Here is a 72,089-nt window from a genome sequence, read left to right as displayed (position 1 = left end):
GTGTAATGGGATGTATGTATCATGTGTTATTCAGAAAATTCCTTGTGATTGAGAAAAGTTAAAGAAAGAAAAGAAAAAGAAAGTGCAAAATTATTACACTCCCAAACAATTATCCATTGAAAAATCAAAGTTTGGGGGAGTGTATTGTGAGAAAGAAAAATAAGAATGAGCTGGTTTTGCATAGTTTTCTCAATTGTTGAAAAAAAAAATCTCAATCATTGCACAGAAAAAAAAGGGGTAACAAGGGATGAGTGGTTTGAACTTGATGGGAAAGTTTGTTAGTTGGAATGCTTATGGTATGATGAAGCTTAAAATGTTTCTTTATCTACCTGTACCTAAGCCTTCTATTACAATCGTTGTAAAGCCCTATTGATCCTTATTTGTGCATTTGTTTAGATTAATGGAGAATAGTAAGTAGTGCAGGCATATGGAAATAATTTGGTTATGTGGTTAGTTGGTGAGAATTTGATGTGCATAAAGTGGTTCAATTATTTTATTTGCGCGTTATGAGTAAATGAGCGATGGCGTTAATAGATTGCAGTGAAGGGGTGAAGTATTTTGACTGAAAATCTAGATTAATATTTTAAATAGCATGATTGTTTTCCTGAGAATTATATGTGCATAGTAGTCTTGAGTGATGCAATTGGTTGGTTATGTCAATTTGGGTTGTTTAGGTTTAATTCTAGTCAGATTCTTTACTTGAGGGCGATTAAAAGATTAGTTTGGGGGAGTTTGATAAACGAGTTTTAGGCTTGTTTATGGTCTAGCTTTTAGGAAGGTTTTCATTAGTTTAGGGCTATTTTATTGCAAAATTATGCTTGTTTGTTCATGTTTCATGATTTTGATGCTAAGATGGTGAAAAGAGTGGAATAAAGTGAAAGTGGAAGAAAATGGAGTTATTTTGGAGAAAATCGAGTATTTTGGGAGCAATAGGTCCGAGTACTGTTTCTGTGGATAGCGCTACATCGCTATCATAGTGGCGTTACAACACTGGAGAGGCGACTTTAAATCTGTTGTTTCTGTGAATAGCGCACCAATGCTACAAAACAAGCACTACAGCGCTTGAAGGATCTAAAGATTTGCGCCCCAGCGCTACATTACTAGTGCTTCAGCGCTAGTACATCAATTTTTGAGGCAATTTGGCACTGTCAGTAGCGCTATAGCCCCCAAATCCTAGCACTACAATGCTATTGACGCAGTTTTGAGATTTTTAGCCACTTTTAAAAGGACGAAACGGTCTTTTCACTTGGGAGCATTGGAAAACTATTTAAGGGACGTTATTCTGCGAATTTAGTAGGCAATTTTAGTTTTATAAACCCTAGATTTAGAAAAGACTATTGTAATTAGATTTCTTTTTCTGGTTAATGACTTTCTAGATTTCCTCTTCATCTGAATTTTTTAGGTTATTTTCTATGAACAATTATTTGAATTTTCTTTTCATTATGTTATCTATGAACTAAATCTTTTATCTAGGGATTAATGTAGACACTTGAATTTCAATTTAATTTTACTATGATGTTCGATTGATACTTCTTCTCTATTCTAGTTTATATGATGTTTGCTTAACGCTAGTAAATACTTGATCACTATTTACTTGATTTAATGGTTTTGATTCAAAATTCGAAAAATGAGAATTGAATATGCTATCATTATATAAACATAGGTTGCATATTGGACGGAAGTGTATATTATTTCATATAATATAATGTTAGATTAAATAATGTGACAGAATGTGATTTGTCACACTTTGTAACATATTATTGAGAGTCACAAAATTAGACACATGTGTGTGCCCAAATGTGACATATTTTGGAGTTACAAAATCAGTTACGAATTTGTAACTCCCAAATATTACCCAATAATGTGTATATTATATGTTACACATTTGAGATTAGATTTCACAAAGCCATGATGAAATATGGCTGTTGGAGACATGTTTTTAACTCCCAATAGGTGTTTGGAGGTTACAAAATCATGTGGGAAAGGATTTGAGACGTTTTGGAAAAAGACTTTTTTTGTGCTGAAAATGGCCTGGGGGACAAAAGCCAGGGGCCGCGGCCATGGCCAGTGAGGCTGACAACCTATACGGTTTTTCAGTTTTTTCCAAATTGAACGGTTCTAACATCCCAAATATCTCCAGAATCTACATTTAATTCCATAAACATCCAATTAAACATTGGTAACAGCCATGGGGGTTGGTGGAATTTGAAATTCAAAGGGGTATCTCAAACTCTATAAATAGGATCCTAATGCTCACTTGTAAGACAAACCATTTTCCATCCACAAAGCACTTGGCTGGAAAATACACCATAGAAGCTTGATAATTCCAGAGAGCTATTTCCTTGAGAGATCCCTTAATGCTTAGAGAATAGGGGGAAATAAGCTTTTGGACAAAGGTTTTGAATCTTGTTCAAGTTGGTGATCCCCACTTGATGAGGACACCAAGACTCAAAATCCAAGTCAAGTTCCAGTTGATCCAAGCCAAGAGGGGAGGAATGATGAGGACACCAGTTTAGGAGCTTGATCAATATTTAGCTTTTTATGAGTCTTTTTATTTTTAATCACGTTTTTTTAGTCTTTGTTTATTTTGTGATAAGTCAAACACTTGACTTGTGTGAGTCCAAGAGTCTTTTTTTGTCTTTAATTTTCGGTTTTAATTAGGAAGACAAAGGGTTGTCTTTAAATTTCGGTTTTCATTAGGAATACAAAGGGTTGTCTTTATTTTTCGGTTTCATTAGGAAGACAAAAGGCTTGTCTTTAATATTTCGGTTTTTAGGAAGACAAATGGGCTTGAATTGATGTAATTTTCGGCTATATAAGGCCTTGAAAACATTTGGAAAAAAATCAGATTATGTTGAATGAAATTGTGAGTTTATTTCTTCTTGAGTTCTTGAAGAAACTTTTGAACTTATCAAGGAGATTCCTTGTGGCGTTCATCCTGACTTATCAAACGGATTCCATCCCCGTTTGTGGCGTCTTCCTCATACCAAGGTTCGTGCTTGGCTAAGCATTGGGTCGCGGTTCCATTCCAATCTCGTGTGTTCTTGGTGGCTGTTCCATATTTGGTGTCGGGTTTCGTCACACTTGTTGGCGTGGTTCGTATCAGTTGGTATCAGAGCTTAGGATCATCCGGTTTGGCCTATCCTTTACTTTGTGTTTTTCTTTCAATTCGTGTTTCTATATTAGAAAAAAAAAATAAAAAAAATTTCATCATCTACTCGTGTTTTGATTTCTTTGTCCTTGTTTCCTTGTGAAATCTGAAACTATTCTAGAGCTTGTTGTTTTCCTTATTTCAATTGTTTCCTTGTTTGAAATCCGAGCCTAGGTTCATACGGTTTGCCTATCTTTTTTTTTTTCTTTTTTTTTCCATTTCGTTTCTTTGTTCAAATATTGCAATTGAATTAGGGTTTATGAAATTTCCCCTATTTTGTTTTCTTTTCGTTTCTAAAAATCTTGAATTAGGGTTCTTAATTGTGAAATCTGAAATTGGGATTGAGTTTCTCTTGTTCTTATTGTAAAATCTGAAATTGGGTTTGAGATTTCTCTTGTTCTTATGGTGAAATCTGAGTTGGGCTTGAGTTTCTCTTATTCTTATTGTTAAATCCGAATTTTGCCTTGGGTTTCTCATGTTCTTGTTATGAAATCCGAAATTGGTATTGATAATTCCCTTGTTTCAATTGTGTCCCTGGTTTCAATTGGTTCCTTTATTTGTTGTGGAATCCGAGACTGTTATAGTGCCACAAATTAGTTTGGTTTTGATTTTATTGGTTGAATCACAGATTAGATTTTGGGAATAATCGTTTTCTGTTATTGGGATTGTTCTTGAATCTGTTATAGTACCACAGTTTGCTTGGTTTTCGGATTGGTTCTTTGGTGTTCTTAATTTCAAGGGGATCCGAACTCTAAAAAAAAAAAGTTTTGTTCTATTCTTGTTCCTTATGGTCTAGAGGCCTTTTGACCAAAACCCCACACAAGTGTTCCAAAAATCATCATTTTTTCGTCATTTTCACCAATTTTCGTCGGTGTTCGTTTGGTTTGTTTGGTTAGATTTGCTGCTTGAATACTCCATATTACCGTTGGATTAGTTTTGAAAGAACTTAAAGAAGAATACGAGTGGAAAAAGGCAGAGGTGTGAGCCTATTTGAGGGTAAAAGCCATTGAAATTGAGTGAAACACGAGGGGATTTGAGTGAAAATATTATTTGAGCGAAACACGTGAGGGAGTGTGGTGAGGTCTTTTCTCCATATTATTCTAACCTTATTTTGCAGATTTCCATCATGGCACAAAATCCAGAGAAAAATGCAAGCAATGATATTCCACCACTTGAAGTTCTGAATCTGCAAATGCAAGCACTAATTGGGGAGATGTGAAGGATGATGAGAGCGGAGTGTGAGCAAATACATGAGAGGTTGGATAGGGTAGAAGAAGGAACACAACGGAGGCCACGGAGGAATAGGGTGTACCAAAGGGAGGATGAGAATGAAGGGGATTTGGAAGGGTTAGTTTCTGATGAAGAGTTTGATAGGATGTCGGCGGGTAACCATAGGAGGTATGGTCGGGATAGAGAAGCTAGGAACCAGGTAGATGATTATTTAGGAAATATAAAGATGAGAATTCCAGCATTTCAGGGAAAGAGCGATCCTGAGGCATACCTTGAGTGGGAAAAGAAGATGGAGTTAGTTTTTGATTGTCACAACTACTCCGACATGAAGAAGGTAAAACTAGCTGCCATTGAGTTTACTGATTATGCTATTGTTTGGTGGGATCAGTTGTGCATCAACAGGAGGCGGAGTGGAGATCGACCTATTGACACATGGGAGGCAATGAAGAGGGTGATGAGGCGACGGTTTGTACCATCTCATTATTATCGAGATCTATACCTTAAGTTGTAGGGCCTTCGTCAAGGTTCCAAGAGTGTTGATGAGTATTACAAGGAGATGGAGATGGCTATGATTAGAGCCAATGTTGAAGAGGATCGGGAGGCAACCATGGCAAGGTTTTTGAATGGGTTGAACCGAGAGATTGCTAATCCAATTGAGCTACACCATTATGTGGAATTGGAAGATTTGGTGCATATGGCAATCAAAGTTGAGAGGCAGCTCAAGAGGGGTAGTACAAGTGCAACACCTTGGCGGTCGAACTATCCAAAGAAGGAAGAAGACCAACCTACTTCATCCTTTACACCAAAACCAGCCACGACCCCTCAAGGTAAAACAGCCCCTACTTCGTCCCGTTCTAGTGAGATAAAGTGTTTCAAATGTCAGGGGCGAGGACACATAGCTAGCCAATGTCCAAACAAGAGAGTTATGGTGATTCGAGAAAGTGGCGAGCTCGATTCTGAAGATGAAGATCTTGCTTACATGCCACCATTGGAAGATGTTTCTATCGATGATGAGGAGTTTGGGGCAGAATCTGGTGAGATGCTTGCACTAGTCACACGACGAGCCTTAAATTTGCAAGCAAAAGAAGAGGAAGAAGAGGTGCAGCGAGAGAACATCTTTCACACTCGTTGTCATGTGAAAGGCAAGGTATGTAGTGTGATTATTGATGGAGGTAGTTGTACTAACGTTGCTAGTTCTTCCATGGTTGACAAGCTAGGGCTCCCAACGCTTAAACATCCTTGTCCATACAAGTTGCAGTGGTTGAATGATAGTGGTGAAGTGAGGGTTACAAAACAGGTACTGGTATCATTTCGAATTGGCAAGTATGAGGATGAGGTATTGTGCGATGTGGTTCCCATGCAAGCTGGACACCTCCTTCTAGGAAGGCGTTGGCTATTTGATCGGCGAGTCCAGCATGATGGCTTCACCAACAAGTACTCATTCACGTTCCGTCAACGAACAATCACTCTAGCTCCATTGACGCCAAAGCAAGTATATGAAGACCAAGTGAGGTTGCAAAAATTGAGTGATAAAAAAAAATTGAGTGAGGAAAAGAAGGAGAGTGAAAAGATGAATGAGAGTGAGAAAAAAGAGAGACAAAGAGAGAAAAGGGTCGAATCAAGTGAGAGAGAAAAGAAAGAGAAGAGTTCGATCAATGAGGGAAAATTCGAGAGAAAACAAAGTAATTTTTATGCAAAAAAAAGTGAGGTTAAGGAGGCTCTTTTAAACACTAACCAACTTGATGCTAACAAGGGTCGTCACAAGCAGGTTTTTGATCCCGGTGATTGGGTATGGTTACACATGAGGAAAGAGCGATTCCCAGCACAAAGACGTTCCAAATTGCTACCTCGAGGAGATGGGCCGTTTCAAGTGCTAGAAAGGATCAATGACAATGCCTACAGACTCGATTTACCAGGTGAGTATACTGTTAGTGCTACTTTTAATGTTTCTGATTTGAGTCCTTTTGATGCAGGTGACGATTTGAGGTCAAATCTTTCTCAAGAGGGGGGAATGATGAGGACACCAAGACTCAAAATCCAAGTCAAGTTCCAGTTGATCCAAGCCAAGAGGGGAGGAATGATGAGGACACCAGTTTAGGAGCTTGATCAATATTTAGCTTCTTATGAGTCTTTTTATTTTTAATCACGTTTTTTTAGTCTTTGTTTATTTTGTGATAAGTCAAACACTTGACTTGTGTGAGTCCAAGAGTCTTTTTTGTCTTTAATTTTCGGTTTTAATTAGGAAGACAAAGGGTTGTCTTTAAATTTCGGTTTTCATTAGGAAGACAAAGGGTTGTCTTTATTTTTCGGTTTCATTAGGAAGACAAAAGGCTTGTCTTTAATATTTCGGTTTTTAGGAAGACAAATGGGCTTGAATTGATGTAATTTTCGGCTATATAAGGCCTTGAAAACATTTGGAAAAAAATCAGATTATGTTGAATGAAATTGTGAGTTTATTTCTTCTTGAGTTCTTGAAGAAACTTTTGAACTTATCAAGGAGATTCCTTGTGGCGTTCATCCTGACTTATCAAACGGATTCCATCCCCGTTTGTGGCGTCTTCCTCATACCAAGGTTCGTGCTTGGCTAAGCATTGGGTCGCGGTTCCATTCCAATCTCGTGTGTTCTTGGTGGCTGTTCCATATTTGGTGTCGGGTTTCGTCACACTTGTTGGCGTGGTTCGTATCACCACTACTCTACACTTTGGTTGTGTGAGAGTTTATTTTTTCCATTGATCTTTTCATTCTGTTGTTCTTCTTATATTATTAGTGTATTGAGTTTGTAATCCTCTACTTCTATTTACAGATTTATTGGTGTCTTTTGTTTTAGGGTTTTAGTTCTTCTAATTCTCTTCCTTCTCTTATTTCTATTTACTTGTATTTTGAGCAATTGAGTTGTAATATTTATTTAATCAATTACCTTGTCTATTGTATTTTTGCATAGAGTTGTATTTTGGTTTTTCCACTTTTCCATTGAGCAATAACATATATTCTCTAACAATCAAAAGTTTAGTTTCCTTTTCAATGGAAGGAGAAACCATAGAGATCTTGTGAGGATCCCAACTTTGAAAAGATGGTAAGATAAGGTAATGCTTTTCTTTGTTTTCTTAGAAGATCTAATGGCTTTCTTATAGTGATAGAAATGAGAAGAAGAAAAGTTTATAAATGAGATTCATTGTTTTCTAATCTCCTTTGTTTTTTAGTGGTTAGATTAGAAGATAATTTAATATATTGAGTTTTTGTTATATGTGACTAATATGTAAATAATCTAGTAGATTATTGGGTAAAATGCTAGCATGTTATAGAATTGTCTTATTATGTGAAAATGATAAGTTATTTGAATGACAATTTTATGAGTTCTATATGACATGCATAAATATATTGATTTTGTGAATCAATAAAAATATGAAATCATATGTTTATAATATTTGTAATTTATGTTTACATATTAATAAAGAGTCATGTTTACATATATGTTGACAACAATGTAAAATTATATTGAAATATAATCATGCAAACATTTGTGAGATATAAATATGTTTTATCCTCTATTATTGCAATGTGACGAGTTACCAAAGAATTATTTGGAAATTAAAATTCTCATTCAAAGTGTTGAGCATCTCAATTATGAGATAAGAAAAGATGAACCTAAGGGGGTTACATCTTTTGATAAGTGTCTTGCCATTGCAAGAAAAATGGATCAAGGTGGATTAAAAAAATTGTGGGATGACATATTGACTCAATAGACTTATAGTCTAGAGTGTGGTCAAATGAAATATATTTGAGAATTATTTAGTGACAATAATTCTTAAATATTCAACGAGAAAACATTTCAAAATTGGAGAAGCAATTTTGAATCTTTACACCAATAGTGAATAGATTAAAGAGAACTTTATTCATTTTGGTTAATGATGGTGATATGTTTAAATTAATCTCAATGAGGAGATGATTTTAAACAAAAACATAAGAAATCAAAATGTTTAAATAAATCAATGAGGGTTTATTTTCTTTGATTTAAAGTGTTTAAAAAATTGACATTTTCATTTTGATCTTGATGGGAAAATCAATGGATGTCAAATTGATGTTTTCAAAAGAATCTCAAAGAGACTCTTAAGAAATACACAAAAGTTGTTTAAGTGATTTTGAGATTATTTAGACAACTAAAAATGAAAATTTGTGATTATTTGTTTGAGAAATTCTCACATTACATTTGTGTTCACATTTTATTTTGTGAAATACATAAAAGAAAGAAACTAAGTAAAAGTTTCTTTGGAAGGAGTGTGCCTTGCTTTAGCAAGTAAATAAATCAAGATAAACATTGAGATTTTATCTTGAGAGTTTATCATGTGGAATAGAGGACTCATGATGAACTTTGAGAATCATAGGTCTAGATTTATCTTGGAGGATAAAGGACTTAATAGAAATGAAGAGATTTCTATTTTAAAGTGATATTTTATTATCACTATGTGAGAAATGTGGAGGTGATGCTCCAAAAGTTAATCAATTTATTTTGTTGATAATAATTGATTAATTTGGTCATTCTATCAAATAGGTGATTTTGAATTTCACATTTTAAATCACATTGGCTATATGTGTATAGAACGAACAAATCTAGACATGTTTGGTGTCTAAGGTCATTGTTTGTAATATTTTGATTCAAGAAGGAATCAATTTAAAATATAAAGGAGAATTTTAAAACAAAGAGGTTTCTAGAATTAATATTCAAGGAAAATGTTTATCTTGGATATTAAACTATAAAATAATGGGGGTGTTGACTATGGCCAAAATCACTATTTTAAAGAGGTAACTATTTTAATCAAACTATGGCTAGCAACAAAGTTTGAATAAAATAAAGAGAGTGTTTAAAGTATGCATACATGAGAAAAAAAATGATTCAAATGGAATCATTTCTACATCTCAAGGGGTGGGACTTAGACTCCCTAAAGAGATTCACAGTTGATGGTAACATATCTTAATACTAGTCACCAAACTAGTATTAAGTTCAATAGGTAATAACAAGTCAATCAAGTGAATAGTAATAGTTCTCAAATTTTGTCCCATTTGATATATGAGTACTAGTGTGTTACCAAAATGAGGGTTAAAACCGAAAGGTTTTTTAATAGAACTCAGTCTTGAAAAGACAAGTATTTTAGGGTAACAAAATACTGTAAGAGCTCTACCTATATAGACCTAGGGGTGGTGCAGCCCCTCATGAGAATTGAGAGTCATTCTCAAGAAAAGTCTATGAATGGAATGTGCACATGGCCATTAACGGTGCAAAAGAGAGACATTGAGGTCTCCAGTGAACACAGCAAAGGAGTGTGTGTTATCACCAGTTTGTTATCAAGGGATAGTGGTTCAATGCTTTGGCAACCAAGATTTCAACAAACTTTGTGGTAATTACACTAAGGTAAAATTCAAGTCGAAAGATATTTTACTTCATGCACCAATGAAAAGGTTTCTATAGAGAGTGATTATTTAATCAAGTGGGGGAATATTATATTTTAATATAACGTTTGATTGATTAAATAAGTGTTACAAAAAGTTATTATTTAATCTAGCGGGGCAATGTTATATTATTTCATATAATATAATGTTAGATTAAATAATGTGACAAAATGTGATTTGTCACACCTTGATACGAACCACGCCAACAAGTGTGACGAAACCCGACACCAAATATGGAACAGCCACCAAGAACACACGAGATTGGAATGGAACCGCGACCCAATGCTTAACCAAGCACGAACCTTGGTATGAGGAAGACGCCACAAACGGGGATGGAATCCGTTTGATAAGTCAGGATGAACGCCACAAGGAATCTCCTTGATAAGTTCAAAAGTTTCTTCAAGAACTCAAGAAGAAATAAACTCACAATTTCATTCAACATAATCTGATTTTTCCAAATGTTTTCAAGGCCTTATATAGCCGAAAATTACATCAATACAAGCCCCTCATTACAGGAAGCTAAATATTGATCAAGCTCCTAAACTGGTGTCCTCATCATTCCTCCCCTCTTGACTTGGATCAACTGGAACTTGACTTGGATTATTAGTCTTGGTGTCCTCATCATTCCCCCCCTCTTGAGAAAGATTTGACCTCAAATCGTCACCTGCATCAAAAGGACTCAAATCAGAAACATTAAAAGTAGCACTAACAGTATACACACCTGGTAAATCGAGTCTGTAGGCATTGTCATTGATCCTTTCTAGCACTTGAAACGGCCCATCTCCTCGAGGGAGCAATTTGGAACGTCTTTGTGCTGGGAATCGCTCTTTCCTCATGTGTAACCATACCCAATCACCGGGATCAAAAACCTGCTTGTTAGCATCAAGTTGGTTAGTGTTTAAAAGAGCCTCCTTAACCTCACTTTTTTTTGCATAAAAATTATTTTGTTTTCTCTCTAATTTTCCCTCATTGATCGAACTCTTCTCTTTCTTTTCTCTCTCACTTGATTCGACCCTTTTCTCTCTTTGTCTCTTTTTTTTCTCACTCTCATTCATCTTTTCACTCTCCTTCTTTTGCTCACTCAATTTTTTTTTATCACTCAATTTTTGCAACCGCACTTGGTCTTCATATACTTGCTTTGGCGTCAATGGAGCTAGAGTGATTGTTCGTCGATGGAACGTGAATGAGTACTTGTTGGTGAAGCCATCATGCTGGACTCGCCGATCAAATAGCCAACGCCTTCCTAGAAGGAGGTGTCCAGCTTGCATGAGAACCACATCGCACAATACCTCATCCTCATACTTGCCAATTCGAAATGATACCAGCACCTGTTTTGTAACCCTCACTTCACCACTATCATTCAACCACTGCAACTTGTATGGACAAGGATGTTTAAGCGTTGGGAGCCCCAGCTTTTCAACCATGGAAGAACTAGCAACGTTAGTGCAACTACCACCATCAATAATAACACTGCATACCTTGTCTTTCACATGACAACGAGTGTGAAAGATGTTCTCTCGCTGCACCTCTTCTTTTGCTTGCAAGTTTAAGGCTCGTCTTGTGACTAGTGCACGCATTTCACCAGATTCTGGCCCATACTCTTCATCATCGATAGAAGCATCTTCCAATGGTGGCATGTCAGCAAGATCTTCATCTTCAGAATCGAGCTCGCCACTTTCTCGAATCACCATAACTCTCTTGTTTGGACATTGGCTAGCTATGTGTCCGCGCCCCTGACATTTGAAACACTTTATCTCACTAGAACGGGTCAAAGGAGGGGCTGTGTTACCTTGAAGGGTCGTGGCTGGTTTTGGTGTAAAGGATGAAGTAGGCTGGTCTTCTTCCTTCTTTGGATAGTTCGACTGCCAAGGTGTTGCACTTGAATTGTGTGGGCACGGTCTTGGCTTTGAACTTGTACTACCCCTCTTGAGCTGCCTCTCAACTTTGATTGCCATATGCACCAAATCTTCCAATTCCACATAATGGTGTAGCTCAATTGGATTAGCAATCTCTCGGTTCAACCCATTCAAAAACCTTGCCATGGTTGCCTCCCGATCCTCTTCAACATTGGCTCTAATCATAGCCATCTCCATCTCCTTGTAATACTCGTCAACACTTCTGTAGCCCTGACGAAGACCCTGCAACTTAAGGTACAGATCTCGATAATAATGAGGTGGTACAAACCGTCTCCTCATCACCCTCTTCATTGCCTCCCATGTGTCAATAGGACGATCTCCACTCCGCCTCCTGTTGATGCACAACTGATCCCACCAAACAATAGCATAATCAGTAAACTCAATGGCAGCAAGTTTTACCTTCTTCATGTCGGAGTAATTGTGACAATCAAAAACTAGCTCCATCTTCTTCTCCCACTCAAGGTATGCTTCAGGATCGCTCTTCCCCTGAAATGCTGGAATTCTCATCTTGATATTTCCCAAATAATTATCTATCTGGTTCCTAGCTTCTCTATCCCCGCCATACCTCCTATGGTTACTCGCCGACATCCTATCAAACTCATCATCAGAAATTACCCCTTCCAAATCCCCTTCATTCTCATCCTCCCTTTGGTGTACCCTACCCCTCCTTGGTCTCCGTTGTGCCCCCTCTTCTACCCTATCCAACCTCTCATGTATCTGCTCACACTCCGCCCTCATCATCCTTCGCATCTCCCCAATTAATGCTTGTATTTGTAGATTCGGAACCTCAGGTGGCGGATTATCATTGCTTGCATCTTTCTCTGGATTTTGTGACATGATGGAGAATCTGCAAAACAATAAGGTTAGACAATTATAGAAAGGACCTCACTGCACTCCCTCACATGTTTCACTCAAAGAAAATGGTCACTCAAGTACACTCGTGTTTCCACTCAATGATGGTTTTTACCCTCATATAAGCTCACACCTCTGCCTTTTTCCACTCTATTTTCTTCTTTAAGCTCTTTGAAAACTAATGAAACGGTGATATGGAGGTTCAAGCAGCCAATTCTACCAAACAAATCAAACGAAAACCGATGAAAAAGTGGCGAAAATTGGTGATTTTTGGAACACTTGTGTGGGGTTTTAGCAAAAGGGACTCTAGACTATGGGGAACAAGAATAGAACAAAAAATTTTAAGAAGGGTTTCCAGACTCTTTTTTTTTTTTTTAGTCTTGGATCCCTTTGAATTTTTCTTCTTCTTTCTTTCTGTCTTTCTATTTTTTTTTTTCTCAAATGCAGATACAAGGAACAATTCAAAAACAAAATGAATCGGTTTTTCACAAGAGAAACAATGGAGACTCAAAAAGAAAAGAGAAATAATGCAGATTCGGATTTCACAAAAAGAAAAGAGACAACCCAACCCACTTTCGGATTTAACAATAAGAATAAGTGAAACTCAATCCCAACTCAGATTTCACCATAAGAACAAGATAAAACCCAATCTCAATTCAGATTTTACAATAAGAACAAGAGAAACCCAAGGTAAAATTTGGATTTCAAAAGCAAAGCAAGAGAAACTCAATGCAAATTCGGATTTCACAATAAGAACTAGAGAAAACTAATGCAAAGTCAGATTCCACAAGTACAACAAGATAAAACTCAAAGCCCTAATTCACGTTAAGAACCCTAATTCATGATTTCAGAAATGAAAAGAAAACAAAATAGGGGATTACAAAGGAATTGAAACTTTGTGTAGACTAGTTTCAGATTTCTAGGGATTTCACAAAGAAATAATGGGAACTAGGAAATAAGAACACGATTTGAACAAAGAAACAATCTGGAATAAAGAGATTAACTATAATGGTTTCAGATTTTTAGAAGGAAAACAGGAACAAAGACTAAGAAAATCAAGAACACGAATAGATAGATTTTTTTTTTTTTTTCAAGAAATCCTAATATAATAACACGAACTGAATAGAAAAAAAAATGAAAAAGGATAGGCCAAACCGGATGATCCTAATCTCTGATACCAACTGATACGAACCACGCCAACAAGTGTGACGAAACCCGACACCAAATATGGAACAGCCACCAAGAACACACGAGATTGGAATGGAACCGCGACCCAATGCTTAGCCAAGCACGAACCTTGGTATGAGGAAGACGCCACAAACGGGGATGGAATCCGTTTGATAAGTCAGGATGAACGCCACAAGGAATCTCCTTGATAAGTTCAAAAGTTTCTTCAAGAACTCAAGAAGAAATAAACTCACAATTTCATTCAACATAATCTGATTTTTCCAAATGTTTTCAAGGCCTTATATAGCCGAAAATTACATCAATACAAGCCCCTTTGTCTTCCTAAAAACCGAAATATTAAAGACAAGCCTTTTGTCTTCCTAATGAAACCGAAAAATAAAGACAACCCTTTGTCTTCCTAATGAAAACTAAAATTTAAAGACAACCCTTTGTCTTCCTAATAAAAACCAAAAATTAAAGACAAAAGGACTATTGGACTCACACAAGTCAAATGTTTGACTTATCACAAAAAAAAGACTAAATAAAAAGCGTGATTAAAAATAAAAAGACTCATTACAGGAAGCTAAATATTGATCAAGCTCCTAAACTGGTGTCCTCATCATTCCTCCCCTCTTGACTTGGATCAACTGGAACTTGACTTGGATTTTTAGTCTTGGTGTCCTCATCACACCTTGTAACATATTATTGAAAGTCACAAAATTAGACACATGTGTGTGCCCAAATGTGACATATTTTGGAGTTACAAAATCAGTTACAAATTTGTAACTCCCAAATATTACCCAATAATGTGTATATTATATGTTACACATTTGAGATTGGATTTCACAAAGCCATGATGAAATTTTGCTGATGGATACATGATTTTAACTCCCAATAGGTGTTTGGAGGTTACAAAATCATGTGGGAAAGGATTTTGGACGTTTTGGAAAAATGATTTTTTTGTGCTGAAAATGGCCTGTGGCTGCGGCCACTGACTTTCACTGGTCGCGGCCAGTGAGGCTGACGACCTATATGGTTTTTCAGTTTTTTTCCAAATTGAATGGTTCTAACATCCCAAATAACTCCCAAATCTCCATTTAATTCCATAAACATCCAATTAAACATTGGGAATAGCCATGAGGGTTGGTGGAATTTGAAATTCAAAGGGGTATCTCAAACTCTATAAATATGAGCCTAATGCTCACTTGTAAGACACACCATTTTCCATCCCAAAGCACTTGGCTGGAAAATACACCATAGAGGCTTGATAATTTCAGAGAGCTATTTCCTTGAGAGATCCCTTAGTGCTTAGAGAATAGGTGGAAATAAGCTTTTGGACAAAGGTTTTGAATCTTGTTCAAGTTGGTGATCCCCACTACTCTACACTTTGGTTGTGTGAGAGTTTATTTTTCCCATTCATCTTTTAATTCTGTTGTTCTTCTTGTAATATTAGTGTATTGAGTTTGCAATCCTCTACTTCTATTTCTATTTACATATTTATTGGTGTCTTTTGTTTTAGGGTTTTAGTTCTTATAATTCTCTTCCTTCTCTTATTTCTATTTACTTGTATTTTGAGCAATTGAGTTGTAATATTTATTTAATCAATTACCTTGTCTATTGTATTTTTGCATAGAGTTGTATTTTGGTTTTTCCACTTTTCCATTGAGCAATAACATATATTCTCTAACAGGAAGTACCTGTATGACTTGTGTAGTAATTAGGTTTCCATGCTTAATGCCTTCTATATGTTTAAGTTTATCACATAAATGTAGAAAACCTGCATATAGGTTGAGATCTTATATCTTGAAAAAGAATAGGAATCAATTATGTTAACCTGCTATTAGAATAGGAAGACGAGATTTAGAATTGATTAGTAAAAATTAATAGAATTAAAAGTTGATGAAATTAATTGCTAGGCTTTTTATTATTGATTTATTATTCTGTTGACAATTATTTAAATTTTTTTCATAATTTAGAATTATTCATCTTTATTTTAATCACCAAATAGAAAGGAAAAATTATTATTGGTAATTGGTTAATATTCTCTGTGGGACGATCTTTGTTCTTACAGACTTTATTACTTGACACGACTACGTATACTTGCGTACAGATTTTACAGATCAATAACCGATAACTAATTTTGTTGAATTTCATGAGCATAAAGTGTTGGAAATTTGTGGTTCACAATCACATATATCAACAATTATCAAAAGAATTAATTCAATATTATAAACCCTATAGGCTAATCAATAACCATATAAAAAATATGAATACAAATCTTGATAATTAAAGAACCATATTCCACCTAGGTTGCGACATGTCGCCTCTCCACTCCTTAGGGTGCCCAAAATCACCCTTAAGCACCTCCAAATGATTCCAAACTTTTAGGGTGAGCTTAGATACCTCATTGTATCACTTTAGACCCACAAAAGTCAATTAGAAATACATACAACAAAAACTCATATTTTAACTTCAACTTAAGTGAAAACCATTAAGTGCGTTATACCACTTTGTGTAAGAATGCTTAACCATTATATTTAACCAATCTCAACATAAAGAACATCATGCAGAAATAGAGTGCGACAACCACGTAATGCTAGCTTGTAAGTGCCAATGCCCAATACCTTAACACTAGCTCCATTACCCATGAAGAGTCTTCGACTCCATTTTGGAATTCAGCGACACTCTACGAAGCCATCTCGACCCCTCGTGATGTGTTCAGGCACTCCTGAATCAATAATCCAAAGATGATTTGAATGAGCAACCAAAACATTTACATGAAACATAAATTTCACATGAATTAAGATAAGGAAGTACCTTTTTCTTCTTAATGCAATCATGAGTGAAGTGTCCTTCCTTGTCACCTATTGTACCCAAAAAATTAGCATGGATGCAACCACTCAGCTAGGGGTACAGCTGGTAGATAAACACGTACAAATATCAGGAGAATATAACATCTAGCTAATGATGACGTGAGCAGCTCGAGTTAGGACTTGGCAGTACAATATGCAGGTAATTATCAGATCGCCTCACAAGATGATGATCAAGTTCAAGACATGTAGTGGCCAAATCAGGGTCCTTTGAACTTAATATGAACTAAGGTTCGGATACTCTTCGATCACCAACTCAATGAAGACGTTCAGCTTGTGGAAACTTGTTCATGACGCATAGTGAAGGATCCCAAGAGACTTGGAGGATCTTTATACGCTCATTAATGTCTAGGTTGTATTGTACATTTATTTCCTGAGATAACAGGAATAATTTACATACACAGTCATATCCCTATGTAAATGAGAATTATTTTGATTAATTGTATACCATATTTATGCACATTGTTACCCAAACCTGTCCATGGAATTCCATTATAAATATTAGGGATAATTGACAGGAAAAGGGACTGTTTTTTGTAATACATAAACTCTGCAGAAATTGTTAGAGAGTAATAATATTGTCTCGTGGACTAGGTGGATTTTAATCACTAAACCACGTAAAATTGTGTGTGTGAGAAATAGTTCATTATGGTTTAATCTACCGTTGGCGAAAAACCGCGTCAACATCACCGTTAAAACATTTACCTGGTTTGCTTTTGCCACCGCGTTTGCCTCTCTTGCGCTTGGTGGATTTAGACTTGTGAGGCACATGTCCATTACCAGATTCTTTCTTTTGAGCATTATTATCGCATTTAGGCCATTTGTTGCAGCGAGAATTATTATTATTTGCATAAGCATTCCAAAAACCTGCAACATTTGTAGCTTTTATCGCAACTAAGCGCTCAACTTCCAGTTCAAGATGGTGAGAAAGATCATCAATAGTTTTGATGTTCACATTTTGAGTCATGTTCACCACCATCATTTCCCATGAATTCAGTAAAAATCGAATTCCCGCGGTGAATTTCTACTCATCACTCAAGGTGTTACCAGCGGCCTTCAGTTCGTAAATCATAGTTGACATTGCTCTAAGATGTTGGTTCATTGTATGATTTAAGCACATCTTATAGAAGTCAAACTTGATGTTCAGCGCGCGTATCCCTGTAACTGTGGTCCCTCCATATTTTATTTTGAGGGCATCCCACATTTTCTTAATGTTAGGATTGGTTAAATACATAGTGAAAATTGGTCATGCACAAAGAGGTGCAAAACCATTACGATTTCACTAAAGTCAACTTGAACAGATTGAATTTTGTGGTGGGCATAGAAAAATTATCTTTTTGTGTCCAAAGTATTTATTTGGAGGTATTTGGAGATGTTTTGGGTCGATGTACGGGGTTAAAAGTCAGAGGTATTTGCGTTGCATCGCCTGCTGAGAGGCGATGTAGATACATTGCCCTTATGCAAGTGATGCATCGCATGGGTCGTCCGTACGAGACAGTATAGTTATGTGTTTTGGCTCCAAAACTCATTTCAAAATACTCTAATCTCATTGGTTAATACTAATGACGGTTCCTACACTATTTAAGGGGTCATATGAGATTTTGGTGAATTGATCATTCTCCACTCCCTCTCTCTCTATAAAATCCTTGCTCTCTCTAGTTCATCAAGATTACTAGTTTTTACAAGATCTTCATCAAGAAAGCTTGACTTGTTTAAAGACCAAGGGTTGTTATTCCCAATCTCATTCCAACATTGTAGTAACTTCAAGAAACCTCATAAGGGAGGCTAGGAATAGAGATTTTGGACAACAATTCTAAATTGTGTCAAACCTTTTTTCCATCTCCATTCTTTCTCTCATAAAATCATAACTTCTATAATTTTATGTGACTAAGGTTTTCACCACAAAGCCATATTCTAACACGTAATAGTACAATGATGCTTGAATTCTCCGATCAAGTCATTATGCTTGGCGCTTAACATGGTAAAGGGCGTACAATGATCTTTCTTGACCCAACTCTGATGGACCTCTTGATCGCGATGATGTTGAGCAGTAGTCCCTTCCATGAGTTTTTCCATATATTGGGTTAAGGTCTCCATGACCTCTTGCTCATCGAGATAATATTGAATTTTACAATTCCAAATGTCATAATTGTCACCATCCAATTTCTCTCCCTTGTTGAGATCAACAACAATGGTTTTAGCAACCATCTATCATGCGCATTTATAAAGGAATATCACATATTAGGACTCAACTGATAAATTAAATTTGCTGCACAAATCTTATATAAATTCTAATAATATTGACAAGTCATAAAATCGAAAAGCTCATAATCATCTCCTGTGTCAAGTGTTAATTATTAAAATGACATCTAAATTTTGAGCAAAAGATATTGTATAGGATAAAACTCAACGAAAATTCTACTTACATACTCCCACTTAATTTTGTGATAACTTAATCATATTGGTAGCATTCATATGACAAAAACAAAAAATTGCATTTTATTCAACATGCATAAACAAAATATTCCCCCACTTTTGTGATATCCTAAAAATGTTGCTAGCATACTTATCACAAAAAATATTATGTGCAATTCCAAAAAAACACACATCAATAAATTAACAAAAATAATTTATTATACACCAAGCATGCTTTCATAGGTAATTTAATAAAAAAAATAGTGCTACATAAAAATAAGCTACTAACAAAAAAATTGCAATTATTAATATTTTTTCACAATAAAAATATTAACATAACATGCACAAAATTATTTCATATTTATACATATAACTAGGTGAAGTAACGTGCAATGCACATTTACTTAGTTTTATTTAGAAAATAAATTAACTTATTGTCATATAAATTTTAAATAAATAAATAATATCATATATTCCAAAAGAAGATACTTTATATAATGTATGACATGAATATATATAAATATATGTAAAAAAATTTAAACAAAATAATGTCGATAGTTTTTTTTAAGTCGCTTTATATATATCACTTCCAAATCAGATGGTTAAAGTCTAAAACATTTATAATATATAATGAAAGTAATACTTCTTCAAAGAAACTTTTTATATATATTTGAAAAATTATATTTTACCACATTTTTTAATCACTTAATTTGTTTAGTAAGAATCAAATTTTTATTAAAAGTTTAATTTTTTATATGTATTGACGTGGTTTTTCGCCAACAGTGGATTAAGAAATCCGACAATAGAGATATTAGGTTGTTTTGCTAAACCGTGATTGAACAAATGAAAGATATCACAAACACTCACACTTCTACGTGGTTCAGTGGTTAAAATCCACATAGTCCACGAGACAATCTTATTAATCTCTTTAGGGCTCTGAGTGAAATTATTCTTGACAATTTCAGCAGAATTTTTGTATATCAAGAATCAGTCCCTTTTTCTATCCATTCCCCTGGTATTTATAGAGGGTTTTCCTGGACAACTTTTGGTAACTGTGTACATAAATATGGTAAATAATAAATTCGGATAACCTCCCATTTTCATAGGGATATGATTGCCTATGAAATTTAAATCTGTTTAGGATCCTTCACTGTGTGTCATGACCAGGCTTCCGCGAGTTGGTCACTTCCTTCGAGCTGAATGCCTTAGAACTAACCTATCCTGATACATGTTAAGTTTAGTATCAAAGAAGGCGATATGGCCATCCTACATCTTGAATTAGGCTGTCGGCGAAAGAGGCAATCTGAAGATTATCTAATTGTCGTAAGCTGTCAAGTTTAACTCGAGTTGCTCACTCTAGAGTTAACTAGATATTCTATCTGTAAATTTTCTCCATGCACTTATCCCCCCTGCTCAGTGATTAAGTTCGTATTTATTTTTGGGTACAACATTTTCCCCTAAGCTCCTGCTCGTGCATGACACCACCTTTGACACGCACAGTAGGGGCTTTTAGGCTTCTGTTATGTGAAATCGTGCTCACCCACCACTCGAGTGCGAAACACGTGTCACTCTGTAATAGGTGCTTGTTCTGGTTTCGAATAATGTGACAACTGTCCTGTACACTTTTTGCCACCATAAGGGTTATTTAATCTAGGCCCTTGGATCCCAAACTAACATGATCGGGTGGCCCAGATTGGTTCCCAAAGTTTACGTATAAATAGGAGAAACATACATGAATCTCACCATATTTGCATTCAAAAAATTTCCTTTCCCTTCTCAAAGCACCTTCAAAACCTTCGACATTCCCTCATTCTCCAAAAGCTTTCAAGCTACTATCTTTGGGCTGTCATCACTTCCCTCGACCGAACATCTAATTTGTAAGTATCTCTATATCTTGTTTAAATTTCAGCTTCTTATTTTTCAATAAGTTTTATGAAATTTTCTAGTATAAATTCTTAGTTTTGGTTATGTTCGAGTTTAATATGGGTTTTTGTGTTGGGAATAGTGCCCTAAAAGCAATTGTAGTTGATAAATGTTCTAAACGAAATAAATAATTAAATTAAATTAAATTATTATATATTTAGACAATGCCCGATATTATATTGATAATATTAAGTAGATATCAGAAAATTATAAAGTTTATCTATGTGGTCTTCATCCCATATTGGTATGAGATGATCGAGATTAAGATTATAAACTTAAAACAGTTCATAGTAAAATAAAGTTATGGAATCTTTAGATTAATTACAGCTAGTACTAAAGTATTATGAATACAAGTTACCTAGATCCGGGTCACTAGTGTAGTAGGACACTTTAGTGAAGGTACTTTATATACCGTGATATATAGAACTGGACCACATGTGATTTTTTAATACTTGTTTAAACACTGTTTCATAATATTAATCAAACACATCAAATGAAGATCATATACACGATGATCTTAATCTTGATGTTGCTATGAACTCCTATACATGTCATCTGATCCTTTGATTCATGCATTAAGGTTTGTTAGAATGATTAGGCTAAGATCAATTTTTTTGGGGACTCAATGATATATATGGCCTGGGACATAGTTTAACATATATGGAATCTATACCTTCTTATAGATTGAATAATGGTTCCCTATTGGGTTGACTTTTGGAATTGAAAAGGTTATGAGCGCTCACGTCGCAAACTTGTTGTGACACAACCTTCACTAGTAAAGTCAACGGTACTCTAGGAACAAGATATAGCTAAAAAGGTAAAATGGTAAAATTATTCCCTTTCAATTATGAACCATTAATTAAGGATTGACGTTGTATGTAATGATTATATCAACGTAAACTTTATTCTTTAATAAAGAACTTTGTAAATATACGTCTATAATTATCAAGAGTTCAATCTCATATTTATAGTGGAGTAATCATGAGATTAATAAATATGATTATTTAATCAAAGAGCTTTGATTAATAATGTAATATTTATTGGAGCTTGATATTATAGGTCCATAGGTCCCCAGGGTGGTTCTATCAACACCATATCAAGGTAAGAGTTGATGCAAGGGTAAAATTGTAATTTGGAAATTTGAGAAGAATTTTTTTCGTTGGGTCAAGTATGCAATTATATGATAATTGAGATTAAATAGTTAATTATTAAAATTTTCAAAATTTGTTTATTAATTTAAATATATAATTTTTGAAATTCATATATATAAGTAAGTTAATTAAGTTTTGAAATTAATTATTTTATTTGAGTGGGAGAAAATAAAATTGGTAAGTCAAAAATAGTTTTTTGATTTATTGAATTTTAAAAGATGATGATAATGATGATCATCAATTTGAATTTTGAAATACGTTTGTCATCATTTTCTTAAAAACATAAATAACTTATTTTGTGGAATGATTGATTTTAGTTACATAAATAAATAAAAGAAAAACGAAATTTCTCTGAAATGGGAATACATTGTTATTCACGCATGACACAGTCCAGGGACTGTGCCATGTGTGTAACAATGTACAGATTTTGCATTTGTGTAGCTTTTATATTATATATTTAATTAATAGTTTGAAAATAGATATTTTCAAATTTGGTAAGTTATATATTTACCTAAATCAATTCCTATCATGATTATGATATTACTATTATATTACTGTTTTTATTAGGAATAATAAGGTAATACAATAATCTCTATATATATGATATAGATTAACAAGAAGAAAACAAGAGATATAGAAATAGAGAAGCCATACACAAGTCAGTAAGAATTCAGAAAAGTTTCAGAATTTTTCCGAGACAAAATATTATCTTATTCTTCTTTTATTCTAACATTTGTCAGGCCATAATCCAAGTTCTCATGTGTTGAGAAATACTTGTGATTCCTAAATTATAAACCCATGTTCTCTATGTGCCCACACACATCTTGAGATGTTGAGAACACTCCGGAAGATCGTAGTTTGAGTACTCAAAGCATTGGATAGGAAGATCGATATATATATATATATACACGAAAAGACTCAATGACACTTGATAGGCTTCAAGAGGTAAATACTCATGTTCTTGAATATTTATGTATGTGTTTATATGATATATATAAATATATTGTATATATATGTTGCATGATTAATAATATTGTATGTTAATGTTTATGTCTCGATGTTTTCTTGATCATATAAATTGTTTATATAAGAGATGGAAAATTTTTGTTGTTATATAAACTGGGTTCACCACGCCAATTCTGCTACACACTCTGATTGTTTTTCGAACAATTTGTACAAGAGCAGGTCATTAATCTATGCATATTATTAATTGTTGTGTGGGACTATGTGCATTTTTATATTATATGTGATATATGTTTGAATGGATGAATGTTTATTTTTATGATGATTGATACTTAAGGGTTGTTTCTAATGATGCTTTTGGGATTATGAATTGTTCTTAAAATTTCTAGATGAAATATGCAAGCCAATTTTGTAATTTTTCTTTTGATAATTATGGTGAAATTCCAAGATGGCCCGAGCCCTGAGCCCGAGTCCAAGCCCCGAGCCATGCCCCTGCTCTAGTTCGTGCCATTGTGTGCCTACCTGCGCCAGCCGCGCTCCTACTAGTCCCACACGCCCAGGCCGCGCGCCTCTGCGCCCAGCCGTTCAACCACGCTAGCCTTCACCCTAGTTGTGGCCTCCTTTACTACCGAACCTCCCTGCTGCCGCCGCACCATAATGGTACACACCTAGGGTTTGTATCTTACAAACCCAAATGTGTTGTTACCATAATTGTTATAATTATTCATTTAATTAAAAATCAGAAATTGAATTAAAATGGTTTTAATTTGGAAATTTCTTTAATTGAAATAATATTGATTATTTTCCTTAATTAAAATTGTTTTGATTCTTATCTTCCATAATTAATTTTTTTTTAATTAAAATATAAAAAAAAAATTAAAATTGTCTTGAATTTTAATTTATTAAAATTAAATTGTTTAATTTTATTTTTGAATTAAATTACCCAAATTCAAATTGGGCCTTAGAAACTATTTGGGTGTTGAAACCCAAAGTTTATTTAAAATAATTCAAAACTTGTATAATTCAAAATGGATATGGAAAAGGGTGAAATTGGCTCAACAAGACTACATCTCAAGGTTCAAGATCAAAATGCTCTTCATCAGGCCTTAAATAAACTAGGTTACATTTTTTATGTATTTTTTGCAAGTGCTGTAATATTTCTAGAAATACCCAAAAGTTACCAACCCACTTTTATTTACTTATTATAAATGTTTGAATGTGATTAAAATGTTTAATACTTTGTCGTGCATTATAACATGCCATTCATATACCCACACGGTCTACAATTAGCATGCATTACATTCGTGTAGAAACATGCTATTAGGAATGTCCTATATTTTGATATATGTTTATATATGATAATTCATATAATAATAAATTTAGTCTTAATTAGTTAAGATGGTAAATCTTAATTAAAGTTGTTTAATTCGTTATTTTAATGAAAAATGTTTCATTAAAATAAAAAGGATATTCTCTTAATCAAAACAAAATTAAAATTAGAATTAAGGGCACAATTTTTATGTCTTGCTTGATTGGATTAGTAATTATTAGAATATCATTTGGTAAAAATAATTAAATTTATTTTTACAACTAAATTAAAAAATATTGATTTTTTGAAAAACATACTTTTCGAAAATAGTGAGTTGGAGAGGGAGTTTTGACAATAAGCTCATGGTCTCCATCATTGATTGAACACCGAGAGGCATAGGAAGGGCCTCGTGTCGCCTCCGTTTGTGGCCTCCCTAAGGAAAGACTTTCGAATATGTTTATTTTATCTCAAGGTTGACTTCTCTTTTGAGAATATAAGTAGTGATGTATTTCAAGTTTGACTGACCCTAAGGCACACTCTTGAGTTAAGTCATTGATTGAAAATAATGGGTTACACTCCAAAGGTGTATCTAGGCTTTCGAGCACGACTAGTACATGTTGACCAAACTAGCGGTAGTTAGTAAGTCAAAAGAGAAAAGTGCGTTTTTAAGTTTTCGCTTATGAAATTGAGATTTGTCTCAAAACTAATTTGAAGTTACTTTGGCCTACCCCAAGGCAATCCATTAATTTTCAAATTAATTTATCGTGGATAAGTATATATTTTTATGTGTTTTTATATGTTGCATTCATGCATCATGTTTACTTTTCCAAATAAAATTTGGTGTTTATTATATGTTTTAATTCATTATATTTTATTTATTTATTTCCAGCAATAATGGTTAATTCTCTTAATTGGTATCAAGTACTTGTAAACTCGGGAAATCAAACACACCTCATTGACAAACTATTGGAAAGGATTCCATTTAGTCTTAACCACATAAGAAGATGGTACGAAGGGATTCACATTGTGTTCGGAGCACAAAACTTGTATGGAGCATTCTATGATCTACCTCCAGAGGTTCCAAGCTTTTCATCCAGCTTTGATGAAAATGAAAAATATGGTGAATGGATGAGATTGAATCACCTGGCACGTCAATACATATTATCGACCATGCATGGAGACAATAATGAAAGATATATGGTTATAGAAACTGCATACGAGAAGTGGGCCATGATAAAGAGTGATGCTATAGCATATGCTCAATTTTTGAAACACAGGGTAAATTCGATTTGCTCAAAAAATCTTCTTTAATATTTTGATTGTTTGATTAAAAATTGTGCCACTAATATTATTATTCATATGTTCTTGTCTTCAAGGATGCAAAAATCTTCAGAGAAAAAGCGTAATTGCATTGAAACCAAAGCGAATAAGAAATAATGAAGAAAATTGAATAAAGAAAAGATTAGTTTAGAAATTTATTTTGTTTAGTTTAAAAATTTAAATTTTGTCATTTTGAAATATTTGATTTTCATTGTGAAATAAACTAATAAGTTCTTTCTTTAAAATTAGTTCTAGAATACTGTCTAGAAACTATATATTAGATTCCTCTATTTGATGGGTGAACAAGTTTGATATTTTTTTTGAATAATAAATTCAGTTGTTAATTTTGAAATACATTTTTTCCACCTGATTCATGAATGAGTATAAATGATAATTATGAATTATTTATTATTGTGCAAATAATAAATTTAATAAATAAGACATATTATTCCAATAACAATTAAGTGAAACATATATGTGAATTCTTTTTGAGATTGGTTTGTAATAATTAGACACATAAAACAAATAAAAGACAGTCTTTCATTGGAACCATTCATTGGTTTTCTCCCTGTTTATATAGTCTATTAATTAACATTAATCAAAAGACATTTCTCTAATAAATGCTCAAAAATCACATAATTGTTTAGTTAATACATAGAGATGTATGTTGAACCTTTTAATGTTCAAAGCTAAAAGAGATAATAAATAGTAAGTCAATATTGATTGACATTTATTTAAGATATGTTTATTTTTCGTTGAATGCAATGAAAATTTCTAGAAATTTTCATGCAGCATTCAAAGTAAAATCACTTAAAGACTTGTTTGATCTGATCAAAAGAAAGTCTAAACTTGAATTTGGAATTCAAGTAATTTGCATGTGAACTTGGAATTCAAAACTCAACTCACATACAACTGGAATGCTAAAGCAACATTAGTATTTTAGAAATGGAATATAATCATATAAGATAAGATTAAATATATAAAGAATGATCATTATCGTCATTATAATTTCTATAATTTTAACACTTGTTATACTATGTACATGTTTGAGTGTACAACATCAAAGACTTAAAAGTTGTGATTCACAAGTAGTTATGTGAATAAATTGAAAGTTTTACATGAAGTCATTTAGTAAAACAATTGTATCTCTGAAATGCTACTTTAATGAAGCATGATTATTATAATCACTATATTTTTCTAGTTATTTTGTACTAGAAATAATGAGAGCAAGTCAAGTAAGCAAGTTATTGATAATTAACAATGATGAAACCAAAGAATATCACAAATTCTGTAAAACATTATTGTAGTGGGAGTGTTAGTTAGTAACTACTCCATTACAAATATAAAGTTTAGTTGGTTGTGTGTGACACAATCTAACTATATTTCATTAACATACTAGTATGTAATGAAAAGGTTTTTACAGAAAACAATCGTTGAAACACCATGAATCTAGAAATGGAATTTGGAATTCTATGACATCTGATCCTTGAACATCCAACTAAAGTTCATGAAACTTCAGTTTGAAATAGGATATTCAAGATGAAGAGGAGAATAGAGGAAAGTACAGTCTTTTCAATGTAAGGTTAATGGCCTAAGGCTATAAATAGAAAGAAGAATTTATTACTTGAATAAATATCTCCTAATGTAACCAAGCATAAATCTATTTACATACTCTTATCCATTGCTTTATGCATGGATTATGAGATTAATTTAAATGGATGTCTAAGTAGTCTTTACTGAATGACTGACATGACGAAACTGTTGGAAGATCTCGACCAGAAAGATTCTATTGTGATTCTTATTTTTTTTAATATTGATAACGTTCTAATCATTGGGAATGATGTGGAGAAATCATCAATAGAAAAGAAATGTGTAATGATCCAAAAATCACTAATAAGGCCTAAGGGCCTTGATTAGTGTGCCGGGAGGGCACAATTGGAAGTTATGTGAATTAACGGTGCAAATGCATGATTATGTGAAAAGCATGCATATATGATTATTTGGATTAATGTGATGCATGGCTATGTGTATTAGTATGCATGTAGGCCCTGATTAGGTTATAAGGGCATATTCGTAATTTTGGCTCGTTGAGGGCATAAATGTAAATATCTGTGATAAAATGTTGAGACCACATTATTATGTGGATATATTTGTAGCTTGTGACTCGAGGCGATCCTAGCAAGCGGTTTTGCGGGAAAGTCATAGCGGGGATTTATACCCGGCTCGGGGTGAGTCGGGGGGTATATCTAGGGGTTTAGAGAATATATTGGAGACTATTTGTTATTGAGGAAAATATTTGGTGATTAGTTAAGTGTCGGGATGTAAGTGGAAATTACTAGGGACACTCGAGGAATTAGCGGGAATTGGGAGTAAGTGACTAAACTGTCCTTGGTGTGCTTTAAGGCTTAGGAAGTAATGGGAGGGCAAAATGGTCATTTGACTGAAAATAGATATATGTTATATTGTCTTTTAGTTTTAGTGGAGGCTGTAAAAAGTTTCAAAAGATAAAAGAAAGAGAAGAGAAGGAAAGAAAAAAGGAAAAAACAGGGGACTCTCTCTCTCTCTGTAGGTTTGGCCATACTTCACCATTCTTTGTGAGTTTTGGAGCTGGAATCCCAGAGTAAGCTCAGGTTGGAGCTTAGGGCTAAAGGCCTTGGTGAAGCTAAAAGAGTTAGTAGGGAATAGCCACTCAATTGGGGTAAGTTTCAAGATTTCCTTATGTGTTTTTCTGAGTTTTATTGAGATGGTTTCTAAGCTTGAGTTTTGGATGGAATAAAGGTAATCAAGCTTGAGGAGTTGAAGGGCTTGAGGCTGGTTGGATGCTAGAGATAACTTAAGGTCAGAATTCTCCATAGAAAGTAACAAATTATGGCTTTGAAGTTCTAAATTCTTGAGTTTCTAGTTGAATCCTTGAGTTCTTGAGTTCAATGTTTGTTTTCTTAGTTTGATGATGCATGTGGTTAAGTCTTGTGTTAATGGGTTGTGTGGGTTGAGATATAGGTGGTGGTACACTCAATTTGGTGTGTAGTTGAGGATTGGAAGGGTTCCAAAAGGTTTTGGTTCGAGGAAAATAGAAGGAAGAAAAACAGGGTGTTGCTGGTCTGTGACTAGAGCTGTAGCGCCAGCCTTTGGGCGCTACAATGCTAGGCTTGGGTTTCTTGGCGCCTCTGGCTCTGCTTGTAGCGCTATAGCACCATCTTTGTAGCGCTACCCTATTTCTAGAGGAGGGTTTTTGGGTTATTTCTTAGGATTTTCGCCCGGGGACTCGGGGTTTGATTCCACCATCCCGTTTGGTGAAATTAGGGCTTCCCGAGGGCTCGGGATGGGTCCCGAGGTTAGGTTTTGAAATTGAGGTTTGGTGATGATTCTAATTTATGGCTGTGACTAGGTGTATACTAGGGCTCGGAAGGGATCGTGCTTGAGGGTTGATCTCAATGAATAAAGCTAGCAGAATCAACGGTAAGAAAACTGCACCTAGTTATGTGATTGTGTTGGGACTAAGTGCTCCCTATATCTGTATAATGTCATAGATGGAATTATGCCATGGAACATGTGATAAACAGCCTAAGAGTGTCGTAATCAATATTTGCGCACAGGGCGCGGCTCGGCCACTGGTAGCTGAGGACAACTTAATATTCACTAAACTCGGTTTAAGCGAGCCGGAGTCAGTGGGATAAACAGAGGGTGCGGCCTAAGGGCGTTAACCCTTGTTATCATATGTGGTTTGATTATTGATATGAAATGATGTATTTAGTATGTTGAATACTTGATTAATGTGAATATCTGGAATATTGAATATATGAGTATACTGTATGAGTTATCTGGTTGTTTAGTTGATGATTGTGCTCTGTTATTGTGTTTTCTTGCTGGGCCTTGGCTCATGGGTGCTACGTGGTGCAGGTAAAGGCAAGAGAAAAGTGGACCAGTCCTGAGTTGGAGAGTTTTGGGGCTGAATGTACATAGTCAGCTGATTGGCCGCCACGGCCGAGGAGTGATACAAGACGGAGAGAACCTAAATGTCTATTTTGCCCTTAGAGTGGCTAGTAGCAGTACATTTGTTCTGAATTTTGTAAACTGTCTTTTATCATTACTACTTTTGGGATCCCATGTAAAAATGTTTGACTGTAAGAACTAAAACTTTTGAGACTGAAATCTTTTAACCCTAGTGCAACTTTAGTTATTATAACACATTTCCAACTAAATGACTTGGTTAGCAAGTCTCTCAGATTTGTAAACACACAGTGTAACGGTCTTGGCTATCCAGGGCGTTACAACTTTGTATCAGAGCGTCCTTGGTTTAAGGGTTCCTGAAGACTGGTTGGACATGTACATTCACCGTGAAATACAAGCTCGACTCAGGGTTTGGTAATTGTGTATATGGTTATATGCTTAGATGAATAGAATGGAATATGACTGTTGATATCTGCTTGATTAATAAGGAGAATGAGATAATGATAGGGCCTGGCCCTTGACTATTGCATGATGAGATTGAAGCGTGATGATTAGCATCTCTATTGCATGTGAATCAATATCTGGATAATGGTTTGCATACTGGGTGTATGTGGTTAATTGCCTAAATTGAATTCATATGTCATATCTGTTTATTGGCTTGTAGGAAGCATGATAAAGTGTGAGTATACTTGGTTGTAATAAGAATTCGACAGCTAAATGTATAGTATTGTGGATCTGTGCTTAATATGCTTTATGTGTGTATGATAACCGTGGTTACTTGGACCTAGCTGTGGATTGGTTCAGAGTGTGAATCTCAGGGTTGAGGAGTTTAGTCAGCAGTGGCAGATGAATTAAAATGGTTTGCGCCTAGAATGGTTAAGTGGATTTGGCATTATTTTATAGGGGGGTTGCAGATAATAGCTGGAGTTGGAGACCTCCATCTATTCCTGAAAGCTCCAGCAGATGATTGTTGGTATGTGAGAAAGCTGTGGGGTTTAATAGCTGAGACTAGGTAGAAGAACAACGGACTTCTCTGGGAAAAGAGTTGTATTGTATGCTTTGACAGCGAGGCTATCAGTGTTGGTTTATTGTGAGATTATAGACAGATAAGGGTACTTTATGGAAGGTCTAAAAGGTGTTGTCCCTTGGTTTTGAGGAAAGTTTGGATTGCCTAAGAATTGGTCAGCGGATGGGAAAAGTTAATTCCATCCTTGGTTATATGGAGATGAGAGGTCATGATTAAGGGGTTGTGTTAAGTATTTGTGGGAGAAGAATGCCCGAAAATGGTTCTTGGACCGAGAAATTGGCATGATGGGTTGGAAAGAACTCAGATGATGAATTGATAAAATAGGTTATAAAGACATGGTTTAAGCTGTGGGAACTGGTAGGCTTATAAGCTTGATTTGGAATGATAAGGTAACAACAGTGCATGACAATGAGTTTTGTAAGTTGGGTAGCTCATTTTGAGAAATTGATACAGGCGGATGTGGTTGGAAATGATGACCCATTTAAGGATTAAACTCTGGAATGGTCCAGAGCGTTTGTCGCTCCGATGTAAGAACTCATCATCTGTATTTGGGTAGCAGAGAGGACCATGTTATTTGAAGATCTGTGGAATGAGGTATAGAGCATGAGTGCCGAAGTTGCAGATGGCAGTGCTTCCATTGGTAAAGTTTAGTAAGGACAGATTTTCGGTAATCAAGTAGAAGAATCCTGGACAGTTCTATGGCGCCTGGTTTTGTCAGGAAGGGGAAATCTGATCCACAAGATAATCATCAGGATGGTGATGGGAACCACTGAGGTTATTTATTATGCACCTGGGGCAGGATATGACACCTGGGAGGATGTCGGGTGAGGGCATGACTTCTACATGGAGAGATTTGATATGTTAGGATGGATTCCCATGGATAGGGGATGGAAGACTGGAATGACTTGTTACATTTTAAGTTGGGGCTAGCTCCCCGAAGCTGATCAGCTAATCAGATAGTTTACGTTTGTGGTTATATAACGAGCTGGAAGAGTTCGGTGTTGAGAATGTCCCAAGAAAGATTCAGATATAGAGAATATGCCTCAAGGGTACCATGCGAGGGACTGATGGCACTAGTATTTGTTGAGAAGAAGAAGTTAGACACTTCTGGAAGGGGAAATGGAATACAAGTAATAGAGTGGTTCGTGGGATAGCAATAAGCCTCGTCATGTGGAAGCCTTGAGCCAGAGTGAGAGATAATTTGTTAAGAGACAACCATGGATTGTAGGGGATATCATTTGGAGTACTCTAGTTGGACTGAATGGAAACTAAACTGATCAGTAAGGATCCATATAGATATACAAGGAAGGATTGGGTATGCTTTAGAATTCGGCTATAGATAGGTTCGGTATCAGGGACACTATGGAGGATGATAATGGTTTGACAGGAAGGATTATTGGAGCTGTCGAATAAGTTTGAACTCGGGATGGATCAGTTAGAGCATCTTATTGTGAAAATTGTTAGCATCGCTTGTTAAGGATAAAGAGTTTAAATGCCCGATTACAAGACAGGACAATGTCTTCAGGAATTGATCTACGATCTGGTTATTACCAGCTGGGGATCAAGGAAAGAGACATTTCAGGAATCACAACTTATACCGGGTAGGGTGTGATGAATTGGTAACAAAGGTTCTTAATTGATTCAAGCGTCGGTGGTTCAAGTAAGTTCTATAAGCAAAAGATATAGGAACAGTATGAACAAGTCTCCTTCAGGGTTTATTGGGGGTATACCGGGCTATTTTCCATTTAGAAGTGGAATGCGGACAACTACTATGCTGATGATGTTAGTACTAAGGAATCAGGGTTACAGGTAAAACTCCGTGAAGTGTCAGTTTGGTCTCGCCAGGGGTATTCGGAATAATGCTACAAGAAGAAGAGGGGGCAGGTATGAAGACATTTGACCTAAAGCCATAGAGAAGCTACTTAAGAACGTCTAAAGGATAGGGAGCACAACAAGACCGGTAAACACGTCATCTACTACATAAGTGTCTTCGCAGACAGCTACACTAGAGATTAGAGGAATATCAAAATTTGAAGTTGGACCGAATGGATAGTGTCAGATCGGAAGTTCAGAAGACATAGTAAGAATTGATTAGCGCTTGGTGATGCAGGAATATGTGTGTTATAGTTGGATATAGAATTGCAGTATAAAAGACCTAACTTTTGATGAAGATATGAAACTGTGAGAGGTGCATCATAGGTTGGGGGCACGCCCAGGCTCAGACCGATGAGAGGATGGATCAAGCCTCGTGGGAGGTGAAATAGGAACATGGTCAATTCACTTGAAATAATAGGTAGGCAGTGTATGCATAGCAAAAGGTAATGAGCGTTTGGTCATTTGTAAGAAAGATAACATTGAGACCCAGATTTAGTGAAATGTAATGGATGGGTGGTTGGTGTTAGAAATCCTCAACTGTACGAGGGGAAATTTTAATTGGAGGTGGATCTCTTATTTGGAAGGTGTGTGTCAGTCAAAAGAACGCCACAGATTGTGATGGAGTAGACAATGTAACGACTGAGATTGGTATAGCGTTAGTATGTGGTGATGAACGGGTGTGTATTCTTTGAACTATGGAACCAAAAGTGCTGGTTTTGGTGGACACAGGGAGGAACCCTGATAAGGTATTACAAGTTGAGATATTAGGATCGGGTGAATGATCTGATGGGAGTTTGGCGTAGAGATGAGAATTCTGAATGGGTATCACTCCACCTCCTGGGGTATGTTGTACCGGGAGGGTTGAACGGGTAACAAAATCTAGTATTCCTGGATGTTGGAGGGTAAAGTGATATGGTGGTGTATGATAAGAATGGACCGTATTAGACTATAAGTAAAGTGTTTGGACAGAGAAAAAATCTAACTCAGTTGAATGAGTTAATGTAATTGGTTCAGATGAGCTGGTAATGGGATAGAACGTTGATGGTACTGAAATGAGACCCTATAGTTTTCCAAAGTCTTGGAAAGGAACTAGGGAATGAAGAGAATAGAGTGGGAACTTGGAATTATCAATTGATTGTAAATGGATTAACAATCAGGAAACCTAACAGTTATTTTAAGAAATTAAGCGCTGAGTATGAGAATACTTGAGATATTAAGGAAAATGTAATCCTTGGTAAGATAGTCATGGTGATGAAAACCGAATTACAATTAAGGTGACATAATATAAGACATGGTAAGATGAGAAGTAATAAGTATTATGCGAAGTAAAGAAATGAAAGACAGTGGATACTACAGTTTAGTGTTGATTCAAATGGAAAAACCAAAGAGGTTGTGGGAATTCTTAACATAGAAGTGTCTGCCTATCGCAAAAGGGACATAAGAACCTGTAAATTGTCAATTTCGGAATACAAATATCCGGGATGAGAGATTTGTATCTCTCCAAGTAAGTGTGGAAAAGGAAAAGTATGCTATTCAGAGAAAGGAAGGGGGAAAGTTTTGACTCCCGACTCGGCAAAATTTTTGAAGTTGTACCAAGGGTTAGGCCGGAGGGGCCTATAGAATGGCTCCACCCTGGTAAGGGTGTTATAGGTATTTCTGGTATCAAGAATAAGACAATGAAGTGATCGTTGGGAACCAAGCAGACCCTGAAGTGTCAGCAGGATTGTGGTGCAAGTGGGGGATTAACGAAAGTATGGCTATGAGACAAGATTTTGTGGAACAAGATTGTTACTCTCGTAAGAGTGTTGCCGAGGAGTAAAGTAAAAGCGTTAGACCTTGGGAATTATGGTCAGAGGTACGAGGTTTACTATCTGATGTGTTTGAATAAATTTCGAGGAAAAATTATTATAAGGAGGGGATAGTTGTAACGACCCAAAAATCACTAATAAGGCCTAAGGGCCTTGATTAGTGTGCCGGGAGGGCACAATTCGAAGTTACGTGAATTAAGGGTGCAAATGCATGATTATGTGAAAAGCATGCTTATATGATTATTTGGATTAATATGATGCATGACTATGTGTATTAATATGCATGTAGGCCCTGATTAGGTTATAAAGCCATATTCGTAATTTTGGCCCGTTGAGGGCATAAATGTAAATATCTATGATAAAATGTTGAAACCACATTATTAAGTGGATATATTTGTAGCTTGTGACTCGAGGTGATCCTAATAAGTGGTTTAGCGGGAAAGTCACAGCGGGGATTTATACCCGGCTTGGGGTGAGTCTGGGGTATATCTGGGGGTTTAGAGAATATATTGGAGATTATTTGTTATTGAGGAAAATATTTGGTGATTAGTTAAGTGTCGGGATGTAAGTGGAAATTACTAGGGACACTCGAGGAATTAGCGGGAATTGGGAGTAAGTGATTAAAATGCCCTTGGTGTGCTTTAAGGCTTAGGAAGTAATGGGAGGGAAAAATGGTCATTTGACTTAAAATAGATAAATGTTATACTGTCTTTTAGTTTTAGTGGAGGCTGTAGAAACTTTCAGAAGATAAAAGAAAGAGAAAAGAAGGAAAGAAAGAAGGAAAAACAGGGGACTCTCTCTCTCTGTAGGTTTGGCCATACTTCACCATTCTTTGTGAGTTTTGGAGCTGGAATCCCAGAGTAAGCTCAGGTTGGAGCTTAGGGCTAAAGGCCTTGGTGAAGCTAAAAGAGTTAGCAGGGAATAGTCACTCAATTGAGGTAAGTTTCAAGATTTCCTGATGTGTTTTTCTGAGTTTTATTGAGATGGTTTCTAAGCTTGAGTTTTGGATGGAATAAAGGGAATAAAGCTTGAGGAGTTGAAGGGCTTGAGGCTGGTTGGATGCTAGAGATAACTTAAGGTTAGAATTCTCCATAAAAGGTAACAAATTATGGCATTGAAGTTCTATGTTCCTGAGTTTCTGGTTGGATCCTTGAGTTCTTGAGTTCAATGTTTGTTTTCTTCGTTTGATGAGGCATGTGGTTAAGTCTTGTGTTAATGGGTTGTGTGGGGTGAGAAATAGGTGGTGGTAGACTCAATTTGGTGTGTAGTTGAGGTTTGGAAGGGTTCCAAAAGGTTTTGGTTCGAGGAAAATCGAAGGAAGAAAAACAGGGTGTTGTTGGTCTGTGACTAGCGCTAGGCTTGGGTTTCCTGGCGCCTCTGGCTCTACTAGTAGCGCTATAGCGCCCTCTTTGTAGCGTTGTAGCGCTACCCTGTTTCCAGAGGAGGGTTTTTGGGTTATTTCTTAGGGTTTTTGCCCGGGGGCTCGGGGTTTGATTCCACCACCCCGTTTGGTGAAATTAGGGCTTCCGAGGGCTCGGGATGGGTCCCGAGGTTAGGTTTTGAAATTGAGGTTTGGTGATGATTCTAATTTGTGTCTGTGGCTAGGTGTATGCTAGGGCTCAGAAGGGATCGTGCTTGAGGGTTGATCTTAATGAATAAAGCAAGCAGAATCAAAGGTAAGAAAACTACACCCGGTTATGTGATTGTGTTGGGACTAAGTGCTCCCTATATTTGTATAATGTCATATATGGTATTATTCCATGGAACATGAGATAAACAACCTAAGAGTTTCGTAATCAATATTTTCACACAGGGCGCGGCTCGACCACTGGTTGCTGAGGACAGCTTAATATTCACTAAGCTCGATTTAAGCGGGCCGGAGTCAGTGGGATAAACAAGGGGTGCGGCCTAAAGGCATTAACCCTGGTTATCATATGTGGTTTGATTATTGATATGAAATGTTGTATTTATTATGTTGAATACTTGATTAATGTGAATATCTAGAATGTTGAATATATGAGTATACTGTATGAGTTATCTGGTTGTTTAGTTGATGATTGTGCTTTGTTATTGTGTTTTCTTGCTGGGCCTTAGCTCACGGGTGCTACGTGGTGCAGGTAAAGGCAAGAGCAAAGTGGACCAGTCCTGAGTTGGAGAGTTTGGGGCTGAATGTACATAGTCAGCTGATCGGCAGCCACGGCCGAGGAGTGATACAGGACGGAGAGAACCTAAATGTCTATTTTGCCCTTAGAGTGGCTAGTAGCAGTACATTTGTTCTGAATTTTGTAAACTGTGTTTTATCATTACTACTTTTGGGATCCCATGTAAAAATGTTTGACTGTAGAAATAAAACTTTTGAGACCGAAGTCTTTTAACCCTAGTGCAACTTTAGTTATTATAACACGTTTCCAACTAAATGACTTGGTTTGCAAGTCTCGCACATTTGCAAACACACAGTGTAACGGTCTTGGCTATCCTGGGCGTTACAATATGGTTAGTTGAACGTTTCTAAATATTAGATTTAGAAAAGCCAAGAATGTTCGATACATTCAAGTCTATACAGATAAAAAGCTTAAATATATTTGTTTACAAAAATCCAAGAAAGGTCATTTGCCTTTCCGGTCAGGAGGATGTATGATCTAAATAATAATGTCCATTTATTCTTTTAATAGAAAAGAAGGACATGAGACAGTATTCCTACAACTCAGTGATGGACGGTTTAATCTATAAAATGTTATGTTTTTGAATTAACAATTGGGAATAGTCAGCAGTTGTCAATCCAATGATGGATTGAGTTATTGAATAATTATAAGGACTTAATTTGGAGTATCTTGAATATAATGGAGATTATATGTTTGTGCATTTAGGCAGTGACCTAAAATCCTAAAGGATGAACTAATTTTAAACCAGATAGAAATCTTCAAAGATTGATATCAGAACCAACTTCCATAACTGTGGAGAAAACACATTAACCTTGAAATATATTGGACATTTCAGATTTATATGTTTCACCATAGAAGCCAAAACGTAACATCTACAATCAGTTAAATAGGATATATGATTTAGTTGAGCTCTTTGTCATTCTGGAAAGGGTTTCAGACTAGAATAAACGACTAGTATCTCATTGCGAAAGCAAAAGAGATAGAACTATTCTAGAAGAACTAGAAATCATGAAAGGGTGAAGCACATGAAATGAAGTATCATTTAATTCAAGGAAATTTTAAATAATTGATGTAATGATCTTGAAGATAATGTCAAAACAATTTCTTACAAAACTGTTAACAAAGACTTTGTTAGACAAATTCATTTAGGAGAATATGATTGACACATTAAGAGAGACGCCTCAATTTGCTTTAGGGCAAGTGGGAGATTTTTGGGAATAATGTCCTTAAACAACTTGTAGTTGAAAATGTTTTAAATGAAATAAATAATTGAATTAAATTATTATATATATATAGACTATGTCTAATATTAGGTTAATAATATTAAGTAGATATCAGAAAATTATAAAGTTTATCTATGTGGTCTTAATCTCATATTGGTATGAGAGGATTGAGATTAAGATAATAAACTTAAAACAGTTCGTAGTAAAATAAAGTTATGGAATCTTTAGATTAATTACAGCTAGTACTCAAGTATTATGAATACAAGTTACCTAGATCTGGGTCACTAGTGTAGTAGGACACTTTAGTGAAGGTACTTTATATATCGTGATATATAGAACTGGACCACAGGTGATTTTGTAATACTTGTTGAAACACTGTTTCATAATATTAATCAAACACATCAAATGAAGATCATATACACGATGATCTTAATCTTGAGGTTGCTATGAACTCCTATACATGTCATCTGATCCTTTGATTCATGCATTAAGGTTTGTTAGAATGATTAGGCTAAGAACAATTTTTTTGGGGACTCAATGATATATATGGCCCGGGACATTGTTTAACATATATGGAATCTATACCTTCTTATAGATTGAATAATGGTTCCATATTGGGTTGACTTTTGGAATTGAAAAGGTTATGAGCGCTCACGTCGCAAACTTGTTGTGACACAACCTTCACTAGTAAAGTCAACGGTACTCTAGGAACAAGATATAGCTAAAAAGGTAAAACGGTAAAATTATTCCCTTTGAATTATGAGCCATTAATTGAGGATTAACGTTGTATGTAATGAATATATCAACGGAAACTTTATTCTTTAATAAAGAACTTTGTAAATATATGTCTATAATTATCAAGAGTTCAATCTCATATTTATAGTGGAGTAATCATGAGATTAATAAATATGATTATTTAATCAAAGAGCTTTGATTAATAATGTAATATTTATTGGAGCTTGATATTATAGGTCCATATGTCTCCAGGGTGGTTCTATCAACACAATATCAAGGTAAGAGTTGATGCAAGGGTAAAATTGTAATTTGGAAATTTGAGAAGAATTTTATTCGTTGGATCAAGTATGCAATTATATTATAATTGAGATTAAATAGTTAATTATTAAATTTTTCAAAATTTGTTTATTACTTTTTGAAATTCATATATATAAGTAAATTAATTAAGTTTTGAAATTAATTATTTTATTTTGGTGGGAAAAAATAAAATTGTTAAGTCAAAAATAGTTTTTTGATTAACTGAATTTTAAAAGATGATGATAATGATGATCATCAATTTGAATTTTGAATTTAAAATTTAAATTTTTGAAATATGGTTGTCATCTTTTCCTTAAAAAGATAAATACATTATTTTGTGTAATGATTGATTTTTGTTAAATAAATAAATAAAAGAAAAATGAATTATTCCTGAAAAGGGAATACATTGCTATTCATGCATGACATAGTTCAAGGATCGTGCCATGCGTGTAAAAGTGTACATATATTGTATATGTGTAGTTTTTATTTTATTTATTTAATTAATTAATAATTTGAAAATAGATATTTTCAAATTTGGTGAGTTAGATATTTACCTAAATCAATTCTTATCATCATTATAATATTATTATTATATTACTATTATTATTAGGAATAATAAGGTTATACAATAATCTCTATATATATGATATAGAATAACAAGAAGAAAACAAGAGATATAGAAAAAGAGAAGTCATACACAAGTTAGTAAGAATGCAGAAAAGTTTCAGAATTTTTGTAAGACAAAAGATTATCTTCGTCTTCTTCTTTTATTCTAACCTTTCTGAGGCCATAATCCAAGTTCTCATGTGTTGAGAAATACTTGTGATTCCTAAATTATAAAACTCATGTTCTCTATGCGCCTACACACATCTTGAGGTGTAGAGAACACTCTGGAAGATCATGGTTTGAGTACTCAAAGCGTTGGATAGGAAGATCGATATATATGTATAGATATATATGAAAAGACTCAAGGACACTTGATAGGCTTCAAGAGGTAAACACTCATGTTCTTGAATATTTATGTATATGTTTATATGATATATATATATATAAATATATTGTAAATTTATATATATGTTGCATGATTAATAATATTGCATGTTAATGTTTCTATCTGGATGTTTTTCTTTATCATATAAATTGTTTATATGAGAGATGAAATTTTTTTGGTGTTATATAAACCGGGCTCACCAAGCCAATTCCGTTGCGCACTCTGATTGTTTTTCCAACATTTTTTAGGCAAAAAAAAATAGTACTAGGTCTGATTAGAAATAATGTGCATAAAGAAACGAGTAATTTTATGAGTTTTGAAAGAGGATTTTTTGAGTATGTGTGAAAAAATTTGAGGGTTTTTAGTCTCATTTTTTGATAGGTTAAGGGTTACGATTTCTCGAGCAATTTTGCATTAAACTGCTTTCCAAAAAGGTATTGGGTCTGACACGCGGATCCTGAAGTATTAGGGGATTTTCTGAGTTTATAGTGCGTTGTTCATGAACGCGCATACACACACGCGTTGTTGCTAGGGGATATCTTAGCTCGTGTATATCTTAGGTCGAATAGATCGAATTCAAACCAAAAGGTCTCCATACCTTTATTGTCGTAGAAAGGGTTTACCTTAGATCGCCTCTAACATGCTGCTTTGTCGCCATACGAGCTAAATCATGGCCCACCAGAAGAAGTCAGTCGCGAGCTCTTCTTCCCAAAGTAAGAGTAAAGGTAAGTAGATTACATCTAAGACCCCTATTCCCCATTCCCCATTCCGACCCAATAGTGGATAGGGATATCATAGTTGACCCCAACGCCTTTTTTTAGGCTGAGAGCATTGAATCCTAGATAAAGAATCGGGGCAAGTTGAATAAAATTTTGCTGAGTCATGGGAATGAATTGGTGTCTGAGGGACTTGTTTCCCGTCCTCCGTTGGAATGAGAGCGGAGCTGCACTACACTTTAGGATGACTTCGGGGCCTGGAGTGACGAGCATATGAAGGCAGGTGCCTTTCTCCCTTTCGACCAGTACTTCGTAGATTTTTTGAACTACATCGAACTGGCACCATTCCAGTTTCCCCCAATTAGTATCGGCTTTTTCCGGGGTTGAAATATCTATTCTTGAAGCATAGGTGGCTTCTTTTGTCTCAAGGCCAATCTAGAGTCAAAGGGACGAGGTAATGGCTTCTACTACCTCATCAGATTCCCTAACACAACCTCCAACATCAACCTCGCCATCCACCCGAATGACTACATAAATTTCACAGCTCCTTGAACTTTTTACTTGAATTCCTTTTCAATCAAGTTTAAATATATTCTTATTGAGTTCTTACTTTGTGCAGCCATATATAAGAGAATGGGGCAATCAGAAACCCTTAGAGGTCAATATGAGATGTTGGCTCGTATTCCTGCCAAGTTGAAGGAGTTCTAATTGGTAGTTAGTTAATGACGCTACCATGGTGGCCTGCAAACTGATGCGGAAGATTAGACAATGGATATCAGAGCTCGAGGTCCTCCCCCCGAAATCCCTCCTCAAGATCTTATCCCTGTCATTGAAGACGTTGAAGAAGTGGAAGAGGTTCCGCAACTAGTGTGGAAAAGAAAGGTCTCTAAAGATGGACAACATCCCGACCAAGGCCGAGCTAAATCGGGGGCAGCAACTGGCACCTCTGCCCAAGGTAGCCCATATAGAGAATTAAATCGAGCTGCTGCCAGTTTTAGGCTAGTTCTATTCTATCCTAGATAGCTCGTGAGTCGACATCCAGTTGAAGCATACCTGAACGTGACCCTCCTTCAGTGTGTGGATCACTTGGTTGTACGCTACGACCAAGCTACCCCCATTGTATTGTAGTCGAGATAACACCCTTAATTTTAGGTCCCCCATTTTTGAGGAATACAGTACAAACCTTTTCTCGTAGCCTTCCCTCTGTCAGGGTGTTTTTTCCTCGGGTATTAGGCAGACTGTGCACGAGTCTAGTTCAGATAAGGAGCCTAAACCCTGTAAGTCCCAGAATGTTATAATATTAGAGTCCCCCCTCTTTCGATAGTCCAAGAGTTAGAGGTTTTACCCAGCCCGGATCGTAATCCAAAAACGATCGTAGTAGTTTCCTCCTCTTGCTCGGATGGTAGGGTTCTTGCTCTATTCTTTGCCTTGTATTACCCTGACTAATCATTTCTTTGATTTGAATTTTTTGCTCATCCTTTTGCGGGATAAGATATGGCTATGAAGGGCTCCTTCAAATCTGGTGGGGCCGGGACTGGACCCGTCGTCAAGAAAGCGAGAATATCAAAGAAAAGCACCTCTAGTGCTGGAGCTACCACCGGAACTCATGCAAAGGATAAAGGTGCCAGCTCCACTCAAAAACAGAATCAATAAACACAACCGCCAGCTCAGATAACTGTAGTAACCATTCATGAGGCTCCTTGTCCTCATCCTCACGAACCTACTCTGGTTCCTCAAGTTGTTCTGGGCGAAGCCAAATCTGTGCAGCTCCCAGTCAAGCCACTTGAGGTTGCAAGGATCCCAAAAGCACTTCTAGGATCCCTCCATGACATGGCGAACCACATGGTTGGTCATGCCATCCAAGTGAACGTCAAGGACCTGAGGGCCATAGAGGAGTGTTCCCAGGGGACGTCTTGGAGTCAGCCTTGGAGATTAACCTGACTGTGAGCTATCCTTCTTCCTCCTATATTATTTCCCATTTTGTTTTTGCTTTTGCAAGCTAATCCCATCATGCATTTTTATTTTGCATTCTTGTTTAGCTCAATTCCAGGGCATTTCTTGGTTCCGAGCTCAAAGAGATGAGCTCAAGGCCGCCTTGGTTGCATCCCAAGACAACGAGTGAATAACCAAGGACCAGGTTATTGAGGTGAGGCAGCGATGAGACCTGCTGCAGGTCGAGGTCGACAGCCTCAACAAAAAACTTGAGGAAGTCAATGTGCTAAAAAATAAGCTGTCTGATGTCGAATTCAAGCCAAGGAGGATGCCGAGAAGGTGAAACAGGATGTCGAGCAGGCAAAGCTAGATGTTGTGGAAGCAACGAATGCCCTAGAGGAGATGCTTTATCGATGGTGGGCATACAACCAGGAAGGGAATTTCTCCTTTCTAGATGCGGAGCTTTAGGGACGTTATCCTACTGAGTTTCAGAGCGACTCTTGCAAGAGCCCTCTGATACTGTGGAGGCTTCTAGAGCTGCTGAAGGGGGGGGGGGGTGATGATTAGGTGACATCACAAGGGCAAGTTACCGGAGCTCAGGGATGTTTAGGGCACCCTCATTTTTTTTATCATTGTTTCGGGTTTTTTTATATCCCTTGTAACTATGATTTCACAAGTTGAAACAATCGCCTTAGGGCTTAGTTCGAGGTTATTTCCCCTTGTGATATTCATAAACCTGTTTAGTACATGTTCATTACTTTATGATCTATTTTTGTTCCTCTTAATCTATTATCTTGCTATGCTTATGAATTTTGAGTCCTTGCACACTCGCAATCGTAGTGGTTATTTTTAGATCGAGATAGATTTCCAATGACTTGAATAATTAATTCTGGTCAATATCCTGGTTACACTCGCAATCGTAGGAATTTTCCCACCTAATAGCGTTATACCTGTTAGGAATCAGGTCTCGGACCTGTTTATATCCAGGAGTTTGTCCTCCTAATAGCATTATGCCTGTTAGGAGTCAGGTCTCAGACCTAGTTATATCAGGAGCTTGTCTGTCTAATTGCGTTATGCCTGTTAGGAGTCAGGCCTCGGACCTGGTTATATACAGGAGTTTGTCTGTCTAATAGCATTATACCTATTAAGAACCAGGCCTCAGACCTGGTTATATCCAGGAGTTTCTAGTGGAATTCTAGGTTTTGTTTCATTGAATTTCTTTGAAAATTTGAGCTAGCTATAAAAAGTCGTTGAATAATCAATTTTCCAAATTCTAAATTTCAAAATTTATCCAATCACACTAAATATTTTGAAAGACTCATCGAGGGTTATACATCCCCCAAGCGATAAGAATTTATGGATATTCTAGGTCGCTTTTACAAAATAAGCACGTGATACATCTTGAGAATAAGATAAACACGTGGAAATCCCGTGTCATTTAAATAGAATGGATTTTATAATTAAGTCTTGCACAAAAAATACTCAAAACATCAAAAATTAGCAATGTTTTCCTGTTACAAATAGTATTTTTTAAGATGTAGAGCATTGTAGGTCCGTGAGACCAACTCTCAACAAAACAGAGCTAGTTTGAATGTTCCTTCACATAAAATTTCCACGATTTGGTATGGTCCTTACTAGTTCGGTTCCAATACACCATCTTTAGGATCCTTACTCGCAAAAAAACACCCTTTGAAGCACCAAATCACCCAGTTCGAGTCTGCATCCTTTTACCTTCGAGTTAAAGTAATGTGTAATTCTCTGCTGATAAAGGGTGAGTTATAATTGTGACTCTTTTTGCTTTTCTTCACAGAATCCTTCATGTATCTCTTATAGGATGGTATGTGCTTCTTCGGGAAAAACACACCGCAAGACGGGTAGCGAATGCCCTCATCGGTATAGAATTCCCTCAACCATAATATATTGTGGGACCCTATATAACAATTTTCTTGTCTCCTTTCAGTCATTTTGTAGTTTACCAATTGTGAGGTATTCTACTATGAAAGTTATCCAGGTTGATTTTGTGTCAATCACTCTGACCTCAACCGGTTCTTCCGTTATGCTTGGTTGTTTTAAGAAATCTATTGGGAGCATGTTTATTGCTTCCGCTTCTTTGGTGATGGCGAGTCGAGCTAAGGCATCAACATTGGAGTTCTGCTCACGGGGTACCTACTAAATGGAACAAAACTCGAACTCAGACAACTCATCTTTAACCTTAGCAAGATAAGCCACCATTTTGATACCTCGAGCTTGATATTCCCCCAATATCTGAATAACTACGAGGGAGAATCACTATAACACTGGACCACCTTTGCTTCTAGTTCCTTTGACACTCATAATCCTTCCAATAGAGCTTCATATTTTGCTTCATTTTTGGATGCTTCAAACCCGAACCTCATGGCTGTATAGAATTGATGTCCCTCAAGTGAGATCAGAATTATCCTAGCTCCAAATCTGTTTCCTTTAGATGATCTATCAATAAAGTATTTCCACAACTCTTGCACTGGTTCTCTCATTGGCTCATCCTGAAAACCTATGCATTCGACCACAAAACAACGAGCGTTTGATTCTTGATTGTTGTGCATGACATATACAATATATCGACTGGCTGAGTTCGATGGCCCACTTAAGTAAACGTACCAATGTTTCAATGTTTTGCAAGACCTAGCTTAAAGGTTGATCAGTCAAGACGTGGATGGTGTGGGACTGGAAATACGGCCTGAGTTTTCTCGAGGCCAAGATCAATGAGAATGTGAGTTTTCTATTAAAGGATATCTAGACTCAGCTCCCAGAAGCCTTTTACTCAGATAGTACATTGGTTTTTGCACCCGATTTTCCTCTCTAACTAATACGACACTGATCACATTTTCTATCACAGCTAGGTATAAGAGCAAACATACTCCCGCTGCCAATTTTGATAGTATGGAGGGTTCAGTCAAGTGAGTTTTCAGATCTTGAAATGCCTGCTCGCATTCTTTTGCCCACTCAAACTTTTTGTTTCCTCTGAGCAAGTTGTAGAACGGGAGACAGTTTTCAGTTTATTTTGAAACGAAGCAGTTTAGGGCCGCTACTTTTCTAGTTAGGCTTTGTACTTCTTTACGCAACCTAGGTGAGGGCATTAACCTGATCTTCTTTGAGTTCACCTCTATCCCCCTTGTGTTGACTATGAAACCCAAAAATTTTACCAAAGAAACCCCAAAGGTGCACTTATGAGACTTTAGCTTCATGTCATATTTCCTTAGCATGGAAAAACATTCTTCCAGGTTGGATACATGATTACTAACAGTCTTTGATTTAAAGAGCATATCATTGACATACACTTCCATGTTTTTCCTAATCTGGTTAACGAACATTTTGTTAACTAGTTGTTGGTACGTTGCACCAGCATTCTTCAGCCTAAATGGCATGACCTTGTAGCAGTATAGGTTATGCTCGATCATGAAGCTAGTGTGCTCTTGGACTGCAGGACTCATTGCAATCAGGTTATATCTAGAATATGCGTCCATGAAAGACATGAGCTCTTGATCGGCTATTGCATCTACCAAATGATCGATTCGAGGTAGTGAAAAACAATCCTTAGGACATGCCTTATTGAGGTCAGAGAAGTCAATGCAAGTTGTCCACTATCCATTGGGTTTTGGGACCAAAACAGGGTTAACAATACAGGTCTGGTATGGTCCTTCCCATTTCGGTCCCAATACACCATCGTTAGGATCCTTACTCGTCAAAAACACCCTTCCAAGCACCAAATCATCTAGCTCGAGTATGCGTCCTTTTACCTTCGAGTTAAAGTAACGAGTAATTCTTTACTGATAATGGGCAAGTTGTAATCGTGACTCTTCATGCTTTTCTTTTTCTCAGATCCAGAGATGTGTTGAGTAATTCGTGGTTTTGATCTTGAACGAATGTTTTATTTCTATGCATCGTCACTAACGCTTCAATTGGGAGCATAGCCTCACTTCCAAAGGTTAAAGAGAAGGGAGTGTGTCCCGTGGAGGTGCCGTGTGAGGTCCTATAGGCCCAAAGTACTTGTGGGACCTGTTCGGGCCATAATCCCTTGGCTTCATCTAGTCGCTTCTTTAAACTCACCTTTAGGGTTTTATTTACAGCCTCGACCTGCCCATTAGCTCGCGGATATGCCACTGAAGAGAAAACTCTTGGTTATGATGTATTTTTCACAAAAGTTTGTGAAAAGATCACTATCAAACTAAGTTTCGTTATTAGACACGATCTTGCTTAGTAACCCAAAATGACATATGATGTTCTTCACGACAAAATCCAGGATTTTCTTCGAGGTTATGGTCGCTAGAGGCTCGACCTCGACCCACTTTAGAAAGTAGTCGATGAAGACAACTGCATAGCGAACTCCTCCTTTTCCTATTGGTAATGAACTAATTAGGTCGATCCCCCATAATGCAAATGGCCAGTGGGATGAAATCATGGTTAACTCCATGGGCGCTGCCTGAGCAATCGTGGCAAAGCATTGTCACTTGTCGCATTTCTGTATGTATGAGGCTGAATCCTTTTTTAGTGTAGGCCAAAAATAGATGTGTCTCAATATCTTTAGAACTAGGTTTTGCCCCCCAGCGTGGTCTTCGCAGAATCCTTCATGTATCTCTTCTAGGATAGTCTGTGCTTCTTTGGGAAAAATACACCGCAGGAAGGGTGGCGAATGCCCTCATCGATATAGAATTCCCTCAACCATAATATATTGTGGGACCCTATATAAAAATTTTATTGCATCCTTTCGAACATTTGATAGTTTATCGGTTGTGAGGTATTCCACTATGGGGTTTATCCAGGTCAATTTGTGTCAATCACTTTGACCTCAACTGATTCTTCCGTTATGCTTGGTTGTTCTAAGAAATCTACTGGGACCACGGTTAATGCATCCGCTTCTTTGGTGGTGGAGAGTCGGGCTAAGGCATCAGCATTGGAGTTCTGCTCGCGGGGTACCTACTCAATGGAACAAAACTCGAACTCAGATAACTCATCTTTAACCTTAGCTAGATAAGCCACCATTTTAATACCCCGATCTTGATATTTCCCCAATATTTGATTAACCACGAGCTAAGAATCACTATAACACTGGATTGCATTTTTCTTTCAGTTCTTTTAACACCCATAATCCTGCAAATAGAGCTTCGTATTCTGCTTTATTGTTGGATGCTTCGAACCCGAACCTCAGGGATGTATTGAATCGATGTCCCTCAAGGTAGATAAAAATTATCTCAGCTTCAGATTCGTTTTCGTTAGAAGATCCATCAACGAAGAGTTTCTAAAACTTTTGCATGGTTTTCTCATTAGCTCATCCTTAAAACCTGTGCATTCGGCCACAAAATTAGCGAGCGCTTGACTCTTGATTGTTGTACTTGGCATATAAAATATCTCAAACTGGCTTAGTTGGATGGCCCACTTAAGTAAATGCCCTGATATTTCATGCTTTTGCAAGACCTGCCTTAAAGAATGACCAGTTAAGACATGGAGGGTGTGTGACTAGAAATACAATTTGAGTTTTCTCGAGTTTTTCTATTAGAAGATATCTGGAATCAGCTCCCATAAGCCTTTTACTCATGTAGTACACTGATTTTTGCACCCAATTTTCCTCTTGAACTAATACAGCGCTGGCCAGTCCGGCCAGAGTTGCGGGGAACAATCTGGACTCAGCTCCCAGAAGCCTTTTACTCACGAAGTGATTGAATGTTTTTTGTACTTATTGAACCACAATTTGGCCAGTCCGGTCAGAGTTGTAGGGAACAAGATACATCTTAAGTCAAACCCGACGTTGTGGGCCATCATTAATTTGTTGAACGTCCAAAGGTGGTTGGACAGGTCAATGTTTCCGTCATATGCAGGCATGGTCGGTGTCCTAAAGCCAATAGGATACGAAACTGCCACAATTTTTGGAACAAAAGGCTTGAGCTCCTCATCAGAATCACAATCATCGACTCCATTTCTAGATAGGAGTCTCTTCATCTATTCTTCCATTAAGGCGAGTAACTCAAGGGTTGGATCCTTGACATCTAAGTTATTTGGGAGTTTATTATCAGCTCCCCTCCTGTTGTACACGTTAGATAGGTTGTTTTCCCTCCAAGCTTGAGCTTAGTTAGGTGGGACATTACCATTGTCGCATACGATAGACAAATCTCCTTTGTGTTGAGTATAGCTCAAATCATCGTGGTGACCTGGATATCCTCTTTGTGAATTCAGATGATCACGCAAGTTGGGATGTGGGTTGGAACGAAGACTTTGTGGGGAGCTCAAGTGATTCCTCAGGTCTCTCTCATGTCTGCCTCCACACTGGCTCTCTATCATGTAACTTCCATTAGCAAAGCTTACACCTCATGGTTGAGATCGAGGACCTTAATTATTAGCGAAAGAGCATGGGATATAAATTTCCTCTGAGGGAGGAGGATTTCTCCTGCTATCCCCTCGATCTGGAGCGTTCCTCTGTAGGCGAGGTGGCGTTGGATGTCGAATCAGTGACATTGGATGTCTTATTGGTGAAGCAATCCTTGTTCCATTGGGGCGCACTAGGTTAGCTCGTCCGTGATCTACCCCAACTTGCCGGGTTGGAGGTAGGACCAGTCCATTTCTCCGTGCTGGAGATTCTGACCGTGGTTCGAATGGATTTTCTGGGGTGTTTTGCCTCCTCGAATTGGTCCCAGCTCGCCATGTTGGGTTGGGCTGAGTATTCTGTGGGATATGTTCAGAAGGCACGGAGCTCGAGGTCATAGTTTGAACAGATCGACTGACATGAGGTCAATGATTCCTATGAGTATTGGCAATTTGATTATTTCACTGATTCCGCTCTGAAGGTATGGAGTTCGAAGTTGTAGTTCTGACAGAGCGACTAAGATTAGGTCGATTATTCCTGTGGGACCTATGGGACCCACTTGGCCTCTTTTCGATGCTAACATCGTTTGCAAGAGGGGGTAATGAAGCCAAGATCTCCTCAATTTTCTTGTTAGCCTTAGCGAGATGGCTCATTAACAAGGCTCCTTAACTAGGCTTTTTCCATCTCGATGGCCTTAGCGAGATGGCTCCTTAACTAGTCAGATATCTTGGATGGGGATTTGGTGGGAGTGATGTTGAGCTCCCAGCATCGTCTTGGCCAAAATGTTGCTTCTAGGACGATGTTGAGTAATTAAGTCTTCTCTAGCGGGGAAGGCCGCAAAGTGCACCTCCTGATCATCAGGTTGTTCCATCTCATTGTCATGCATAGATCGAGAGACCGCCATGGTGAGTGTTGGGTGAAACTTGCGTGGGGGATTAAGCACAAATAAGATCTCAATGAAAGCATTAATCTATTGACATATTTCTTCACCAATAATGGATTAAGAAATCCGACAATAGAGATATTAGGATTTTTTTGCTAAATCGTGATTGAACAAATGAAAGATATCACAAACACTCACACTTTTACGTGGTTCAGTGGTCAAAATCAACCTAGTCCTTGAGACAATCTTATTAATCTCTGGGTGAAATTGTCGAGAACAATTTCAGTAGAGTTTTTATATATCAAGAATTGATCCCTTTTTCGAGACAACCTTAACGTTCTTAGAAAGGACGCAATGCCCGACCACGAGCCCTGTCCGGCACAAAGTGCCAACAACGATCCTCTCTAACCAGAGCTAGAAAGTTTGAGGAAAATTATCCTTAAAATGCCCAAGAGGTAGGGCAATGAATCAGACTTTGAGAACGAAGACAGAGTGCCATGTGCCCGACATAACCCCATGAAGCTAGATGGCGAAACCTTCTGATCATACTCAAAGTTTAATCAATTGATGTCGGTCCACCGTGTCTCCGAGGACGCCAAATGTGATTGCTTCCTGTTAACCTTAACGAGAGCAACTAATGAATGGTTTAAGAAACATAGGCCATGTCTAACCCACGTCAGGTTCCAATTATCCTCAGAGTTTCGAAGACAATTCATTGTTGCAAGAAAAGTGAATTTTGAGGTGAATGCCTTGGATAACATCAAACAATGGTCGTTCGAGACCTTCAAGGAGGAATCCTTGAGGACTAAAAGAGTAGATGACGACTAGCAGCTTATGGCCCTGTAGGCTGGCATTTGACAAGATTCTCCACTATGGGATGATGTGCAAAGGCGCAAGTCTCATAGGCTCGACGACTTTATTCGTTGAGCCCAAGAGTTTATTAACTGGGAGTATGCACATATAGGGGCTTTTGGAGCTCCAGTGTCTGTCCCAGCTCCTAGCATGCCTACCACTGTAGCTTGAAATTCTTCTCATTTCTCACAATACACTCTTGCACAAACAAGCATAATCACTACTCCACAAGCGGGTTACAATGCCGTGTCCATGGGATACGGAGAAAATCCCATTGGATTCAACACTTATTAGCATGCTTTTAGTACCAGAGCAACTGCTCCATCCCAGTCAATGACACTCAGTGAGAGCCCAAGTGGTGGCAAGTGTAGGAGTAAGAACAAATGGAGCATGAAAATGAAGAAAGCCGTGGAGGAAAAGTACATGACCCAATACTCCAAGTACACCGAATTGGTTGATTCTCGGGAAAACATGTACTTGGCCACCAAACAACAAGTCCACCACTAGAGGCCTCAGCCCTTCTGGAGAGAGCGCGAGAACAAAGACGCAATAAAATTGTGAAGTGCCACAATGACATTGGGCACAATACCAATGAATGAAAACAACTTTGAGATGAGATAGAAAATCTCATAAAATTGGGACACCTTCACCAGTACACCCAAGTTGGTGCTCGCCCAGCATAGGTTCCCTTGAATCCTCTCCAGCATCAAGTGGTGGCACCAACCCAAAATCAAGCCCAAGGAGCCGTCGTTGGGCTTCCAGATACATAACTAATGGCTCAAGGTTCCTCGCACATGATTGGAAGAGTGGGGACCATCTCGAGAGGAACTCAACTCGGAGGGACATTGCAGAGCTCGCGCAAACAGATACATGTGGGCTCTCAATCAAGATGATGAGGCGTGCACTTGTTCAAGTCCCGACGCAGTTGCCCTGAATGAAAAACCAAGTCATCATGTTCGCTGAGTAATATGCTCGGAGAATGCACTTCCCCCCACCATGATCCCTTGGTAATCGAGAGCCAGATTGCAAACAAAATGGTTGCTCAGATCCTAGTGGATAACAGGAGTTCTATGAACATCTTGTTCAAGCAAGCCTTAGAACATATAGGATTGAAAACAAGTGATCTCCTCCCATGAAACTTGACCCTATTTGGATTCTCACGTGAAGGATTGATCCCGATGGGGAAAATAAAGTTATTGATAATACATGGGGAAGTACCAAGACAGTCATTCAAGTACTGCACGTTTGTAGTAGTTGATTTCTCCTCTGCTTACAATGCCAACATGGGCCAACCTGCCTTGGTGGAATTCATGGTTGCCACGTCAGTCAAACACCATTACATGAAATTCCCTACTGAGGCAAGAATTAGAACGGTTCATGGGGACCAGAAAGAGGCCCGTCAGTTTTATAATGTATCCCTTAAACATCTAGTAATGGTGATTGAGGTAGCCCTTGAACAGAATCCTCTAAAGAAGATAGAGGTCCAAGTGATCCTCGAAGGGAAAGAGGAGCTAAATGAATTAGACCCCATGGTTGGAGAGGACATGACAATCAAGCCCATGGAAGAATTAGAGGAAGTTGTTCTTGGCGAAGCCAACCCGAACAAGAAGACCAAGGTTGGGAGGAACCTCAAGGCGGAGGTCTGAGAAGCAGCAGTAACGTTTCTTCATGAGAACCAAGACATGCTCACACGATCCCATTTAGGCATGATGGGAATTGATCTCAACATATTTTTCCATGCCCTGAACGTTGATCCAAATGTGGCTCTGCTACAACAAAAGATGAGATTTCTTGACACGACAAGGGCGGAAGCATTAAAAGCAGAGGTCGACAAGCTTCTCGGGAATGAGCTTGTGAGGGTGGCTCAATACCCTATGTTGTTGGATGATAAGCCTCCAGTCAAGTTAGTTTACACTAGGAGGCCACGTGACACATAAGCCTAGGACTATCCTATATCTTAGCTATACTTTATAGTTTGTATTAGTATTATTACAATTTGTTTATTTTATTTTTATCCAGCTGTATTTTATAATGTAAAGGGACTGAGTTGTATTAATTATTTTCGAGATCCTAGCTGGTAGTTTCTTTAGTCTGACCAGTTCCTATAAGTAGGGGTGGAGATTCATTTGTAAAGGGGTAGAGGAAATTATAAAAGAATAGGCTCTAGGGAGAGAGCAGCCCTCTCGAAAGGATGTGGTGGGAGATACTAGTTGATTGTAATTATTATTTTTTTAATAAAGAGGTTTTCTGTGAGGGATTTCATATAACTTTGTTCAAGAATAGATAGTCTACTTCTCAACTAAGAAGATTCTATCAAATTGGTGCGGTGATTGCGGACATGGGCCCAAAGAAAACTGGGGAGTGGAGCGACTCTACTGTAGAGTTTGGACAAGAAATGGAGACCTTGAAGACAGAAGTTTCAGACATCAAGAATTCCATGGAGAGCATTCAGCAGCAATTACAAGAAACCCTTCAACAATCTTAACATGAGTTTCAAGAATCTCTACAGCAACAGTTCAGAGCATTTTTGGAAATTCAAGAAAGGTCAAAGAATCACAAAGAGCCAAGGGAAGATGGCAATGCTGCTATTGGTAGCCAGGAGAAGGGTCAGCCCAGAGAATCAGCAGCACAAGGTGACCCCCAACATAGAGAACCGCCTTCAAGAATCAGGCGTTGGTCTACTGGTGTTTAGGGGTTGTAGGAATTCAAGAGGCAGCTTCTTTGACCGTGGACAGCAGAAAAATCGATGTCGCCATGAGAATCGACTCAAAAGGTTGAAGATGTCATCCTTTAATGGTGAGAATCCAGATGGTTGGATAATGCAAGCAGAGAGATTTTTGTTTGCCATGAGTATGATGAAGAAGAGAAGGTTGAGGCAGCCTTCATTTCATTTTCTAGTGATGATTTATTATGGTATCAATACGAAAGCAACAAAAGGAACATTCACAGCTGGGAGGAATTGAAAAAGTTGTTGCTTCGACATTTCCGAGATCAATAAGAAGGGTCCCTGTACGACCAATTTTTGACTGCCAAACAGAAGGTTCGGTTTCAGAATATAAGAAAATTTTCATAAGGCTCCTGGAACCCTTGGGAATGGTTGAACCAGCTGTACAATTGAGCACTTTCTTAAATTGATTAACCCCATCTCTACGGGCTGAGTTGCGGATCATGCGACCGAGGAATGTTGATGAGGCCATGGAAATTGTTCAGCATATTGAGGAAAAGAATAGGGTGGCAAGGCAGCGATACAACTACACCAACAAATCAGCTTGCAATGATACTTCCCTGAAGCCCGTTAAACCTTCACCCAGCATAGCAACCACTGCTGTTCGCCGGCTTACAGAGTCAGAAATCCTACTAAAAAGGCAAAAATGGTTGTGTTTCCGATGTGATGACAAGTGGTCTCCAGGCCATCGCTACAAGAAGTGGGAGATGCAAGTGCTGATGGTACATGAAGAAATAGAAGACAATATTTCTAACCAAGAATCTGATGAAGACGGGAAAGAAAATCTGGTGTTAGACTCCACAGAAGTGAACAAAAACGTGGTTGTTTCCTTCTAGTCCGTGGCTGGACTATCTACCATTACCACCATGAAAATAAAGGGGACCCTCGGCTCCAAAGAAGTAATCATCCTCCTTGATTTAGGAGCCACTCATAATTTCATTTCTAAGACCTTGGTCACTCAATTATAGCTTCCAATTTCTTAAACAAAAGCTTATGGAGTTACATTGGGAAATGGCGAATCCATGAAGTGTGAAGGCATATGTAAGAACCTGCAAATTTATTTCCAAGGTGTGGAAGTAAGAGATGATTTTTTTCCCCTGCCTCTAGGAAGTGCGGACATCATTCTGGGCCTACAGTGGTTGGCGACGCTGGGCATGACACGGGTGGATTGGAGACTACAGACAATGGAGATTCAGCTGGGCAAATGTACGGTAGTCATTAAAGGAGACCCATCACTGGAAAGATCTTTGGTATCCCTAAAAACCATGGCTAAGACCCTTCAAAGGGAGAAACAAGGCATCATTCTAGAATTCAACTACATCTGCCAAGACAACAATAGTACGGGACCCAGGTACCAAAATTTTTGACTAAAATCCTTACTGAATTTTCTAATGTGTTTGATATGCCTGTAGGACTTCCCCCAAATCGTTCGCATGAGCAGGCAATTAATCTACAACCAGGAACAACACCCATAAGCATGAGGCCATACCGCTATGCATACTCCCAAAAATTAGAGATTGAGAGACTGATTACAGAGACGCTTACTGTGGGAATAATCCAACCAAGTACTAGTCCATTTTCTAGTCCGGTCTTGCTTGTTAAAAAAAGGGATGGCTCATGGAGATTATGTGTCGATTATCGTGCTCTTAATAAAGTTACAATTCCAGATAAGTTTCCAATACCTATTATTGATGAGTTTTTAGATGAACTCACTGGTGCTTTAATTTTTTCTAAATTGGATCTTAAATCAGGATATCACCAAATCCGGGTTCGACAAGAGGATGTGCACAAAACAGCATTTCGAACACATGATGGCCACTACGAATTCCTTGTGATGCCCTTCGGGTTGACCAATGCACCCACCACATTCCAATCCTTAATGAATGACATATTCCGGCCTTTTCTGCATCAATTTGTGCTCGTCTTCTTCGACGACATACTAGTTTACAACTAGACTTTGCAGCTCCACCAGCAGCACTTGACTCAAGTTTTTGAACTCCTTTGCAAGCATAAACTGTATGCAAACCAAAAAAATGTGCATTTGGGCAGCGACAAGTAGATTATCTCGGGCACAGTATATCTCAGCAAGGAGTGGCAGCCGATCCCCAAAAAATTCCAGCTATGCTAGAATGGTCGATTCCTACAACACGTAAGGGTCTACGTGGATTCTTGGGTCTCATGGGATATTATCGAAAGTTTGTGGCTAATTATGCCCGAATAGCACAACCTTTAACTGATCAGTTGAAGAAGGATAACTTATAATGGGGACCTGAACCTGAATAAGCCCTCCGCAAGCTACAAGAAGCTATGACGACTGTACCCGTGCTAGCACTTCCAAATTTTTCTCAACCTTTTGTCATTGAAACTGATGCTTCAGGACACAGATTAGGGTTGTACTTCTTAAAAATCAACGCCCATTTGCTTATTTCAGTTAGGTTTTGGGGGTTCAAGCTAGAAAAAAAAAATCAGTTTATGAAAAGGAACTAATGTCTATCGTATATGCAGTAGCTAAGTGGTGGCCTTACCTGCTGGGCAGCAAATTTGTGGTACGAATTGACTAGCAGAGTTTACGATACTTATTTAGGCAACAAGTAATTGGTTCGGATTATCATAAATGGGTGTCCAAATTGATGGGAATGGATTTTGAAATCGAGTACAAACCAGGATTACAAAATAAAGTGGTTGATGCTTTGTCAAGGCAAGTGGAGACAACAACTTTAGACTCTCTAGTAACTCTGGAATGACAATTATGGCCTGAATTTGCCCAACAAATAGCTGTTGATCCAGTTTTGTGGCAAATACAAGAGGATTTAAAAAGCAACATCAAGATCAACCACAATTTCCAGCTTTATAACGACCTTCTCTACTATAAGAACCGCCTTGTCATACCTAAGAAATTCTCCTTAATTCCACAAATTCTGGGAGAATTTCACACTACACCACTCGGTGGCCATTCCGAAGAGCTAAAGACATATAAGAGATTGGCTGCCAAATTATTTTGGGAAGGGTTATGACAAGATGTCCACAACTTTGTCCAGCAATGCTCGGTATGTAAACAGAATAAACTCCTCACGACTTCCCCAGCAGGGCTCCTTCAACCTTTATCCTTTCCAGCACAAGTCTAGGATGAAGTGACAATGGATTTCATCGAAGGCCTACCCAAGTCAAAATGGTGGGATACTATATTTGTTGTAGTAGACCGGCTGTCCAAATATGCCCATTTCCTCAAGTTGAATCACCCCTTTACAGCCCCTACAGTCGCAGAAGTATTTACACGTGAAGTGGTCCGGTTGCATGGTCTTCCTTAATCCATCGTATCTGATAAAGATCAGATTTTTCTCTGCTTATATTGGAGTCACCTTTTTAAGCTACAAGGTACAACTTTAAAGAAAATCACAACCTATCATCCACAAATCGATGGCCAATCAGAGGTTTTAAATCGTTGCCTTGAGACATACTTGAGATGCTTTTCTTACCAACAACCAAACCAGTGGTCAAAATGGCTTGCTTGGGCTGAGTACTCCTACAATACCTCCTACCATGCTTCACTCAAATGTACCCCATTTCGAGCTCTTTATGAGAGAGATCCCCCACTGCTTATACCTTATAGAAGGGGTACAACCATAGTTCCTGATATCGACGAACTACTTCAAGGTTGAGATGACATTTTAGACGACCTAAGAATGCATCTCCTCTGCGCCCAGCATAGAATGAAAATGCAAGCTGATTTGAAGCGGAGGTTAGCCGAGTTCGTTGTGGGAGACCATGTTTACCTTAAACATCATCCATACCGTCAGAGGTCCCTTGCCAAATGCTCCAATGAGAAGCTGTCTGCCCGTTACTATGGCCATTTTCCTATCATACAAAGAATTGGTTCAGTCGCATACAAGCTACAATTACCATACCAGGGCTGCATTTACCCGGTCTTTCACATTTCCCAGCTCCATCGTGCCATTGGAACCTCCTCACCCACGCACACTACCACCACAGTTGATAGTTGAATTAGAGCTTCAAGTAGAACCCGAGGTTGTCTTAAACGTACGCTATTCCACTACCACATCTGTCCCTTCAGAGGTCCTCATCAAATGGAGGAACCTGAACTATTTCGAAGCCACTTGGGAGCCCTTCCTCGCTATTCAAGACCAATTCCCAAATTTTCACCTTGAGGACAAGGTGAAGGTTTTTTTTTTTTTTTTTTTTGGGGGGGGGGGGGGTATTGATAAGCCTCCAATCAAGTTAGTTTACACTAGGAGGCCACGTGACACATAAACCCAGGACTACCCTATATCTTAGCTATGCTTTAGTTTGTATTAGTATTATTACAATTTGTTTATTTTATTTTTATCCAACTGTATTTTATAATGTAAAGGGGCTAAGTTTTATTAATTCTTTTCTAGATCCTAGCTGGCAGTTTCTTTAGTCTGACTAGTTCCTATAAGTAGGGGTGGAGATTCATTTTTAAAGGGGTAGAGGAAATTAGAAAAGAATAGGCTCTAGGGAGAGAGCAGCCTTCTCGAAAGGCTGTGGTGGGAGATACGGGTTGATTGTAATTCTTTTTTTTTTAATAATGAGGTTTTATGTGAGGGATTTCATATAACTGTGTTCAAGAATAGATAGTCTACTTCTCAACTAAGAAGATTCTATCATTGGAAAACCTAGTGCTCGTCCCCAAACCCAACAGAACATGGAGGACTTGCATCAATTTTATCGACCTCAACAGAGTCTGCCCTAAAGACTATTTCCCCTTGCCAAGAATTGATCAGATGGTGGATGCCACCTCCAAATATGCGATCCTAACATTTATGGACGTGTATTCCAGATACAAACAAATTTCCATGCATGTTTTTGACCAGGAACACACTAGCTTCCGAACAGATAAAGGCATCTACTACTACAAAGTGATGCCTTTTGGCCTGAAAGTACGGGGGCCACCTATCAAATGCTAGTGAATAAAATGTTCAAAAAGACAAATTGGTTAGAACATGGAGGTGTACATGAATGACATGTTGGTCAAATTCAAAACTTCATCGGAGCCTGTAATGGACTTGGCGGAAGTTTTTGCGGTACACCATAAGTTTGGGATGAAACTTAATCTACAAAAATGCACTTTTGTGGCCTTGGGGAAATTTTTGGGATTTATCGTGAGTTCACGGGGAATTGAGGTAAACCCCGAGAATATCAAGACGTTGTTAGATATGCCATCACCAAGGAAACAGAAAGACATGCAAAGTGTAATGCCCCGCTTTTTGGGCGCCTCCTAGTAACTAGATCGGGGTGGTGAAATATGTATGGAACATTATTTTGATAAGTAATATGTACTTGAGAATCAAATTTCATGTTGTTACTATTAGCCCATGTGTCAAATGTGCGATTTTGGTCAAACTGAGAATTTCTGTCTCAGTCCGAAATGAAGATCCTAACTGGGTCAATTCTCGAATAAAATAGTATTAAAAGTGCATAATTATGGAAAAATATTAAAGGGCATAAAATTATTGGTTTGTTTTCTTTGAAGGTCTAAAAAGTGAAATTTTTTTGTAGACTTTAAGAGTGCATTTTTTTGAAAAATGCTAATTTAGCCAAAAATGAATTTTTTGATAATTTATTCCATAAAATATAAATATAGGAGTGTGACCACTTAAATTAAACAAAAAGACACATTTCATTTAATTATTTTAAGTTAAGAATTCAATTTGGTGAGATGAGAACAAAATTGGGAAAAAGTACCACTTGGTAATTATTTTTGGGATAAATAATTAAAATGGGATTAAGTATTTAATTAAGAAAAATTTGAGGGGGTAATTAGGAATTAGGGGGGCGGCTGCTAAGGGATATTTTATTCATTTTCTATTTTCTAAATCCTATTAAATAAGAGGGAAAAATGAACCAGTTTCTTCATTTTCACATTTCACTTTCTCTCTCAAGGTGAATAGTCACCTCCTTCTCTAGACTTAGCCGCGAACCCCATTTCTTCTCTCTGAATTTTTTCTCAAAAAATCTCACTCATCTCTCTCAAACACTCTCATCTGAACCCTCTTCTTTTAAAAATCCCTAGATTTCCATCTACTCTTTTAGAAGCTAGAGAAGAATCAAGAAACTACAAGAGGTAATCATCAAGCTCTCGTCTTGGTTATTTTGTTCTAATTTTTTTACTTAGTTGAAATCTGATTATGGAGTTTTTGGGAGTGTATATGTGAAGGTGGAAGGCATGAGCGATGATTAGAGGAGCTAGAAACAAAGCCAAGCTACACTAGTGACAACAAGAGGTATAATGGTCACACTTGTAGAGTATTTGTTAAAATATTGTGTGACTGCCTTGCACGTGTAATTTTGTTAGTTTCAATTCATTATTGGTACTTTTATAAGGTATATTTGATGGCTTATCATACATACATGTGTGTTTTTTTTAATGGTTAGAAGAGGAACCCAATATTCCTCTAGGTTCCCATGATTTTATGTAAAAAATAATCAATCTTGACTTCCAAAGGGTCATCTGAATTCTATATTTATTTGTTTATGGATTTTATTGTTTTCTAATATGTTTCTTAGGAAGAGTAGATACTTATAATGTTTAAAATATGTTGTGCAATTTGTAAAAATAGTTTTAGAAACTGTGCATGGAACCAACTTTGGACAGCGAGTTTCATAATAAAAATAATTTATTTTTGATGCCTTTTGAACTGAACACACTTGATATATTGGTTATAATACTGATTAATTTTCATGGAAAAATATTGAAAAGACTAGGTGTTACATTTTAAGTTTAGAAAAATTAATATTGTTTCAAATAAGATCTCTGGATAGCCACTTTTGTGAACCTTTTTCACTAAATAAAAATTTTCTTTTTGATCTAATTTTTTTCATGGATATTATTAACATACCATAATATGTATCTAATGAATTTCAGACCAAAATAATGAACCAATTGGATTTTATGTTTTATCAAAGTTTAGGAAAAATGATAAATTCTTCCTGGACAGTTTCAATTGGTACTTTTTGAAAATAGTTTTCAGTAAGTAAAAATGAATATTTTTGTATGAAAATGGACAAGGAACTTATTGGTATAGGCAAGATTGATTTTGAAAAATATGGGAATTTTTAGAGATAATATTTTGTAAAATATAACCTTCCAAAGTTAGGAAATTATAACAAAAGTTGACAGTTTTTAAACTTAGTAAAAAAATGAGACTTTTCTATAAAAGATTAGATTTTCAGTTTATTTTAATCTTAATAATTTTGGACTTAGATTTTGTACACTAAATAATTATTGAGGTTAATTTTTATGTTAGAAATAATACTTTTATAAATTGATGAATTTTTATTTAAAGAGAATAAAATGGGTCCAAAGCCCTAATTTTTTAAGAAAATATAATAAACTACATTTTTAATCAAATTAACCTTCTCTTAGACTTTGAAAAAACAAATTTTAATATAATCATCTTGGTAATTATTTTCTCAATCAAATAAATTTAACATTTTTTCTCAAGGGTTACAAATTAATAAATTCTACAAACATTATAAGTTTTTTTTTCATATAATTTATCAAGGAAATAACAGTTTTGTATAGTTAAACATGTTTCTAAAGTTATTAATCCGGCTAGGTCCGATAGAGGAAATGGGCCCAGAAAATATACATAAAGACCGAATTTTTCTAACTAGGCCTCATTTTGGAACTTCTCTGGGAACTTAGAATACTGTCTTATGATTTAAGTTGAGTAACGACATTAATGCCTTACTATACATTCTATAATGACCTTTGTTTACCCAAAAAAGATTTGCATGATGACGTGGAAAAATTAATATGCACGCGGGATACACGTGACTGTTTAAGTGAGTATGTTCTGTTCAGCCATCGACCAGAGGAGAATTCACTCTGCAGAAGGCATATTTTATGGGCAATCTAACATTTATGTAGTAATTGTGATTTCCATTATTATTTATACACACTTGTATTAAATGTAATTAAGGCTCATCGACCCAGGAGGAATTCCTTGAGCCTATAAATAAGATTCAAAGGGCTAAAGAGAGGGACTTTTGATTTGGAGACTTTTGATCTTGTGAGACCGAGAGAGAATTATAGTGTTTTTATCCACTAAACCTGTATTGATATCCAAGCTTGTGAAACTCGTGAACCCTAGTTCATTGATCGCAAGTTTTTGGAGTTCTACATTAATAAGAACACTAAGTGGACATAGGTCATTACAATTATTTGGGGCCAAACCACTCTAAATCTTTTTTGCTTGAATTCGTCTTATTATTGTCGTTCTATTTGACTCTGTGTCGTTGGCTAAATTGAGGGTCAACATTTTGGTGCTTTCATTGAGAGTTTAGAATGATTAAAGACCTCCAAGAAGATTGAATGGTGAAAACAACTAGGAAAATTGGGTAGACCTCTGGGAATGTGCCAACCCAGCCTCCTCCACAAAATGTGGCTGGGGATGAGCCACAAGTGGAATTGGAAGAGGACGAGATGGATTCTGAAACTTTGAGGATGACTCTGATTGTGTTGCAAGAGGAATTAGCATTTCTGAGGGCTAATCAAGAAAATGTGGCTGAAACAATGGCGCTGTAACAGAGGGAGGTTGATAGGCAGCGCCAAGAGTTGAATGAGTGGCAGGCTGACATGGACTGCCGGCAGAGGGATGCCACCCCCGCTCTGGAGGCAACCATTCAGTTGGCCCGAGGTTAGCCTGCACCTGCCTCCCAACCGAATCAGCCACCTAGTATGCACCCACATCAAGGCCCACAATCAGATCATCCCCAACATTACCACAATCCACCTCAACCGACAAACCCTCAGACGCTGGAACAACCCCCTGCTACTCAACACGATAGGCCATTCCAGGATCCTAAGCAGCAACCACCCTCTCTTGTTGGTCGAGATAATCCCCAGCAGCAAAGGCTGAGTAGGGCTGGGCAGCATCCCTGGAGCCCTAGAAGCTAGACTGGTGAGGTACCAAACCTACAGAATAAGGGACAACGTCCTTCTGCAAGCAGAAGGCAGGTTGAATTAGGCACTGCGGTCAGGGGTCCCCCACGACATAATAATGCCGAGGGACCTACTGACCAACGCTGGCCTCCACCTGTCAGTCGGGACAAGCCAACAAGGGGAGGGGGAAATAGTGCGAACAGCAGGTCGCACCATAATTGGTCATAATTTAGAGATGGCCATGACTATAATGAAACAGATTCTAGCAGAGGAAATGCTGGTCGACGGCAAGGAGAGAGGGGTGGAAAACAGAACCCTCTACCAAGAGAGAACCGACCAATGAGCCAGAATGCTGGGGGCAGCCTAGACAGCCCAATGTCTTTGATCGACTGGGCGCGAGTGAGCAAAGGCATAGGGAGGAAGATTTAAGGGATATTCACAATGACAGAAGAGAAAGACACGATGAGTATGCCCCTCCAGCACCAGTCGCTCCAATAGTACCAGACACTGTACAGGCCCAACTCGATGGTTTGAATCAGGTCGTCCAGAAACTAGTGGGGAACCAGACATCCCATATTGAATTTGACCGAAGAAAGGGCACTCCGTTTGTGAAAATAATCGTGATGGCCGACACTCCAAGAAAATTTAAGATACCGGTCTTTCCCAACTTCACATGATTAGAAGACCCTATATCACACATGAACAAATTCGAGATACAAATGGACATTCAAAAGTTGTCAGACGATGCTCACTGTAGAATCTTTCTAGCCACCTTGTCCAAGACTGCTCAGGAGTGGTTTTTCAAATTCCCTCCGGCTAGCATAGTGTCTTGGGAAATGTTTGTGAAGGAGTTTTACGAAAAATTTTATGTTGGTCAAGTACATCCGACCAAAGCCAATCAAATGGTCGAGATACGCAGAAGGAGGGAGAAACACTGAAGGGGTATGTTCAATGATTCATGCGAGCCGCTGCTGGGGCTAAGACGGTTGGCGATGAAGGAAAGATGATGGCTCTTAATGCTGGAGTACGATGCCATTCAACCCTTTGGAACAATTTGTGGAAGAATGGGGTCAAGAGCACTCAAGATTTTTTAGACCGAGCAGACAGGTACATCAAGCTCGAAGAGGCCATTGCCAACGAAGGGAAGTCTCCCACATATGACTAGGGCCTGAAAGAAGATCCCACCAAAGCCGCCAATGGGTCTGGGAAACCCAATGGCAACGACAAAAATAATGGGAAAATGGAGGAAAAAGGGCAAACCACGAGCCATCAACGTCTAAGAACAAGCGCCCAAAAAGTAATAGATATGAGCCGAGGTTCACTAATTATACAACTCTGGTCAATAGCCGAGCAGAGGTATATTAGGCCAATCACACTACAGATTCCTTTAGGCACCCAGCCCCAATTAGGAAAGATATATCCAAAAGGGATACTACAATTTTTTGTCATTTTCACAACGACTATGGCCATGATACCAATGAGTGCAACCTGCTTAAAGATGAGATTGAGTTTTTTATCAGACAAGGAGACCTGAGAAAATATGTGCAAACCACTGGAGGTTCTTAGCGAGAGGCTCAAGGAGGCAACGAGCAGGCACCTATATGCCAATGCTCGCCCCCTTTACAGCCAGCTCCAATTGCTGGTACATTGCTGACCATCTGCGATGGCCCACACCTAGCAAGTGACAGTGGAAAGTGAGAGAAAGGTATGCTCAAACCTTACGCCATGACCAAGATATTGAAATGTTGAACGTAGAGGAGCGAACTCCCAAAAAAGCTAGAACAGAGGAAGAATCGATAACTTTCTCTGAGCTTGATGCTTGACATGTTCGATTCCCCCATTCATATCCTCTGTTTGTGGATGTCCAGATCGCTAATACGATGGTCAAGTGAGTGTTGGTGGATACAGGAAGCTCAGTCAACATTCTGTATAAATCTTCGCTAGAGAGAATGAAGTTATCAGTGCAAGATTTGGAACCATGCAACCAAATCATTTATGGTTTTTCCGGTGAAGGGCTCGCACCAACGGGGTCGATCAGACTTCTTGTCATAGCAGGAGTGGCACCTGCGAATAGGACATTACTCACTACTTTCATAGTAGTCAACTGTCCTTCTACAAATAATGCTATGATTGGAAGGCCTATTTTAGTCGACCTGGGAGTCGTGACCTTAGTCTAGCACCTGGCCATGAATTTTCCAACCGATGCAGGAGTGGGATGCGTATTGGGAAACCAGCGAAAAGTGCGGGAATGTTACAATTCCTCGATATCCAAGGAAAAAAGTGGCGGATCAAGGGAAAAAGTCGAGAAAAGGTTGTTGTTAGCAAATGAAGTACAAGCCCAATCAGGTGAACATGTCACCATATAGGGTGTTGCCCAAAGTGAGGATAGAGACTTAGAGGAGGTCCAACTAGAAGAGGCAGATCTGACCAGGGTTGTGAAAGTCGATAAAAACTTAGAGACAACAACAAGAAATAAACGAGTGGAATTTTTGAAGGAGAATCAGGAGGTCTTTGCCTGGTCGCATAAAGGTATGGTTGGGATAGACCCGTCGGTGATCAGCCATGTCTAAAATATAGACAAAAAATCTCCACCGGTGCAACAAAGAAGAAGGATGCTTGACAAGGACAAATCGAAAGCCCTGAAAGAGGAAGTTGAGAAGCTAAAGGAGAACAGATTCATCAGGGTAGCGTTTTATCCGTCTTGGGTCTCTAATCCCGTACTGGTTCCTAAGCCGAATGGCTAGTGGAGGACGTGCGTGGATTTCACAAACCTTAATAAAGCCTGCCTGAAGGATTGTTTCCCACTTCCAAGGATCGAGCAGCTGGTCGATGCTACATCGGGGCATGAAATTTTATCATTCATGGATGCATACTGTAGGTACAATCAAATCAGTATGCATCCACCTGATGAGTATCACACTAGTTTTCGAATGGATACAAGGCTTTATTGTTATAAAATAATGCCCTTAGGTTTGAAAAACGTTGGTATGACTTACCAGCGACTGGTCAACCATATGTTCAAAGAGCTGATTGGCGTTAACATGGAAGTATATGTCAATGGCATGCTGGTTAAGTCGAAGAAAACTGAAGAACACATCAAGGACCTGCGAGAATGCTTCAACATCTTGAACAAATATCTGATGAAGCTGAATCCGCTCAAGTGTTCCTTTGGTGTTGGATTAGGAAAATTTTTGGGATTCATAGTAAACTCACGAGGAATTGAAGCTAATCTTGAAAAAATTGAGGCACTGATCAAGATGAAATCTCCTTCCAAAATTAAAGATGTTCAAAGCCTAACTGGGAGGATCGCCACCATGAGTAGATTCATATGCAAATCAACGGAAAAGTGCATTCCATTTTATAATCTGCTCAGGGGCAATAAGAAGTTCGAGTGGATAGAAGAGTGCGAGCAGGCTTTTCAGGCGCTAAAGTCTCATATTTCACAACCACCAGTCTTGTCCAAACCAGATGAGAAAGAAACTTTGTTCATCTATTTGGCAGTCATAGAATATGCTGCTAGTGTTGTTCTAGTCAGAGAAGAGGACCATGCACAAAAAGTTGTGTATTATGTAAGCAAGAGGTTAGTGGGAGCATAATTTTGGTATCCACCCATTAAGAAGTTAGCCTATTGCTTGATTCTGGTCTCCAGAAAGCTGCGACCATACTTTCAAGCTCACCCCATCGTGGTACTTACCGACCAGCCATTACAGCAAGTCTTGCAGAAACCAGAAGCTACTGGTCGATTATTAAAATGGGCTGTCGAACTTGAGCAGTTCGATATTTCTTATTCTCCACGAGCAGCTGTGAAATGATAGGCTCTAGGAGACTTTGTCGTAGAAATCACTGGAATCCCAACTATCGAGTCGATGGAAAAAACTGAACTCCAAAGTCAAACCCCTTCCTGGAAGCTGTATGTAGATGGCTCTTCCAATGAGAACAACGCGAGAGCATGTTTGATCTTAGTCATGCTCGAAGGACACCAATTCCATTGTGCAATTAGATTCGACTTTACAGCGTCCAATAACGAAGCTAAATATGAAGCTCTGCTCGTAGGATTAAGACTAGCTAAGGACATGGATATAAAGTCACTTGAGATTTACAGTGATTCCCAGCTAGTGGTTAATCAAATTATAGGAGAGTATCAGGCTCGGGGTTTCAAGATGGTTTCTTATTTGAACAAAGCAAACGACTTATTGGCATAGTTCGAAAAGTATACTCTCCAGCAAGTACCTCACGATCAGAACTCGAATGATGATGCCTTGGCCAAGTTAGCAAGCGCTAAGGATGCGGACACCTTGAACATAGTACTAGTTGAGCATTTTTTTAGCACTGAGCATTCGAGTTGAAGAGTCTTCACTGGTGATTCAAGTGACAAACACATGGATGACGCCCATCATGAAATACCTTGAGCAAGGATTGCTTCCAGCAAAAAGAAACAAAGCAAGGACTCTCCAGCGGCAGTCAGCTTGATTCATTCTGGTCGAAGGAATTATATATAGAAGAGGGTACTCAATGCCTCTGTTAAGACGTGTTTCTAAGGAAAAGGCCATGGAATTGATGCAAGAAGTCCATGAAGGTTTCTGTGGAGATCACACTGGGGGGCAAAGTTTGTCGAAGATAATCTTAAGGCAGGGGTATTTCTGGCCTACCATGAATGAGGACTCTATGGATTTCGTTCAGAAATGTGACAAGTGTCAGAGATTCTCCAAGATACCTCGAGTAGCCCCAAATGACCTCAAACAGATGCAGAGCCCATGGCCATTCGCAGTATGGGGGATTGATTTGATCGAGTGTTTACCGACAGGAAAGGGAATGTCAGGTATGTAGTAGTTGTTGTTGACTACTTCACAAAGTGGGCTGAGGCCGAGCCACTGGCAACCATAACGACCAAGAAAGTTTTGGATTTTGTGGTCAAGAATATCGTGTGTCGATATGGATTACCAAGGAAAATTGTCTCGGATAATGACACACAATTTGACAGTGATCTTTTAACTAATTTTTATAAGAGGCATGGGATTATAAAGAGTTTTTCATCAGTAGCTCATCCTCAAGTGCACGGACAGGTTGAAGTTGTCAACAAGACCCTGAAGGACACCCTAAAGAAAAGGCTTGAAGAAGCAAAGGGGGCATGGCCAAAAAAATTACCAGAAGTACTTTGGTCGTATAGGACATCCCATCGAACAGTAACATGCCATACTCCATTTTCCTTGGTCTATGGGTATGAGGCCATGTTGCCTGTTGAGCTAGACCCACCATCACATAGAAGGTTGGCATACGATCAAAGTACTAATGATCAATTATTGATGGAGTCTTTGGACTTGGTTGATGAAAGGCGCGAGCAAGCTCAACTTCGAGTAGCAGCTTACCAGCAAAAGGTCGCTTAGTATTTTAACTCTAAAGTAAGTGAAAGAAAGATTAACGTCGGAGATTTGGTACTTAGAAGATTTTTTCTCAACACTCGCGATCAAGCTGCCGGTGTGCTCGAACCAAACTGGGAGGGTCCATATCAGATTGAAGAAGTTCTTCAACCAACACATATAAACTTGCTTGCTTAAATGGAGATCTCATTCCACGCTATTGGAATGGAGAACACCTGCGCAAGTATTATCAATAAGCAGTTCTTTTTAAAGAACTGGCTTGTATTAATTTCACTTTTTACAAGTTTATGAATAAGGGCTGATCAATTATATGACTGGTCGCTTATAAGTGTAAGATCAAATTTTGATCACTCGTACAGACACGATTTTGTCCATTTATTATGAGAAATAAAAGGAACTATGCGCAGCCAATTATTCTTTCCAATTATTGTATTTATTACAAGTATTTGCTCATTACATGTGTTGGTTTGCTATATTATCATTTTTATTATAAGTACACGAGCAGTAATGTTCGAATAGGGCTTTGTCATGGAAAATGACCGAGCACCTTAAGCTCCTCAGTCACTTGGGGGGCATATAAGATATCAAGTATGCAAAGCATATCAACAGGCATATGTAAACACACGAGCAAAATAAGAGAAAGCATATTACGACACTTAGAGTATTTTTAAAAAAAATTTGATTTTGTAAGATCAAAACAAAGTGATGTGCTAAGTTCAGTCAAACGAGCAAATGTTATAATAATAACAAATATTATAATATCATAACGAAATGTTTTACACTGCGAGCAATTGCTGCTCGGATGTAATTAAAAATTAAAGGGAAAAGCTGCCTTAAGCAGCAAAATTGTCTCAACATTACGAACCGTGGTTCGTATGTTCTGGTTACAAAAGAAAAAATATATATGTTAAATTGTTAAGTAGGTGGAGGAGGATCTGGCTGGGATTTCTGGTCGATTGTGGTCCCCGCCTCCTCTTCAACACCCTCGATGCCTTTTGCCAAGGAGATTTCAAAGGATTCCCAGGCTTTCTCCTCTTCTAAGCGATTAGCGCATCTCGCCAGTTCAAGTTTCCTTGCATGCTCAGGAAGGTAGTTGAAGTTCGCCTCTGGATTGTTGTTCTAGAACAGGTATAAGTAGTTGAAGGTTGATCCTTTCAACTTCTCCAGGTTCCGAGTATTTGTTTCCTCGAGCAGCTTTACTCGCCCCTCCAGCTTGGTGACTTCCTGCCGGCTGGCCACCAGCTCATCCTAAAGTTTGGACGCTTCTTTGAAGTTAATCTTTGAAGCTTCCTTGAACTGGATTTTGGTAGCAGTAATTTTGGCCACCACTTCTTGGCTTTTCTTTAGCTCTCCGCTCAGACAGGCGACCTTCTCTTCGCATGCTTTGGCCTTCTCCTTGCATGCTTTAGCCCTCTCCTCGCATGTTTTGATCTCCTCAGCATGCTTGGCATCAATCTCCTCAGAGCGACACCAACCAGTACTCATGGTCAGAATACCCTGCGATTAGAGAGAAAGTAACGATGTTAGTATCAGTGAAATGGTGAGTTAGTCAGCTAAAACGCAGCAAAGGTTGTAACTTACACTAAGTATTTCATTCAGCGCGCGGCTGAGAATCTGGTTGGTCTTCATGGTGGGGATGCTGCTGAAAGCTTCTTGGCTATGATGGTGTTTTGACAGTTTCTGCAGCTTGTCGTTAGCCGAGCTATAGGCGGTGTTCAAGAGAGCCTCGACTTAAGTTTTTCTTGTTTGCTCAGGAGGAGTTGTGTTGCGAAGAGCTGAAGGAGGGGTCGTGTCCTTAGAAGGTGTTGGTCTTGGAGGGTCCTTTGTTTGAGCCCTTTTCTTGGAGGGGTCGCTACAACTCTCCCCAAGGTGTCATCTGCTTCCTTTCTTCTTGCTCGTAGGAGCTTCAACGTCGATCTTAGTGTAGATGTCGAAGGCTTCTTCGGAAGGCATGACTACAAAACAAAAACAAACGATCAGGCAAGGAAGTTGAAGAAGCAATAAAATAATAGAAAAGGAAATTCTAAGTAGTATACCCGAGTTATTATTACTGGTCGATATATTATCTATAGAGCTACAGGTACACTCACTATTTGCCTCGAAGAAGTCCGAATTAAAATATTTGGTTGTAAAATTAAAATTTTCATCTCTATCAAATAGATGATAAGGGATATTCATGTTATCTAAAAGCGAGACATCTATATCGTTCTCATAAGAGGATTTGGATATAGTGCCGATGTATTCCGGCAATTTTTCTTTCCCCCTCCCTTGCTGGATGGTTCTCGGATGGTCACTCCTGTTGGTCGTCGCCTTTACGATTGTGACACATCTTGCTACTACTTGGGGATTCTGGTCCGGTACCTCTCCAGTGACACTCCCCGCCGTGGACTCCCTCACTTCCTGGTGAGGTGCCAAAAGGCCTACCAACCTGAGGTTTCTTTTAGTAACCAGCTCCTTGACACTCTTTTCAATGTTCGTCATGCTGGCCAGTGCTACAGCCCTGATCTCCATCTTTGGAGTGGGGTCTATTCGATACCATGGGCCTAGATACAACACCAATGTTCTAATGACAGTGAAGGAAAAACCGATGAGAAAATACACGACTAGAGATTGAGAAATTTACCTCTTCGCGTGAAGGCCAGATTATCAGCGACCAGGTCTGTCGTAAGGAAGTAATCCTGAAAGTATTTTCCCACGTTGCATTTATGGGTGACGTAACTCAGGAATACACGAGCAGTTTCTTGGTGGAAGAAGTGGAAGAACCTTGTATTATTCGGGTTGGGGTTAGATTTGAGATCAAAAAGGAAGTTGATCTCGTGGGGTGTTGGCACAGGCCATTTTTTATGGTTGTAGTGGATATAAAGTGTTGATAGCACTCTATATCCATAGGGTGTTATTTGGAAAGGGGCGATCTCGAAGTAGTTGGTCACCCCTCTAAAGTAGTCATGCAGGGGCAGGATTTCCCTGCCTCAATGTAAAATCTCGACCAAGCGCTGAAGGCACCTCCAGGCAAGTTTGCCTTCTAGTCAGGTGTAGGCTGAACTAATGTAATCCCAGGAAGGTCGTACTTCTTGAGATATTTCGTCAATGTCCTAGGTGATATGACACTAGTAAGCGTAAGATACCATTCGAATTCGTCTTCGACTCGGGCACCATCACGAGGCCTGGCTTTGGGTTGAATTTCAGGCAGTGCTAAGTTTACAACCTGAGGAATAGTTGAAGGGTCCTCGGCGCAAGAGGTAGGTTGGTTAGAAGGCGAGTAGTTTATTTTCTTCTTTCTACGAGCAATGTATTTCACACAACCCATGTTAAGTTGACTGGTCGGAGGGCTGGTCGAAGGGTTTCACTGTGAAGATGGGAATTCAGAGAACAAAAGTGACAGTTGTTCTTGGTCCTCAAATAGCAACGCAAGAAGGACATCGCCTATTGACTTCTCACCTCCCCAAGGATCGTGCATGAATATCTAAGAAGCGTAAAGGGGAAGTGAGAATCTACGACCAATAGATAGAAGAAGAAGTATGTAACGCCCTGCTAATTAGGATCCATTACCAATTGTGTTTAAAACCAGTGCTAGACTTGCCACACAAGTCATTTGGACTAAACATGTGATTAAGCCACTAAAGGTTTAGGTATTAAAACTTTTGGTCAAATCATAAACATTTCCACTAAGTTAAAAATATGTTCTTTACATAAGATCCCAAAAACATCAGTTTAAAAGTCAATTATAATACTCAGGTTACACAATAAGCCGACCTAGATGGAAAAAGCCCCTGAGCATCTCGGTCGTGGTGGTCGAGCGGACTGCATATGTACATACCACTGCTAATTCCCTCTGAATCAATGCTGGTTGAGCTTCTCTTTACCTTTACATGCACCACGAAGCACCTGTGAGCCACAAGACTTAGCAAGAAAACATATTCAACAGCTTATAGAATAAAACGATTATCAAACAGTAATAACTGAAACTGATGCGTTCATAAAACCAAACTGGAGACCATAGAGTCACACAAGTGCATGTTGCTCTTTCTTTCAAGTTTTTGGCATCCGAGCCAGTCAAGTGCATGTCGCACTCCCAGGGTGGCCCAGCCATGGTGGCCTGCACTCCACGTGCATTGTGCCAATCTTAGCTTATAAACTAAGTTCTTTAAGCCCTTGACTTATAAGTCAAGCCACCACGTGCCTCCAACTTATAAGTTGAAGCCTTGGGACTCTCATCTTATGAGGCGAGTCTCCCAGAGTTCAATATATTCTTAACTAATAAGTTGATTCCCACTTAACACCAAAATAACCGTCAAGTTTATAAACCAAGCTTCACAGTCATAACAGACAGTCACTTGTTTCACATAGCATACCTATCAATAATCACAATGCATTATAATACATCCACACAGCAGTCACAAGCATAATCATAATTATGCACATTACAATGTACCTAATCAGATATTCACCAACATAATAATAATCATGTTCATCACCTTGACAAGCTCTAATCATGCATTCACATAACAGGTGTAGTTTTCTTTCCTTCGGTCCGAATGCGAGTTACTAACGACGGCCATTTG

Source organism: Humulus lupulus, chromosome 5 (assembly GCF_963169125.1).
Source record: "Humulus lupulus chromosome 5, drHumLupu1.1, whole genome shotgun sequence".
Classification (NCBI taxonomy): Eukaryota; Viridiplantae; Streptophyta; class Magnoliopsida; order Rosales; family Cannabaceae; genus Humulus; species Humulus lupulus.
This window is presented reverse-complemented; position numbering follows the sequence as displayed.